A 72,089-nucleotide genomic window follows, 5' to 3' on the forward strand; every position below is an offset into this window, starting at 1 on the left:
ATAAATTAGGCTTTAGCATTCCAGACATCTGTTCTGATTGTGCAGCTATTTGAGATGATAAATGACCTCCACAGTTAAATCTGCATGTAGCTATAACACAGAAATGCGCAATCAATTCCCAAACTTTTTTTTGCCTCAATAAGCAGTAATTTGTTCAAGGCACTTTGCAAGTCAAGGATTTCTGGTTAGCTGTTAGAAAAAGTCTCAGACATTGCTTCTAGCCTATTGTATGGGACATTTTAATGCATTTGAAGATGTGAGCATGTGCCTGAGCAGACTAGGAGTGCTTGGTTTGCTTCTCAGTAAGAACACTTACAGACAGAGTGAGTAGTTTGTTAAAGATAAAAAGGCCCCTCATACGTGAGAACTCCAGCGTGGCTAAATGTTGTTTTGAGTCCTCTGATAATTTGTCAGACCTATTTCTTACAAAGCAAGCTGAACCGCTTTCTCTGTCTAACATCACAGAGTTCCGTTTGGCTCTAAATAGCAAGTGGCTGTGGGATGTGGTTTACAGGGAGGGTAGCAAAGCTGCATCTCGGAGCTGGCCCTGTGCCAAGCTGCCTGCTTTGTAAACTCAGAGCAACTATTTCTAACATTTAGTAATATTTAGTTACCTGAGCTGGTCCTGGCTGCTGCTCTGCTTCACTCCTGCCAGCTGCAGAGCCACTGTACCTCCAGCTCCACATCTGCAGGCAAAATCATTGTACACACTTGGCCCAACATCAGTCTGTGAGTTTAGTCAATCTCCACCCGCTCTGGCTGGAAACCCGGCCCAGGGCAGCAGTCAGCAGTGTTTATGCAGGTTTGTCTGATTTTCCTGCTGTGAATCCAGGGAACAATTAGCTTTTTCAGGGCAAGAGCAGAGGCTCTGTTGCAGGCAGGCTGATTGGTAGATATTCATCTGTAAGCTTTAATCCCACAGCCCACAAAAGTATCCACAGCTAAGGTTAAATGAAGCAGACAGCCACAATATTTGCAGGTGACAATGGGAGCCCTTCCCCCACTACACATGCATTTTGCACATAGGCCTCTTTTGTTGGAAAGCCAATCTATTTGCAATGACACAGTGATCCCAAAGTCCATACAATACTGCACCAAAGGATTAAACCCTTCACTCTTCAGTACCTTCTTACTGATCCTGACTAATTTGGTTCTATTGAATTTCGTCCAGATATCACCCACAGAATATTACAGAGCTGTTCCTCTTTTGACTAATAATGGCTCAGCTGTCTCTCACTGACATATTGCTGACTGAAGGCTAGTCTCTTCCGTACTGCTTATAGAAGGAATTTCCCTTAGATCCCCAAATTAGTCATGATACATGCATGCAAAAAAAAAAATAAAAATTGCCCATTTAAAGGCCTTCAAGAGGATCAAAGAATAAAAGCAGATTTTGCTTATCAAACACACAGCAATTGCATTAAAATGTGGGTCTACAAGTCTTTCCTTAGCATTTCCTAATTATGGCTCCAGAGTCTCTTTTGACAGATAAATATGCAGCACCTAACAAGTACAGATTACATAGTAATAGAGATAATTATTAATCCATACAGTATTCCAGAAATTGTGTAGCATTTCATTCATATAACAGGGCCTTGGACATTGCAGCCACCTTCTGATTTGTGCTTCACCACTCCGCTTTCATGTCTTGAGTCAAGCGCATTAGCATCTTTGAGGCTTTTGTGAATGTTTCTTAGCCCATTTCAGGGTGACAACCTTACTCCTATTCCCTTTGCTCTGCTATGGGAGATTCCTGATTTAGTTTGTTTGTTTGTTCTGGGAGGTTTTGCTTTTTTGTTTGGGGAGTTGTTTGTTTGTTGTTGTTTTTGGTTTTATGCCACTAATGAGGATCTGCCGTTATTAACAGGCACTACTCGTTATTAGCTTTCAACAGAGGTGATGCTCTGGTGCCTCTGTTTTAGGCGACTTTTTAACCTGTGAAACAATCGATAATCTGCGTTGCCATAGATACAACAGTAAACCTGAGCGTTGTCCAACGGCTGACTTAGAGTGAAAATAGCCTATTTGTCATGCCTCCGGCAGGCGAGGCTGCCCCGCTCCCGGGAAGTGATGCCGTTTCACCGGCGCTGTGGTTTTCTGTGACAAATAAACGTCGCCTCTGTCTTGCGGGTGCCCTGCGTCGCCCTCCAGCAGCTGCGTTCTCCCGAAACACACTGACCCCCGCCCGCTCCCAGACCGGCTGCAAGCGGCGCCCGGCTGCAAGCGGCACCCCGCTGCCAGGCTCCCCGGCAGGCCCTGCTCGCCATGGCGGTCCGTCCCGGGTACGCACCGGGACCGCTCCCGCCGCCGGCGGCGCGCACCCCACGGAGCGCCCACGCGCGGCCCGCGTGCCACAACCCGCCCCGCCCCTCATTGGCGAGCATCCCCCCGGGGAGCCACATCCCATTGGTGGGGAAGGCCACCGGGGAGCAGCGGAACCACGCCCCCTTCGCTCCACGCCGCCGTGGATTGGTGAGAGCGGCCGAGGGGCGCTCAGGAGCCACGCCCCCTCCGCCAGCCCCCCCCCTCCCCCCCTTACTCTCGCGTCCCCCCTCCGCCCCCTGCGGGTTTGGTGGCGCCTGCGCAGTGGCGGCCCCGGTTGTTGTTATTGTGGGGCTGGTCTGTGCCGCGCGAAGATGGCGGCCGGGCAGGGGGGCGGTGGCAGCGGTAACGGCGGTGGCAACGGCAACGGAGCGGGGGGGCTGGGGATCCCCGGGATCCCCGCTCACCTCACTCTCTCCTTCTCGGCCGGGCCGCACTGGGGCGCGGCCACTCTGCCGCAGCCACACACGGTGCGCAGCCTGGACCGGGCCCTGGAGGAGGCGGGCAGCTCGGGCATCCTCTGCCTCAGCGGGAGGAAGCTGCGCGACTTCCCCGGCAGCGGCTACGACCTCAGCGACACCACACAAGCAGGTAGAGGGGCTCTGGCTGTGAGGGGTGACAGGGCTTTCTGCTGAGGGGGCCCGGCTGCGGGGTTAGTGCGGGGCGGATGGGGTCCCGTCTGGGAGGGTTGTGGGGGGTGTCCCCGTTGCGGTGGCAGTTGGTGGCCAGCAAGGGGAAAGGGGCCCTGTGTTGGCAGTGGGGCGATGCGAGGGCCCTGCTGCGGCGGGGATGCAGTGAAGGGGTCTCCTGCGGTGACTCGAGGGGCTGTAGCGGGGTGCGGGCTATGGTGGCAGTTGGTGGGAGTGGTGTGGGAGCAGCCTGTTCGGGTGGCTTTGGGGACCCGAAGGGTGCACGGTGGGGACAATGGGGAGGATGCAGCGGGGGGCTCTGCTGTGGTGGCACTTGGGGGGAGCAGTGGGGGACACATGCTGCGGTGGCAATGGGGAATATGTAGCGAGGGGCTGGTGTGGTGGCAGTGGGGAGAAACACTAAGGAGCCCCCGCAGTGGAGGCCGTGGGGCTCTTGGGGTGCATGTGGGGGCTGCTGTGGTGGCGGTGGGGAGGAGCAGGGCCCCTCGCTGCGTGAGGGCGATGGAAAGTAGTGAGGAGGCTCCACGGTTTGGTTTTTTTGGGGGGAGAGGGACGGGACAATGAGGGGGCTCCCCCTTCGTGCAGTGGGACGGGGTGCTGGAGGATCTGGGGTGTGCAGTGGGGGGTGCTCCCCCTCTGCGTGCGTTGAGTGCTGTGTGTGCTCCCGCGGGGAGCGTTCCTGCTCTGCGGGTCTGTGCTGGCAGGCTGTGCATGGGGGTACCTGATTTCTCCTGTGTGTGCAAAGGTAGGGGCGCTCCTGCGGTGTGCCCGAGGAGGTGAGGGGCGAGGGTACCCCAGCAGCGTGCGGCTGCGCGGGGAGCTGCCGCTGTGTGTGCCCAGGCATGGCTGTGCGGGGAGAGGGGCCCCGGTTGAACCCTTGTCCGTGTGTGCATGTGAGTGTGTGCAGCGGGAGGGTTATTGTGCTCTGTGTGTGTGTGTCTGCCGTGGGGAGGGGCGCCGTGTGTGCTGCGGGGAGAGCCGGGCTGCCTGTGTGCAGCGAGGACAGAGGTTCCAGTCTGTGTGTGTGCAGCGAGGGGAAGGTTGTGCTTTCTGTGTGCGTGCAAGGGTGGGAGGGTGGCATTCCCAGGGAATTAGGTGTTGTGTTCTGTGTCTGTCTATACGTGTCATAAGGATGAGGACTTGCAATTTTATGATTCTGTAATTTGTGCGTGCACACAGTGCCTGGAATAGGGTGTGCAAAATGAGGGAAGCTATGTATTTGTGCTCTGAGGAATAAGAGCTCCATGCTGTGTTTGGTTTGTACCTTCAAGGGTGTCAAATCCTTTGCAGTGAAGCTTTATTACCTGGGGTGTTCTGATCAGTCCTTCTTCCCAGCGCAGCAGGAGGATGGTTACAAGTGCGGGTGCAAGGGATGTGTGTGCAGTGTGCATGTCTGAGATTAATGTATTCACCGTGTTGGGAAATGCTTAGATATCATGAGTGTGAGCCTGGATTTACCCAGTCTTTTAGTGAAACAAATTGGAGACATTTTTCTGTACAGTTCGTAGAAAACAAAACTACGTTTGACATTTGTTATATTCTGACTCGTCTCTGATGTACTTCTGTAATCATTTGCTGCTGGAATAGTTGCTGAAAATGGATCATTTGGAGTAATGTGTTAGAACAAAATATTAATGAGAGGTCTAGCATCTTTTGTTCACAAGTAGTAGTGGCTTTCCAAAATGTTGTTTGGGTGAATTAATTCTATGGGGTCTTTTTGTTTGTTCATTTTGGGGCTTTTCTTTCCCCATGGATTATGAATAGTTGGTTTATTGTTTTGAATATGAAACTGCCCATTGTGGTACCTTATCCATCTCTGACAATCCTGTACTCCTGGTCTATCAAATACTCATTCTGTTGCTCTTTGTTGTGGGCTGCATTTGTGCAGAGGGTTCAATAATACCAATGTACTCATTCTTCTGTGATGCGTTAGGTTGTGTGTGGTGTAGAATTTGTGAAGGACTGATTTTAAAATCCAATTTCTGTATCCAGTATGAAGCCTGCTAATGATTTGTGGATTATTAGCTTTTTTCCTTGACACATATGATGCATACCTATGTGCAATGCAGAACAGGGACAGGCAAAAATGTGTTAGTTATTTCATAATGGAAGCACAAGATTATAATAAAAATAGGTTCCATGAAAGAATAGCTCTTTTCCCTTGTAGTAGCATAAAAATTTATTCAGCAGTATAGTAGGTCACTTCTGCATATAAATATTCAGTAGCTAAAGCGTTAAAAAAGAAGCATTGTATTTAGGCAATCTATTATTAAAAAGACTTTTTCTGCATCCTGAAGCAGGTGCATCAGGGATCCATATTTAGTGTTTTCTAATTATTACTGATTGCAATTTGGATTTAATTTTTCTCATTGTTTTTATTTTGAATCTCAACATATGTGAGTAAAAACTGTGTGCAGTGATCTTGTCTTAATCTTTTAGGATGTAGTAGAGCCCAGTCACTACCATCAGGATTGAATTTTCATCACAAAAGATTGTGTGAAAATGTTTAAGGGCAGTCTCTGATAAAAATAGACATATTGCTTGCTGCTCTAAAAAAACTGACTTAAATGGTAGATGGAGGTCTATGCAAGTACCGTCTTGTAACCATCTTGATTTAAGTGGCACTGATTTACAAATTAATCCTGTGAAATACAAATTTTAGATGTCTTTCAAAATACGCTTGTAGACAAAAGATTTGTAGTCTTTATTTCGATGTAATCTGTAGAATTTTAATGATAAGTGGGTAAATGGTATTCTCCTGGTGAATCGTGGACATCCTTTACCTAGTATCAGCGTGACATAGAGCTTGATGGAGGATCTGCAACTGCCTCAGAGGCAATGGTCATTTGCTTATTGGCCTTTTTGTAGCAGTTAACACTGTTTAACTGTATTCATGGGTATATTTTAAAGTGATAGATTTAGACTAAGGCATGGAAGATGGGGGATTGGGTCAAAAATCTTTATTGTGTTTCACTTTATGTTCCAACTCAGTGAGCCTCTGAAATTCGGTTCTGTTGTACTTAAACATTTAAGAAAACCCAACCACTTAACAAGTCTAGATGTAAATGATTTCTTTCTACAAACCGTATCACTGTAGGAGCTACAGTTCCACTGTAAATCCACAATATTCTGTCAATAAAATCAGCAACAGAAAGAAAACCATTACAATTCTCAGTGAGGTTCAGATATGCGTATGTTAAAGCACAACTGCTGTTGATTTATCAAAAATACCCTGGGATTTTTTTTTGTTTGAGGTCTGGCCATGTTTTACATCTAACTTATGTAATCACTTGCCAGCACATAATTTGCAAATATTGTAGCACATTTTTGGCATCTTAAATTATGTGACAAAAATTATTGCTAAGCTAAAAGCCTAGTGACAATATCTGGATGTTTAGCTCTGACCTTATATTTGTCATAACTTTTTAACCATGAATTGTCATTGCAACTGTTTGCCCAAAACCCCCTTATTCTGTTATTTCCCTGAATTTGTTTTTCTGGCTGTTAAAACAGATCTTGTGCTGCTGTTAAATGAACTTCTGAAAAAAACAATTGTAGTTCATGAGATATCAAGAGGTGTATTGAGGTATATTGAATATCCCAATCATTTTATTAACATTCTAATTTTGCTTCTCACTGTATGAGCAACATTAGGCCCCCTGGCAGTTAAGTAATTGGGTATATCACATCGATGTAATCACTGTCTGCTTAGCTGAAGAGATGTGTGTTTTCAGTTTTGTTTTTTTAAAGATAGGTTCCTGTGCTATATTGCCATGCTGAACTAAGTCAACCTGTGCCTTTAGCAATTTCCCCCCTTTTTGTGAGCACTTCTTATAACAACACCAGTTTAGTAAATATGGAAGTTACTAGACTGACTGCTCAAGAAACAATTTATTTGCTCTGGATAAATATAGTGGTGCCATCAGGTGTATTTGTTTATGACTTTGTCACAACAAACTTGATTCTCAATTTTTAGTTTGAGGTAACCTTTAAACAATAATAAGTAGGTGAATGATTGCCTGTAAATATATGAACTTTGCAATTTCTCTTTTCTCGCCCCCTGCTACCTTCTTATATAGCTGAGGGGTAACACTGGTGTATTCCCAATATGTCGTCAGGATGAGCCCTACTGTCATGGCTGATGACAATCTTGGCACCACAGGCAGAGTTTCCCACATTGTGATTCCTGGCTGTATCTGCTGAGGGGAGGGGATGGGGGGAGATGTGCTTGTTGTTTACCATACTATTGCTTAGTATTACCATGCAACTTTTTTTTTTAATATCATATTTCTGGCCCTTGTAAGGTAGATAGTCATTCATTTGATTATGGATTAAAACCAAAACTTACAGCTTAATACTGAGTATGAATTGTGTAAGAATATTTATAGTAATCTTCTGCCTTTACAATATACACTTCCAAACCATTATATTTTTCTGTCTGAATGAAGTTATTTTTGTTGTTTGTACCAATGTTGATTAAAGTGATAGTCAGTAACTAAATAGCAACACCAAATCCAATTTGCGGCTTAAGAAAATAACAATTATATATGATGTATATCCTAAATCTAGATTGTGTTCTAGCAATCAATTGTTGAAAAACATGGTACTCAGTAGTGATGTCCTCAGATTTGGATGGAAAGAGAAACTGAGATTTTATGTTTTGGTTGGAAGGGGGTAGTGTTTATGCTTAGAAATAAATCAGATGCAAGATGTGGAAGTGACACAGTTTATAAGCAAGTAATTGTGGAAATTCCCCACAGTGGTTTCTTACCCTGTCCAGTGTTTGGGATAATGGAAATGAGCTGTGTGTGTTGTCTGAGTCTTCCTTGCTGAAGGCCAGTGCTAAGGATATTGAATATTTTTGTGCCTTGAAATATAAAAAAGATTTAACTTATGGGATATTCCTGCTTTTGGTTGATCTAAAGAACTGTCTGTTATACATATTTCTGGTTTGTTACATATTATTTGAAGAGGGAGCAAGTGTATTTAGATCATGAATTGTTTGTTAAACCTTGTGCAAGAAGAGAAATGGACTAGCCTTTGCGTTTTCAGATTTTTTGTTTGTTTGTTTTTGAAAAGTATCTTCTCATTTGACTTGTGAAACTTTGTCGGAGCTGATGCAAATTTTACTGGCAAGGCTGGCATTTAATGCTGAAACGTTTTCCTAGCAAAAGGTAACTGAATCAGGACTGAAGGCTAGAATTCCACAGAAAATGTGAAGATCCTCATGAGATCTTTTTTGTGGTGAAAGTTCTACATGACAGTGTGGAGAGACTTCTGAATTTACTGCTTTTCTGTGGCATGCCAACAGTCTGATTTTCATTGTTCTTCCAACTGACCTGGGATTGTTTGCTGCTTGCTAGGAGAATCTGCTGCCAGGTCTGATAGGTCTGGAGAAGGCATAGCACTTCAGGCAAGAGAAAGAAAAAGTCTTATTCTGTGTTATAGAACTAAAATATTTCATTCCTTGGCAGATGTGATTATCACTAATGTGTTCCCAAGTGTCAGTGTATGATTTCCCAGTAAAAGCTTTTTGTAGTTCCAAGGCTTGAAGGAGCCCTGCATCTTGGGGCTGTTCATGGGCTGCTGACCAGCAGATGTAACCGCACAATGAGCAAATCCCTGACCATCTGTGTATTAAAACAAACATCTACTTCAATTTGTCACTTTACCATTGGTTCAATAGGTGGAACCAGTATGTAGTGGACAAGTACTTGGTACATTAAGGACTTACCTAGAACTAAAAGGTTTATGGAAGTGTTCACTTCAAATCATTACATGCAGTAATGGGTGCTATTACATACTTACTTTTTAAGCTAATAAAAGTGGCTACAGCCATTCTTAAATGCTGCCATGAGGTCTGGCATGAGTAGGACAGAGTCAGCAGGAGGCACCAGCAAATAAGAACAGATGCTGAAGTTGCTACAGCAGTGGCCATTGTGTCTCAAGAGAACATGTTGTAGTTGTTGCTAGACCCTATTTATTCTGTGTTCATGGACTGTTAGTTTATCTATTTTCTTAAGGGTTTTTTATGCTTCACTCTGACTTCACTCACCTTGTTTTCCAGTGTTCTTTGTCTTCTACCAGTCTAGCTTATTTTAAAAACGTTTCTGCTTAGTTTAGCCAGTGTTGAGCAGCTTTATCTGCACAAAAGTCATATACTAAACACTGGCTACAGTTGATTGGTTGTAGCCTTTTGTCTCTTCCTCGTGTCTATTTAGATTGTAAGCTCTTCAGGGCAAAGGCCTTGAATGTCAATATCTGAGCATACAGAGACTACTTGCGAGTTCTGTATGCATTTAAGGTAAACCTCAACAAACCTGGACTTTCCTTCATTTACAAGTGATGATTACTTTCCCTTATTACTTTTCTGTGTAAGACTTAAAATAATTTGAAACTGAAACTTGGAATTTTAAAATTTGAAAAACAAAGAAATTGACGTAATTAAACCAATAAGTAATAGCCAACATAAATGAAAGATGCCCTGTGCTATAATACACAAGGTTAATAAGTCTTGCTGACTGGACAGGTAAAACATGTTTCACTCTTTCTGGTAATAAACTGTGTTTAAGAACTTTAGTCTAGACTAAATACTAAAGTGCTGTGTTGTTTAGAGAAACAAAAAAGCTTCCTGTGGGATTTGCTGCTTATAATTTCAAACTACAAAAGAATTGTGGTGACAAGGCACTTCAGGAAGTGGAGAGGAAAGATAATCCTTGACATATGTAAAGTCCTTTTGACCATATAGCCCATTGGTGTGCCAATTCACCTCTTCATATGCCGAGTTGAGGAGTAAATGATTCCTTCCTTTTGGTGATATTTAGTTTTCATTTTAATCATACTGTGCTAAAATAACTGAACATACCAATTCAAGAGTTGGAGCAGTGTGATGTCTTGTTTTGGAAACACCTGGATCCATCTCATGTGGTAACATGGTGAGGACTTCCCTGAATTCATCTGTTGGTTTCATCCTTGTGTTGGTGTATGTTAGGTCAGCACCAACATGCCCTCCAGTTGTTCCAACCTTTAGATCAGAGCTTCTGGTTTAGTTTTTGAGCACAACTTTCAGGAAAATCCCCATGTACCGGAATGAACATGTGGTGAGTGGAGACAACTTACATGAAAAACAGGAATTGCTTGAACCAAACTGCCAAACTAGACGTGTTCAATGTAGATGTGTCCAGTGTAAACTAGGAGACTAGGTTCAGGGAGGATGGGTTGGAATAGTGGGTTCCTCAAGCCTACCTTGGTTTCAAAGTTGTGTGCTGGATCTCAGTCCTTCCTACCCCATAGTAGAAGTCTGTAAGAGAAACCTGTTAGTCTGTTCCAGTTACAGAAACATGTATTTCACGTGGAAGAACTGTGGTTTAATCTGGTGGGATACTTTTTGTTTATGTCCCCAAGGTAATAAGAATATATGTAATTTTTTTTAAGGATTTTTTTTCTTTAGTAGTGCTGTTTAGTTTGAAAAACCAAGATCTCAGAATATGTAAAATACAGTTTCTGATTGCCTGTACAATCTTCCCTCTGTGCCTCATGAGAAACTTTAATTATGTGGTCATGTATGATTTCTTCATTTGTCACTTTAACTGCACAGATGGCGTACATAACTAAATTACTGACATAGATAACCACAAAGCAGGTATTTCCTAGCTCTTCAGTTGTTGGATTTAGAATTCAAACACCGCTTTGTAATATGTCTTTGTAATATCTGTTTCACAAAAACAGAAACTATCCTGTGCTCTGTCAGTTAAGAAAAGTAAAAGTTGCTCATAGCCACCTACAGTCCTTGGGAGTGTTTTTCTTTCTTTTTCTTAAATACCTCAAAGAAGAAACACAAGCAGAGGAGTATGAAAGTGAGAAGCAACATGAAAAGATGGTTAGCTTCTCTCTGATATGGAGCAGCCCTGTGCTAAAATATTTTACGGCATATTGCTGTGAGAAACATGGTCACTCACATTAACACAGTCCCAGTACCTTGTGTTTCAGTTTAGTAACATATAAGGAGGCATTGCATGTGTTAGAAGACTGAATAGATGATTAAACATGCACTGTTAAGCTGGCCAATGTTAATTCATTTTTCTGGAAGGCTTTTTTCATCTCTAGCTATTAAACATTGGTCACATTGGTGGCAAGGAAACCTGTTCTTTATGCCTTTTCTGGACTTGCTCAGAAGTCCTGAGTTTCTCATCCTGGTATGTTGCAATTTTGTGACTGCATGAAAGCAACTCTGTATCAGTGCTCTTTCTTCTTGCAGTTTCAGAAACTTCTCACTATTCTTTCCCTTACTGCCAAATTACTGTCACATCACTTGCAAAGGGTTCTTATCTTTGCTACTGTCTCCCAGGATAAATTCTCTGGAATAGTAGGTGCTTGGGAAGAGGTACTGGTCCTTACTTATGTGCAGTCTCTCTGATCGTGGTTTTGTGTAGCATTATGTACTATATAATTAGAAAAAAATATAGATAATTATAAATATACTGTACATTATAAAAATATTTTTGTAATATATAAATTGGATACAACTGCATTGATACAAAAGGTGTATCTAGCCCAGGATTGTCCATTAAAAGCTTTTTTTAAAAAAAAAAAAAACAAAACCAAAAACAAACAAACAAAAACCAAACAAACAGCCTTTTACTTGATAACTTCCTTAGCAGGCCCATAATTTTGAGGAAAATAATGAAAATAGATTTCATACTCAGTTGTGTATTCCAGACTGATGAAACCTGTTCTGTATAATCTCCTCTTATACTGCAAGATTGTCATGCATGTGTATATACTTTGTATATATTGTACAGTATCTTCTTTGAGATAAGCTAGGAACTGCATGCAGTATCAAGATATGGGTATGCAATGAAATAACTTTATATTCTCTATTCCTACCAGTGTTTTGTGCCTATGACTTCACAGAATCACAGAATGTCAGGGATTGGAAGGGACCTCAAGAGATCATCCAGTCCAATCCCACTGCTGGAGCAGGAACACTTAGATGAGGTTACATAGGAAGGTGTCCAGGTAGGTTTTGAATGTCTCCAGAGTAGGAGACTCCACAGCCTCCCTGGGCAGCCTGTTCCAGTGTTCAGTTACCCTCACTGAGAAGAAGTTTCTTCTCAAATTTAAGTGGAACCTCTTGTTTTCCAGTTTGAACCCATTACCCCTTGTCCTACCACTGGTTACCACCAAGAAGAGCCTCGGTCCATCCTTGTGACTTTATATGTTTGTAAACATGAATGAGGTCACCCCTCGGTCTCCTCTTCTCCAAGCTAAAGAGCCTCAACTCCCTCAGCCTTTCTTCATAAGGGAGATGTTCCACTCCCTTGATCATCTTTGTTGCCCTGCGCTGGACTCTCTCCAGCAGTTCCCTGTCCTTCTTGAACTGAGGGGCCCAGAACTGGACACAATATTCCAGATGTGGTCTCACCAGGGCAGAGTAGAGGGGAAGGAGAACCTCTTTTGACCTAGTAACCACGCCCCTTCTAATACACCCCAGGATGCCATTGGCCTTTCTGGCCACCAGGGCACAGTGCTGGCTCATGGTCATCTTGCTGTCCACCAGGACCCCCAGGTCCCTTTCCCCTACACTGCTCTCTAATAGGTCATTTCCCAACCTATACTGGAACCTGGGGTTGTTCCTACCCAGATGCAAGATACTACACTTGCCCTTGTTATATTTCATTAAATTTCTCCCTGCCCAACTCTCCAGCCTGTCCAGGTCTCTGGATGGCAGCACAGCTTTCTGGCGTGTCAGCCACTCCTCCCAGCTTGGTGTCATCAGCAAACTTGCTGATAGTACACTCTATTCCCTTGTCCAAATCGTTGATGAATACATTGAATAATATAGGCCCCAGTACTGACCCTTGAGGCACTCCACTAGATACAGGCCTCCAACTGAACTCTGCCCCATTGACCATGACTCTCTGGCTTCTTCCCTTCAGCCACTTTGCAGTCCACCTCACTACCTGGTCATCCAGACCACACTCCCTCAGTTTAGCTATAAGGATGCTGTGGGAGACTGTGTCAAATGCCTTACTCAAATCAAGGTAGATCACGTCCACCGCTCTGCCATCATCCATCCATCTTATGTCCTCATAGAAGTCAATGAGGTTGGTCAAGCATGACTTCCCCTTGGTGAAGCCATGTTGAGTGCCCCTAATGACCCTCTTATCCCTTATATGCCTTGAGATGGCACCAAGGAGAAGTCATTCTATCAGTTTCCCAGGGACGGAGGTGAGGCTGACCGGTCTATTGTTACCCAGGTCCTCCTTGCCCTTTTTGAAGGCTGGAGTGACATTTGCTTTCCTGCAGTCCTCAGGTACCTCTCCTGTTTCCCAAGATTTGGCAAAGATGATGGAGAACGGTCCAGCAATGACCTCAGCCAGCTCCCTCAGCACCCACAGGTGCATCCCATCCAGTCCCATGGATTTATGGATGTCCAGATTGCTTAACTGCTCCCTAACCTAATCCTCATCAACCGAGGCAAACTCCTCCATTGTCCTGCCTTCCTCTGTGGCCTCAGCGGTACGGAGCTCCTCAGGCCAGCCTCCGGCAGAGTAGACAGAGACAAAGAAGGCATTCAGTACCTCTGCCTTCTCTATATCTTCTGTCTCCAGGGCACCCACCTCGTTCATCAGTGAGCCTACATTGCTTCTGGTGTTAGTTTTATCTTGAGTTGCCATTTTCAAAAAATCAAGAATTCAAGAATTGAATAATATGGCTGGATGAATCTCAGTTATAAGTTACTAATTAAATATAATACATTAAAGCTAGAGAAGTATGTGAAAATGAAAGTTACAAACGAAGATTTGTGTTTCATTAATGCTGCCATCAAAATTCATGGCTGGCAGAGTTAAGACCCTTTATAAGAAGCAGATACATATTTAGGCACACTTGCCTTTTTCAAGATATCTTTAATTTTCCTCTTTACCATCATAACGAGCTAGTATTTGAAATACTCAGACAATGCCAAGGTGATTATATGCCTGTAATACAAACAAACTGTAATTACATAGGTTGAAAGAGATCTTTGTAGGTCATCAGAACAGGCCCAGTTAGAGCAGGTTGCTCAGGGCCGTGTTCAGTTGAATTTTGAGTACCTCCAGTGATATTTCACCCTCTCTGTGAAACATGTTTTCTGGAAGCCTCACTTAATCTCATTTTTTCTGACTGGAGAAAACATAGGAACAAGCCAATTTCATTGTTTGTGTGACTACAAAGTGGCAATTCTGTGATCAGTAACAAAACCGAAATCTTATTTCCTTTTTTAATTTCTCAACAGACTGGGCAAGGAACCTGAAGCCTTAGTGGACTTTGAAACATACTGTTTTATATATATATATTTTTTTTTACATATATCATTTGTCACTTTTATATTTGGCTAATAGACTTCAGCTTAAGATCAGTAAATTCATATAGTACCTTTGAATACCTGCTGACTCATGAATCCATTTTCCACAGTCATAGAATGATCATGTCATTGATACAGTACTTACATGACTCTTCTGAAGACTAAAACATGATTGAAAACAAGGATGTTCTTAGTGATTACATTAAATACCAACCATATTCTTATATTATGTAGATATTCATTACTGAAATCTCACAATAGAAACTGGCAGCTTCAATTTGCTAATAAACGACTGTGTACTATTTCCATGGCTTTTGTTACCTTTTTAATTCTCAAAGCAGGATTGCTAAAACAAAGAAAGAATAAAATGTAATACAAGTGGGTTTAAGTTGTTAGCAGCTCTTTAGGATCTTTGGAAACTTGATACTGAGTAATAAAATGAATAAAATGAAGGATGATGTTTTCAGATAACTCAAGTTTAGTGTTAACTTATCAATGTTTCTTTTTAATAAAATTTCTGAGCATCTGCATTCAATTGTTCCCAGTAAAGACGATGGCAAGACTAATGATAATGTGAAAAATCATTTTTTTCTGGCATTATAAATGTACCTAAATGGAGGATGTACAGACTTGGAACATTCTCCTGAGAACAAAAGTAGCACTTTTTCATGGTATGGCCACTCGTGCTTGTATGAGCTTAAGATATTAGACTTTATTATAGTCTGACTTGCATGTTGATTTGTTTTCTTGTTACTGTTGTGGTGGTGTGTTTTTTTTTTAAATGACTAATTTCACTCTATTTTATGCATGCACCTTTGGCTTATGGTTAATCTTAATGCTTGGAAGCTTGGATTTAACTTTCCTTACTCCTCCTTAGGGAGACAGGGAAATGCATACATTTACTGGCTTATTCATTTTAATTATTTTGACATTTCAGCATCTGGAATATCTTTGTGCAATGGAACTTTTTTTTTAATTCTATATTCTGTCTCGTGTTCCTTGAATGCTGTGGTACAAACGAGGCCCATCATTTCTCATTTACCATGGTTGATTGTGAAGTTAAAGGTGTTTGAAATCTAATGTCCTTACTTGTGAGAGAAGGTCACACACTAGTAAAGCCTTAGTCTTGTTATTGTTGCTGATATCACTCTTGGAACTTTATCAGATAGAGTGCAAACCTGATAATCTTCTCTTTATATGACCCCCCCTAAGGAAGGAGACTCGGCTTTCTCTTTGAGATGGGAGAAAAAGAAAGACGGGATGTTTGTGTAACAGAATAGTTGGTAGGACACGTAGTCATAAGGTGTTTTTTGAGCACTACACTGAGTCAGAACATTTGCCTGCCTGTATTTCTTGAGTACTGTTGGCCTGTCCAAGTGAATTAATAGTCGCTGTGTGAAATATAATTAAACTGAGTGTTGTTTTTTAAAATGCTGTTGTTGTGCAATATAAGTTTTAACAGTCGCAGGATTTGAATTGTAAGGTGACTGAGTGTTTTGCGGCCATGGAAAGTGTCTCCTCCTGGAATCACCATATGTAGGTGTTTCTGCAGTGTTAGACACTACATTTTTGTGGGTTGTTTCGTTTGTTTGTTTTGTTTTTCATTTTTTTTCCAGAATCAGCTTGTGTCTGACAGAAAAATAAATTTTACTCATGTTTTAAGTGTTGATCTCAGATTTGTGTAGATCTGCTATAAGTTTATCTTTAATATCAGGTCTGAACACTGTTAATTTTATACATTCATTGACTTCTGTAGGGCTAATTATAGAGTTACTGTTGCGCTTAGATGTTTTTTGGATTAGACTCAGCTAAAGCATTACTAGAAAAACTGGCTAGGAAAGTCTGTCAGTATTATGGGTTAGGAGAGCAGATCTGGGTTTTGCAGAGGGATGGGTGGTTGTTTTATTTTCAGTCTAGTTTCTGAATACAATTTTGAAACACTTTTGAGGAAACAAAAAACCCAACACCAATCTTGTGGATCAGCATATTTTTAATGAAAAATCTGGTAATATCAAAATGAGGTTCAAGTGTAAATTTCCCAACCAAGTCTCGTATTTTGAATTCAATGTGTAGTGCATGCAAAGTGTGAACATAAAAATGGTAGTGCTGGATCAAATAAAAAGCCAGTCTGTTCTAGCAGCAAGCCTCTGATAGCAAGCAGTGATGAATGCTTAGGGAAAAGTGCAAAAACATGGCAAACATGATGTTAATACTGTTTGGCTACCTTACTGTGCACTGTAACCCGACAGCTTGAGCTTTTTGAGCTTTTTGTTTTTCCTTTTGATCATGGCTTAAATTTATACAAGATACCTTCTTACTTCTGAAAGCTTCCCCTCCAAACTCTGACTGTTTTCCTAAAATTCTTTCCTTTTGAACTCCAGTATATTGTAGTGTAATTATCTTGCAGTCAGTAGACTTTACTCTTTCTGCTAAAAATAAATGAAGCTGCAAACAACTTCTTCGTGTTTTTGTAGTTCCTCTTTTAAACTTAACCTTAGTAATGGTGTTTTTCCTCACTTTTATTGTTTCTGCAGAGACAGTGAATTGAAATACCCTGTGATTCATGAGCAGTCATGGATAGTGTCTTCTATTTAGTCTTCACTTAACGCCCCCAATTTAGAGTTTTCCAGTCTAAGCTGGTTAAGCAAAGAATTCTTATACTGTCACTTCTAGAGGAGTTGTCATCTTAAATCATCTGTGGTTCTGCATTTAGCAGTTTTCCTTGCTGCTTCAATCTATTAACCCTTACAAAACCCTTATCCTTTTAAGTGCCAGCAATGTGCTTCTGTTTTGATAGAGATGAAGTCTGTCTTGTTTATAGAGGGGACACTCTATTCCAGAAGCTTCCTCCTTTTTTCTTACAATATTTTCTCAGTCATACATTGGGTTATTAGACTTCAAAAGGTAACTAAATTGCATAACTCATCTTACAAATGTTTGGATAAAAATAGCATTACTTCTTCTTGAAAAGCTGTAAGTGCGCATATTATATGAATGTTGTGGAAAACTATATACACTTGAGCCTTTCTCTTTACAAAGATTTGAACCCCTCGGGCTATTCTGATACTGTATTGTAATGAATGAATGGAATATTTCTCGGAAGAGAAGTCATACTGTCTTCCAACTCTTTATTTACCTTTTTTATTTTTATTTATTTTATTATTGACAAATAATGGGTATTGTTTCCTATTTTAATAGGACTTCAGGGTTCTAGTGTAGAACAAACTGTATGTTCCAATGTGGTAGGAGCCAGGCAGAAACACGCAAGTGTTAAAACATGAGAACTAAAGCCTGAAATAGCAAGGGATCTGTACTCGTTCTTTGTTACAAGAGTTTGTTCAGCATTTCTGAGAAACCACATCCTTTTGAAATATCTCGTGTTGAGAACCAGAGTTACTTTCAGAAAAGCAGACAGTTGTTCTCAAGTAAATATTTTTCTTCCAAGATACTTTCATGGCCTGTTCATGACACAGATTTTCGTAGTTAACTGATAATTTCCAGGATTCTTGGGTCACATCTCGCTTGTATTTTCTTGTCCTTTTTAAAGATTTCATATAGTCAGGGATGGTATGCTTTAGTGTAGTGTGGTTTTCTTCATATCTTCTGCATGCAGATTTGCATAATGCAGTCGTGCATTGTCAAAATAACTCTAGTTCAAGTATTATGTTTCCCCTATCAAAGGTATCTCCTCTTTCTGCTCTTAGGCTAGGCAAAATGACATCCTTAATTTTATAGCAAAATGCATTTGACATTGGTTTTTGCAACTTTATTATCTTTTTACCCAAGTTATAGATGTGTTACTGGAGAATGTCTCAGTTCCTGTGCTTGTAATAAAGAATAGTTTTTAGATGAGACTTGTAGTTCTTCAGCAAAAAAAAGGAAGATTTTTTTTTGCAAATTCAGCTTTAGCATTGTGGATATTTTGTACAATGAAATTAATTGTAGTGTAGTTGTCAAACAGGAAAATAATGTTTACTAGGTTTATACTTTGACTTAGTGCTGTGCCTAAAATTGGAGGGAAAAACCCAACTGTTGCACAGAACAAAGACTGATAGATGAGGGACAACCATAATTGATATTCAGTTGCATTTTAAATGTTCTTGATTATGTAGTGGTAACATATTTTTGAATTCCTGTCATTTTTCTATTTTCTGTTTTAATTGCATATCAAACGATCTTTTAGTATTATAAGTGTATGGGGTTTTTTGTATTAATTATATGCAGTAGCATCTGGTAAAACCGAATTATTTTACAGTTCTTGCAACACCTTAATTTTGAAGAGCATGACAAGAATAACTGGCTACTTTTATCCCTCACTGCAGGGAATTTTTTGACTAAGAGGACTTTTTTTTTTCCTTGTAGATCTTTCAAAGAACAGATTTACAGAAATTCCTCCTGATGTCTGGCTGTTTGCACCACTGGAAACACTAAATTTGTATCACAACTGCATCAAATCCATTCCAGAATCTATTAAAAACCTGCAAATGCTTACCTACCTTAATATTAGGTGAGTAATGCTTATTATATTTTGGTCTTTACGTAGCTTACCTCATTGGAGAGGTGGCATTCTACTTCATCAGGTCATTGAGTGCCATTGTGCACTCATTTTTGCCCAGATGGATGGTGATTCTTTAGTTTGCATTACCCTTAATGTTTTACTGACAGCACTTATTGCTTCCTTAGTGGAAAGGAATTGACTGCATTACAAAATTTCAGTCAGTAAACTATGGCAGCTGAAAATCAGGAGAGTTCACAAAGTTTTCTTAGTTTTTAATGTTATACAGACAGGCAATATTTATAAACTACATATGTAAAAATTTGCTGCTCTCAAGAGGGTAGATTACTCTGGCCAGAAGACCGTACTAATTTTGCACATTAATTACATCTCTTGCTGTTCTTAAATGTGGAAAATATGCTTGGATCTTCTCAGAAGAAAAGATAAATCTGAGCCCTGGAAGGAGAGGGAATCTAGAAGAGCTCTCCCATAAAGAGCTGAAACTGTTTTCCGAAACACTCTGTCCTTCTTATATTGACTACATCAAGTCCAAAAAAGTCTTCTCAGCTAAGAGCTGTTTAACACACAAGATTGATTCTAGAATTTATTTTTAAAAAACTCTTTGAACTGATCCTTGGAAAAGTAAAAAACGAACACACAAATAAAAACTACCCCACAAACAAAACAAACCCTAAAGCCAACTAAACAAAAAAACCATCAAAATCCCCACTATGTCTTGATATCTGCAAATATTGGTGCTTATAGGAATAATGTAACAGTAGTCTGTTCTGTGGCAATTCTAAAGAGGATTAATGATATGATAAAACTGCAGTGTTTTATGAAAAAAACTTGCTCTAACTTTCTTCACAAAGCAGCAAGGGCCCATTTCTCTTTTGGTAACTGAGGCATTGAATACAGTTCTCTATAGAGAAACAAAGTAACGTGTAGTTCTAACTGTGTATTGCATGTAATTTCTAGAATTGACTCTTCTAACAATCATTGGCCTTACGGTACTTTGTCGTCTTTTTTGTCCTAATGTCTGAGGACTTTTTACAACACAAGAACATGTGGACTCCAGGAGTTGAAGAGCAGCCTTACTAGTTTCAATATTTTGTTACAGAAGAAAAACCACATGATCTCAAATTCTAATTTTGGCTTCAGACGGCTGAAGAAGCGTATTGTGCAATTCATAGTACAGGAAGCAGCTTTTTTATTAAAAAAAAAAAAAGGCGAAAACTTAAGTGATGCAGAGAATGACTATTACATTGCCACATTTTTATAAAAAATTTTAAAAGTGTACTTGCATATTTTATCTTTTTCTGTCATGCTCTCCAACCAAAACGGGCTGTCATATCTGCCTGAAATGCAATGCAAAAAGAAACACACTGCATAGCTACATCCAAAACATATTTGTATTATTCACTTAGAGTTAACAGAATAAATGTTTTTATAAAGATACTGATAAAAGCTTACTTTCATTTTGTGGTGTCAAAATTGCAGTACTGCTTTGAAGCTAAAATGTTGCAAGGACATAATTTTTTTTGGTTGGTTTTGCAGCCCTATGAGTTGTAGTCATGGAGAAAAAGAATGTTAAAAGCTTTTTTTTTAATATGCTCTGATACATATCAATTAAACAGTAAAAATCAATTTGTCTGTAACAGTATATTTCTTTTTGTACAAAGCAGACATATGTGCGTGCAGTTGGAAAATGGTATACACAAAATAAATCAATATTAATTAAAACTTACCTTCCAGACTGTTGCTCAGCAAAGTCATAAATAGATGTTAAGGGCTTTTTGTGGTGGCTCAGGAGCAACATGACCATCTGACATGAGAAGCCGTTTGGGTTTACTGGGAACAGAACTTTCTATTGCTTCACTGTCAGATCAGGTTGTCCTTCTGAAGGTAAGAGAAAGCACAATAAGAGCAAACCTGAAACATATCATTTCTTTTAACAGATTTCTCTGTACATTTCAGTGTCAGATTCAGTTGTAGTACATATTTAATCAAGTGAGATGGGGACCTAAAATTCACATATCTGAGAGACTTTATCTGGTAAGAAATGCAGGATGGAGATCGTAGCTTAAATTCAGATGAAACCATAATAGGTGGAAAATATCTTCTGGAATAGGAAGAAGTTGTACAATGTGCATCTCAGACTCCCTGTCAGGCTTAAAAAGAGGATTATAATCTAGCCTTGCTTCATTTTTCTTTCTTTCAAGTCGCAATCTTTTATCAACGTTGCCAAAATACCTGTTTGATCTTCCACTTAAAGTTCTGGTTGTCAGTAATAATAAGCTGGTCTCCATCCCAGAAGAAATTGGAAAGTTGAGAGATCTGATGGAGTTGGTAAGTATAATTTTGAACCATTTTGCTAAGCAAACTTAAACTATTTAGAGTATAAGAAAAATACAAATTAATTTTTTTAAAATATAGAACTACAAAATGTAAATTCAGTTACTGCTTTTTCTTAGGGTTTGATCTCAAATTACAGGTGTAATGTATTGTAGAACTTCAAAAATGGGGTTAAACACAAATCAATATGTTGGGTTAAGGAAAGCTTATGCTCTTAAATAAAGTTGCTCTTCAGTTGTTCAAATGGTGAATTTTTCTGTTTACCTTCCTTACAGTAATCATAATCCTAATTATTTTTATGATATGCTATCACGAATCTTCTTTCCATCTGAAGAGTTCATTGCTATTTACTCTATACTCCCATAAAAGTTATGTCATTCAACCATTATTGTGTTTTTCTGTGCATGTGGTGTTTATTTATTTGGTTTTTTTCCCCCCGCTCTCACCATTTCTGCTATTCCTTATTTTGATTAAGGTGAATGGAATGATGTGCAATATTCACAGTTGACGTGTCTGTGCAACATGATTTGATCCTATGGCATGCTAAAGTTTTGTGCTTTGTCATCCTTTCTCCATATCTCTTAATATTCTGGCCTTTTCTGATCATTACTCTGTGTTAAGCTCATGTGTTTTGGAGAACTATGCACAATTATTCACTGACCTGGCACTTAGCCAGGTCTGCTTTGTTTGTTTTGGTATGTCTGATTTCTTTGGTCATTGCGAGCAATCCCTACCCTGTTTCCAGAGGAGCTGTGTATACCCTGAAGATTTCTTTTACCATGACCTAATTTCTGAGCTCTAAATCAACATTCTTTTTTAATTTACAAGTAATATGAGATATTCTGAATGTTTGTGAGGCTTTTTTAGCGTCCTCTACTCTTTGGTGAGAAATTCTTCATGCTCGCTTCCATGTCATAGCATTTCAGGGTGGGATCACTGCTATTGGTCACAGGAAGTGAATGTTTTTCAGAATTGCAGTTTTTGGCTTATTTTTCACAGTTGTCAAACCTAGAATGTGTGCCCGATGACAAAGATTAAGGACATAATAGCGAGCTTCAGTCCAGTACCTGTGTTATACATGTTATGAACCGAACTAATAGATATACCTTAAAGAAAAAAAAAGTTGACAAGTAAGCCACATGTCAGAAAGACGCTTTTCGGCAGGGCATCACATCTTCAATTTGATGTCGATAGAGAAGAACTTGCAATAGATACACAACAGTAGATCCCAAGCAGTCTGTACTTTGAGACGTCCAGCTCTGTGCAGACATCGTAGTTGCCAGAAGTCACTGATCGGTGCCGAAGCTGAAGCTCTAGAAGCGCGGAGGGGAGGAGGAGCTTGGATTCCTCTGGTTAAGGCCTCAGCTTACCCTTAAAATTGCCCTCCAGTTTTTCATCAGATAGATAGATATCTATCATTGTTACCTAGTTCAGAAAACTAGTCTTTGAGGACATTTTTGAGTCAGAAATAAAAAATATTAGAAAGGGTCTTATGTCATTGTTGACTCAGTCTGGACTACATAAATAAGTGTTAAATTGTGGCAGAAGCAGCTGTAGTCTGTGTTCACTCGGTGCAGCTGTGTCACCCTCTAGTGCTTGGATCCAGAAAGCTGGTGAGCCGACTGTTGCTTTTTTGTACATTTTTTAAAGGAAGAAGAAACTTTTATAAAAGGAGCAGAATGCATATTATCTGCCAGCAGTACCACAAAGCTTTTTTTAACTGATAAAGGAACTACACCAGGAATTGTAATTCCTAGCTTACAGTTTTAATCTCAAAACCAGTTTTTTGTCATTCATTGGTTTAACTTTTTAGTTGTGTTTCTGCAGCATGAATCAGGAAATACTGAAGTAACAGAGATCTGTTATGGTACTTCCTCCCTTTGTGGGGAAAAAACAAGAGATGGGATTTTGTTGTTGTTGTACGCTTTATATTAGTTTTGATAGCAGTTTTCTTCAATTTCATTTAAGATGTGAATTTATTCATTATATCTTTCTTAGGATATTAGCTGCAATGAACTTCAGGTTCTTCCCCAGCAGATAGGAAAATTGCAGTCACTTAGAGAATTAAATATAAGAAGAAATAATCTCCATATGTTACCAGATGGTAAGCTGCTAGTCTTCATTTCTTTGATGTAGGTAAATTAGGTGAAATGTGAAGAAGATACCTGATTCTTTATTTGTTTGTTTCCCCCAATACAGAATTAGGAGACCTTCCCTTGGTAAAGCTGGATTTTTCTTGTAATAAAATTACAGAAATTCCAATTTGTTACAGAAAGTTACGTCACTTACAAGTTATAGTTTTGGATAACAATCCAATGCAGATACCACCAGCACAGGTTAGTATTAAAGCATTCTAGTTCTGTAATTTGCATTAGCATCTTAAGAAAGAGGAAGCTATTCTAAGTTACAGTGATCGGGTTTTCATTGTTTTTTAAGCTGTATTTCTCTTAGTAGGAAGTGTTTGTTGGGGTGCATTTTGAAGATACATGCTATGTAATTAAGATTGTTGTTGTTGTTGTTCATTTGTTTCCCAACAGATATGTTTAAAGGGTAAAGTACATATATTTAAATTCCTCAGCATTCAGGCGTGCCTCAGGATGGATAAAAAACCAGATTCTTTGGATCTTCCATCATTAGGTAAACGAATCCCCTCCCAGCCACTCACAGACAGGTGAATACTGTTTTCTTTTTTTGTTTTATTTTACTTTAGCATTGACTATGAAGTGATCTGTGGATTACAGATAACAGCTGTAATTTCAGTACTTTGAGAGTCATAGTATTTATTTCCTAAGCTTGTGTTCTAAGATTGCATAGATACAGAGAGTACAGTAATTGATTGTTTCTACTTTGTGATTCTTTTTTCCTTGAACAACTTTTGTAGGAGATTAAGAATTTGTTCTCTGCACATGGCGTATTGTGCAAAAATTCTGTATTGGCACCTGTAGATATGTACATAGAACATACTTTTATAAGGATGTTTTTCCTTTTAGAAAAGGGCAACTACCGTTTCTCTCATTTCTATGTGTTTTTTGAGTGTTGTTTTTCTTAATGTAGCATTGAAGACTTTTATCCCAATAAAAATCATGGACCAGACTCTGGCATTGGAAGCGATAATGGGGATAAAAGGTTATCCACAACAGAAGTGAGTATTTTTCACTGTTGAATTTGTGTAATTTTGGGGTTCTTTTTAGATTTTTTTTCTTTTGTATTTTGTATCATTTGAGAAATACTTAACTATGTTGCATTTAATGTTCTTTGAATATCTATACAGTTGAGTGTAAACCATTAGACTGCCAGTATCAGACACAAATTATTTGCTTATTGATTTTTCTGCTTAAGATTCATTCCAGTGCAAATTTCATACATTTTAAAACTGAATTCTGATCTAAGAAATTGTTTGGATCTTTCAATGTGTGAAGTGCGTAACTATTTTCTACACAAAGGGCAAAAATTATTTGAAGTTTTCTTTTGATATTAACGAAATGAATGTACTGAAGAAGATGAAGGTTTATTTGGACTAAACTCGATTGTTGTATATGTTAGTAATCCTGATTGTTGTTCAAATGCTAGTAAACTTCTGGATGATCTGCTAGGTTTAAAGCAATGAACAAAAATCTCTACAAGTTCTCTGTGTATTTGTAGAAATCTAGATTAAGGAGTTGTAATAGATAACAGTGATGTCAAAGATGAATAGTGTTGAACAGAAGATTTTTGAAACTCAGAGAATTATTGCAAATAGAGAGTGATTGTTAGTGGGAAATCCATAGAACAAGGAGTATTACTAGTGTTGTGTGGGGTTTTTTTAAGAAAATTCCAAATTATTAGCTGTAAAGCTGTGATTTTTTTTTTTTTAGTGGTTTGCCAAAGGTCAAAGTATTTGGAGGCTTTAGATAGGAAAGTACTTAAGTAGAGTTTGCTTAGTCCACTGCCAGGGGCTGGGCTGGACGTCTTTGAACAAAATCTTGTATTTCAGTATTATATTGTATACTGAATTTTGTCTGTCACTTCCTAAACTATGATTCTTTTAAACCCCGTTTCCTGGTCCACCCCCCTGCCCAAAAAACAAAACAGAAAAAGAAAAAGACCCACCTGACTTGGTGTTATCTTCTGTCCTGGGGCTGCATCCCTCATGATAGGGTCAGTTGCTCTATGATTTGTGAGTTCTTAGCAAATCATACAACAATGTAATTTATATGTAAGTTCTGTATTAAATGTGACTGTCTTTGCAGCCTTCTGATGATGATACAATCAGCCTTCACTCCCAGGTGTCAGAATCAACAAGGGAACAGACACTAAGGAATGACAGTCATGTGACGGGAAGTAAACTCGATCCACAGAAAGGTACTGTCTGTTGTACATCTACCATTTTAGGTAACAGAAATACTTTTGCTTAAGTAAATCTAGTAAGAAAATTGTACAAAATTATATGATCATATGTTGGCGTCGTATTTTCATCATCTCGGAAAACAGTGTAATAATCACAAGTAGACCAGGCCAAAAAGGAAGACAAGATTATTTCTAGCTCAAGGAGATATGATTTCCTTGTTTTATCTTTATCTGACATTTTTACAAGAACTTCTCTCTCTCAGGAATAACAATTGGTTGAGAGAACTGTTTAATATCGTATTTTCCATTCTTTATCAATCCTCACTAGACCAGGAGGTGTACGATTACATTGATCCAAATGCAGAAGAGGGAGCTGTTCCTGAGCAAGGAGATGTGCAGATTGGAACATTGCTGTCTTTTATCAAGGTAGTATAGCTTGACAAAAGAAAAACTGTTCAGCAGACTTAGGTTATTTTGAATTCAAGACTAATTTTATTTTTCTTTCTGTGTAAGGAACGGGCAAAGCATCCTGAGAAATCCAAAAAAATAGAACAGAATGAGGACTGGGGAGATGAAAAAAGGTAAATCTTATTGGTCTTTTGGGGGAAGGTTTTGTTGACAGTGGAGGGTGAGAGTGGTTTTCTTTTAAGCTCCTTGCATGTGGAAGAGAGAATTCTCATATTGAACACAGAGTGTTCATTCTTGGACAGAAAATAAGCTTATAGGAAGCACTTCTTAGTTATTTTGCAATAATGTAGCCCTTTCTGTTTCTTGCTCTATTGAAGTCCGGCAAGTAATTAATGTTTCATTTTTCAGACCTCAGAAAGAACAGCTGCTGGCTGAAGATGATGATGAGCTCAAAGAAGTGACTGACTTGAGAAAAATAGCAGCTCAGTTACTGCAGCAAGAACAAAAGCACAGGTACTACAATATTAAAGAAAATTTGCGTTACAATGAATTTATTCTTTAACCTGCCTTATACCCAAAAGCTCTTGACACCTTATTTTGAGAACAGTTTTGTCCAGATGTTCAACAGTTAAGCTGACAGAGACTTTCAAAATGCCTGTCCTGTGTTTCTTTTAATAAAATTGCTGTCTAGAGAAGCATTGATAGGCCTCCTATGGAGAGGAAGAGATGAGTGTGAAAGTCTCTTGAGTTCCTGTTTTGATGTATGTTAACTTTTTTTATTCCAAAGCAAGTATACTTAAGTAGGCATGGCTAATGCTCACATAAGTAGATTATTTGTAACATGTTACAATTACTTTGTATTAGTTTGTATGAATTACAGGACCTCCATACAGTTTGTGGCTTGTTATTTTGATTTAAATATGGGGTAATTTAGGTGATACTTCCTCCATTCAGTCTTATGTGAGATACACGTTTCCTACGGGCTGAAGGGGAAATTTATTCAAACATTTTTCTGTCAAATGACAGAGCACATATTATAAATACATACAAAATTAAATAAATTGAAGTATGGAAGTTTGTCCTGATGAACTGCCTGACTTTCTCCAATTCATGTGGAGCATCACAACCTTTCTTGAAAAGGTGCCATAGAACAAGCAGCAACTTAAAGGAATGTAACAGAACAAGTTAACAACTCTGTAAAAGGAAGATCAGGAAGGAATACCTGGAGTTGCATGGGATGTGGACAGACTTGGGTAGGAACAGTGTTCTCTCTGGTTCCTTTACCAAGCAGAGAAATCAATATCCTGATACTGTGAATTTCAGAGCTTGAAAAGTTCACCAGTATTTTGTATTAATTAAATATAAGAGCAGTAGTGTGTGTGTGGGGAAAGATAAAATAAGTTTTATTTATAACTCCATGCAGTGTATTTAAGAGTTGGTTTGTCACATTGGAAAGGGAAAAACAAGAATAAAGTCTTAATGCTAATACATTCCTATTACCAAAAGTATTGCAAAAGACAAAGAATGCTAAGTTATTCTTTCTTTATGAATACATTAATATGAGAAAAGTGTGCTTTTTTTATATTAGGTTTTTATATGATGGCTAATTATAGTGCATGTGAGCTTTACTTGATTAGTTTTAATATTTCCCAGTAACTTAATTATTTGAAATACCAAGCCACTCCTCTTCTAGTGGAGTAACTCCCTGGCGTGCCACTCAGAGAGGCTCCAGGGGAATAGCCCCCAAAGTGATGAACCCCTTGCCCTGTCGGGCAGAGGGAGAAGACCTGAGACAGCCCCTGCTCTGTCGCTGTCAGGCAGAGGTAGGGGACAGAAACGATGATGAGGGTTGGAAGCTAGTTCCAGTTCAGGGCTGTGGGCAGCCCCCCTCCCTACCTACTTTGCTTCCCCAGGTGCCCCTCTGTAATAGGTTTGGTGCCCTGGATCTTGAAGAGGAGGTAGGTGAGGATGTGGTGCAAGGCCCACCTACGAGGTCACATAGAAAGAGGCGGTTGACCCCACGCCTCAAGACTGCATCAGATAAGGATAAGATAAGGTAATTGTAGTAGGCAATTGTAGATAAGAAGGGTAATTGTAGTAGGCAATTCCCTTCTGAGAGGGATGGAGGGTCCAGTGTGCAGAGTTGACCCTCATCGTAGGGAAGTGTGCAGTCTACCTGGAGCCTGGATCAGGGACATCACCAGGACACCCCCCAACCTGGTGCACCCAACAGACTACTACCCAGTGCTGATCTTCCAGACTGGTGGGGAGGAAGCTGCATCCCACAGTCTGGGAATGAAAAACGATTTCAAGGCCTTGGGACGAATGGTGAAAGAGTCTGGGGCTCAAGTGATTTTCTCTTCCCTCCTTCCAGTTTTGGGTGATGATATGGGAGGGAATAGAAAAATTCAGTCTGTAAACAATTGGCTACAGGACTGGTGCTACAGGCAGAGCTTTGGGTTCTTTGATAATGGCTGGTTTTACAAGACATCAGTCCAAACAGTGATACGTGGGAAAGGTTTATCTCGCAGGGGCAAAAGGATGCTGGGACAGGAATTAAGAGGGCTCATTTGGAGAGCTTTAAACTAGACTTGAAGTGGGATGGGGATGTAGCTGGGCTTGCATCAGTAGGGCATCACTCTAGAGTTCATGAAGGCGGGGAGGCCTCTCATACCGCTGAGGTGAAATTGGTGTGCTCAGCTTGCTCTGAAATGCCTGTGCATCAATGCGTGCAGCATGGGGAATAAGCAGGAGGAGTTAGAAACCTGTGTTAGGGCAGGAGATTATGACCTAGTGGCAATTACAGAGACATGGTGGGACAGCACACATGACTGGAATGTGGTCATGGATGGCTATGTCCTTTTCAGGAAAGACAGGCCAGCCAGGTGAGGTGGTGGAGTTGCTCTTCATGTGAGAGAGCAACTACAATGTATTGAGTATTGTCCCAGCACGGTTGAGGGGCGAGTTGAGGGTCTATGGTGAAAGTTAAGGGGCAGGCTGGCAAGGGTGATACTATTGTGGGTGTCTATTATAGGCCACCAGATCAGGGTGAAGAAGTTGATGAGGCCTCTACAGACAGCTGGGAGCAGCCTCACAGTCACAGGCCCTGATTGTGGTGGGGGATTTTAACTTCCCTGATGTTTGTTGGAAGGACTAGTCGGCTGGCCAGCCACAGTCTAGGCGGTAAAGTTTGAGGGCTGCCTTTGTTGCAGTGACCATGAGATGGTGGAGTTCAGGATCTCATGTGGCAGGAGCAGGATAGCGAGCAGAATTGCAACCCTGGATTTCAGCAAGGCAAACTTTGGCCTTTTCAGGCAGTTGCTAGGGGAAATCCCATGGGCAAGGCCACTTTAAGGTAAAGCGGCCCAAGATAGTTGGTTAGTGTTCATGGACTGTTTCTGCCGCACACAAGATCAGAGCATCCCAACACGTAGGAAGTCAAGGAAGGGAGCCAGGAGACCTGCGTGGTTAAACAGGGAACTGATGGGTATGCTCAAGTGGAAGAGGAGAGTTTATAGATCATGGAAGGAGGGGCTGGCCACTTGGGGAGCATATAAGGCTGTTGTCAGAGGGTGTAGGGAGGCAACTAGGAAAGCTAAGGCCTCCTTAGAATTAAACTTGGCAAGAGGGGTCAAGGACAACAGGAAGAGCTTTTTCCATTACGTGGCAGATAAAACTAACACCAGAAGCAATGTAGGCCCACTGAGGAACGAGGTGGATGCCCTGGTGACAGAAGATACAGAGAAGGCAGAGGTACTGAATGCCTTCTTTGTCTCTGTCTACTCTGCCGGAGGCTGGCCTGAGGAGCCCCGTACCGCTGAGGCCACAGAGGAAGGCAGGACAATGGAGGAGTTTGCCTCGGTTGATGGGGACTGGGTTAGGGAGCAGTCAGGCAATCTGGACATCCATAAATCCATGGGTCCGGATGGGATGCACCCACGGGTGTTGAGGGAGCTGGCTGAGGTCATTGCTGGACTCATCATCTGTTCTGTCTTAACGCAGTGATCTTGCTAACGGCTCTGCTTTGCTCTTTAATTCTTCAGATACATGCAGTCTTTTTAGTTGCTAACTTTTATATTTTCAAGCTTGCTTATGTATCTTTAATCGTGTGGGGGCACTGTCAGCTATGATATAAAGTTTATCCCTGCTTTTGAGTCTATTATTTTGTGCATTTATGATTTCTTGCCATAAACAGCAAGGCAAATAATATTTCCAAGTTTAGTGAAGATATTTGTGTTTATTTGTGCAAAATAGGTTCATTCTGAGTAAACAGAATCCTCAGAAGAGTGAGCATAGCAAAATATGTTCTTACTAATTATATTTCTGTTTGTTCAGTGTGGCTTCTTTAATATTATGCAGTCTCTTTCTTTTTGCTTGCTATGCTAATGACTTCACTGTCCTCTCCCTTCAACCTGTCCTGCTTCCTACTTCCGTCTTTGGCTTTGGTGTACATGAAATATGACCACAGACGAAGGCCATTAAGCTATAGAACTTCATTCAGTGAAAAACTCTTCCAGAGGACAAGGGCCGCAGGACGTGCATCAAGGTATAAAGTGTTTGTAGAGCTTCAGATTTTCAAGATTAAAATGTGGACAAAACAAACTGTTTTGGCCATTTCTTGAACAAAAACAGAATAAAGGGATTGGCGAAGTTAGCCTAAAATATGTTGTTATCAAAAATAGATTGCAATGTTTTTGTTGTTATTTAAGAAGAAATACAGTTTAAGGAAAATGCTTAATTAGGCAACTCTCTAAAGAATGTTCAAATCAGTCCAAACCTAGAAGCACAGTTTCATGTCCCTTTGGCATGCTTTCTCTTGTTTGTTTTTTGAGATCTTGGTTTTGAAGTGATTATTTTTAAGTTAGTATGACCAGTGACAATATGTTTTGCCTTTGACAGCCATGAGGGAATCATTTGCAGATACACAAACCTCATGGGTAACAAGAAATCTGGAATGGGCTTTGTAGATAAGCTCAGACATGTAGATTATGGATCGAGTGATTTCAGACTTGGATATTTTATCAACTGAAACTCCGTGAGTTACTCCGGATCCTCCTGGTCTGTTTCAAAAGAAAGAAGGATCCCTTAGATTAAATAATCTTCATTAGTATCAAATGAGCTGTTTCAGTTTGCATCAAAGTTAAGTATGTGTTCTTACCTGATGGTGGTGACTTCTTATAAACTGTCTAAATCCCTTAGAGCACAGCTTAGGATCACAAAGCAGAGCCATATGTGCAGGTAGTAGACTGCTTCTGAAGTAATTTAAAATCCATCTTCTTTTTATCTCACTGTAAAAGTTTTCTAGTGTCTTTATGGATACTTTATAGACCCTAGGAAATGCTTGCTTGTTTAAACTTGAAGACAGCTAACCTTAAAATAACATTACAAACATTCACTTAATTTGTGTCCTAGCGACTAAGAAGAGATTCCACTCTTTACATTTTCAAACTTCAGAAAATATTTTCAAGTATCAGAATCGGTCTTGCCATGACCTTTCTCACCCATCTAGTCAGCAGTTTGGAGTAGATGTTATGCTTGCATGACATAAAACTAGAAAAATGAGTCACAGTGTTTCTTAAATTTAATATATATAAATACATGTAATTGTGTATGTACCATTAAGTAATTAACATTTTGAAGTTTGTATGAGTTTTAGAACCCTTTCAAAGTAATGGCTTGTATGCTGCCTCTGTAACAATGTAACTTGTGAGGTTAGTAGAAGCCATAGGTATGTAATTAATTGCGGTACTAACACAAGTGTCTTATGCAAGTTCTTACTTAGCAATTAAATACGATCATCAGTAAGTCATTGGCCTGATAATTGATCTGTCTAATAAAAAAAGTTTTGGATTTAATGAGTTGTAGTATGAATGGAAACGGTTGCGGGAATCTTTGCACCGTTAACACCATGCTTAAAAAAGCATGACTTTGTATATGAGCATCTGAGCTACTTGTACTTTCACTTTGCATACTCAGTTTTGCATTGTATTTCCCAAAGAAAGTTCTTCACATGACTACAGTTGTGTGATTTATTTTTTTTCCTCCTTTTCCAGCTGAACAAATTATTTTGCCATGAATTCCTTAATCTCCAGTTTAGTAAATTCAGATTAATTTTATTCACCATCTTCTTTAACTAAAAACTTTCAAGTTCCTTATTCCACAGGAAATTCGCATTTCTCTGAGTGCACTAGTAACTGCTACCCTGACAGATACTGAACTTGCTTTTACTTCCCTGTCAATAGTCTTCAGTTTATAGACAGGAAGTATCAAAAATTATTGTTTGGTGTTCTGTTACAAAGTATAAAAATATACTTTGTTTATAATAAACCTAGTTTATAATAAACTGAAACATCAATTATATACATGTGTTATAGGAACAGAGTAGCCGAAATGTGCATTTGTGTGTGAATCAACTTGAATAGTTTTGCCTTACATATCAAAAAGAAACGGCCTGTGTCAGATACGATCGTTAATTCACACTGATAGTGTCACTTTTGGTGCAAGTGTTGCATCACTCTGTTAGGTGACTCAAATTTCTATGTTTTTTTAACTTTTTCTATTGTAATGGTCACATCTTGCTACAAATTCACTCTGAATTTGCCACTTCTTTCAGTTGAAGATGTAAGGTTAATTTAAATAGTAATGATCTCTAAAAATTAATTACTTTAAAATAACCTGTTTATATTATGGTTTAATCTATGCTCTGAATATTTTTTGTAACACGTTTTTCAGGCTATATTATAATTTAATCCTGGAATGCACCCTCAAAGTTTCTGAAGACAAAACAGAGGGAGCAGATGCTGCAGACTATGTTGGTTGACAGGTTTAAATTCTCATAATCCCATCAAATTGAGCTTCATCCAATGAGAGATTTAAACTGTGAATGAGATTACTGAGCTCGAAGTTGTCACAATAATCAGAGATAAAAGAAAATATCAGCCATTTAAAGTTAATGATTGTACTGCCCTATGTAATGATAATGAAATGTGACAAGGTGCCTACCAATTTACTTTCTTCCATTGAATAGCTGGTGTTCTAATTCTTTGATTCTAACAACATTCTAGTTCTATATATAATTCAGCAAAAATATACTTTGATCACAGTTCTGCACATGAAGTCAGTGTTGAAGTAAATATTACAACCTCCAATAATTCATAATTAATCATTATAGTTACTGTTCAACAAGACACTTACTTGAAAACATTTAAGTTTCACTGATGTTTTTGTTATTTTTAAAACTTTAAACATCCAGAGTAGCTCATGTCATCTTCCTGTGTCTGCACATGTGATGTCTGTTCTAGATGAAAAAACATTTCTGAAGCTCTACATGACTTTAGGCTTTTTTGACAGTTTACCATTTAGAAAAATGGAGTTTCAATTGGTTAATTTCTACATTAGACTTCTAATTTAGTTCTTAGCCCATGTTTCTCCATTTCCCACCTCTCCCTTTTCCCCATGTTTTCATTGCACTTGAAGTGTTTCTTACCTGCTTCTGCTGACTGACGACTTGTGCTCAATCTGTGTATTGTTTCTTGTCTGCTTTAGGTTGCCCTTCTTCTGTCTTTTAATTATAGTGAACTATGGGGCCTTTTGTGTTGAGAGCAGTGTAACTGTACACAGGTGTGAGATCAGTTGAAATAGTATGTATTTAGGGAGAAAAGTAAGAGGAGACTTCATTTTGATTTGAATTATCATAAAGTTTTACTTAAAATTCAGAACTTCAAATATTTCAAGAGCTGGAAACAATGTTGTTGATTGAAATGGAAGCAGGATTGGGCTTGGATTTCATATGTGTATACAAATACATAGTCTAATTTAACAGAAAATGTCACCTTAATGTTAAAAACTTTTTATTTACAGGAAATGTTACACAGTGAAAGTAACATAAGATAAAGGTTTAACTAAAAGCCCTTGAATAAGTATATTTGTTTTTCTTTCTAGGCTTCTTAACCATTCAGTTTCAGTAAACACAAGGAGCAGACCAAAGCAGCCAGTGGAATCTGAAAAATGGTATTGATAAATGAATCACAGCTTTCCATATTTTATTGATTTAATTTGGATATTTATTTTGTCTCACTACTGCCACCTTCTGTCATAACGTTTTTAATTTAAGGGAACTGCTGGAGAGAGTCCAGTGCAGGGCAACAAAGATGATGAAGGGAGTGGAGCATCTTCCTTATGAGGAAAGGCTGAGGGAGTTGGGGCTCTTTAGCTTGGAGAAGAGGAGACTGAGGGGTGACCTTAGTAATGTTTACAAACATATAAAGGGTGAGTGTCACGAGGATGGAGCCAGGCTCTTCTCGGTGACAACCAGTGATAGGACAAGGGGCAGAGGGTTCAAACTGGAGCACAAAAGGTTCCAATTGAATTAGAGAAGAAACTTTCTCATTGAGGGTAACAGAACACTGGAACAGGCTGCCCAGGGAGGTTGTGGAGTCTCCTACTCTGGAGACATTAAAAACCCGTCTGGACACCTTCCTGTGTAACCTCATCTGGGTGTTCCTGCTCTGGTGGGGGGATTGGACTGGATGATCTTTTGAGGGCCCTTCCAATCCCTAACATTCTGTCATTCTGTGATTCCTTGAAGAATATAATTGTAGAACATGTCATAATTCATAGATACATATGTATCAATGGCAAAATTCAATTTTTTTTATTGCAGCAGTTCCTGCAGTTCTCAACTGTATGGCTTATCAAGGTATAGGACATGATTCAGACAAATTCTCTATGCCTAACAGCTTTAAAAAGTAGCATTCTTGATTTGAGGCAAACAAAAAGGAAGAAAAAGGAATACAGAGTAGCAGAAGTGCATAGTTGCTTTCTCTTTAGGATTTATTATATTGGTCATGGTGTTATGTCCTTTTCACATTCAATCCCCAGCTGTTTGCCTTTTGGTACACTGCACAGCTTCTAAGCCAGCTGTCAATGTGAATGAAATGGCTGCTGGTAAGGTGATGGGAGTGAATTTCCCAGAAATATTTGGAAAGAAATATTTGAAGTGACATCAAATCTAAACATTTTTATTTTCCTGAGAACTTTCAATAATCTCAGTCTGTATTCCAGAAGGTATTTTTTTGAGATCTTGATGTTTCACTGTCCCATTTAAAATGTTTTTGCCTTCCCTATTAGTCTAAGCTTCTACTTCACTGTATAGAACTAACAGTACATGAAGCATGTGACTCTTCCAAAGTTTAAAAATAGCTGTCGTATTAGCTTTGAGCAAAATGTTTTGTTGGTTGCTTTGAGAAACAAAACAATGAAGGTGCATTAGTAATCTCTCAAGATCAACATGCTTAAGGAAAAGCTTCATCTGAATAAAGCACTGTAGCATGAAAGACCTATTGTCAGCATATGGTAAAGGAGAGTGAAACATCATTTAAGATTATCGTCAAATGGTCATAATTTTAAGCCACATTGTGACATCCTTAAATGGCAAAAAAATACTGTAGTGCTGCAGAGAATCTGCTTTTTAATAGTCTTCACTTTTTTGATATTTTAAAGTAACTTGGTGTTATAGAACACAAGGTAGTAGTAAATTTCATAATGCCTCTCATCTTTGTTTTTAGTGTCTCAACAGATGAAGTGAATTCGCCAGTGTCCCCGTGCAGCTGGCAGGTAAATATCCAAATGTAAATGTGGTAACTTCATATTGGAGTGATTTTGTTTATTTTTGCTTTTTGGTTTTACGTAAGTTATACTTGGTTTTGGTATCTCTTTGCATATAAATGTTGTTATTTCACATAATGTTCTTTAAAAAAAAATCTAAATTGTTTGAATTATATAGGCCTTTCATTCCACATACCTCGCTGGGAAGCTTGCATGATATGATACAATTTTTATTATTTTATATTTTAATCCATCAGGTATTTACAATTACTTTAAATGGCCCGTATTCTAATATGAATAGTTGGAAATGTAGTTTTAGCCTTATCAAATGGTCCCTTCAGATTGTCTGAATTCATAATTGTAGTTCATAATAACTTGTGGTAATAAATATAAGGTATAGTTACCTTTTACATAAAAAATATTTCTGAACCCTCCAGCCACTGGAAAACCAGAAGGATCCAATGGATGAGCAGCATTGGCCAGAAACACAGCCAGTGATTTGGCAGAATGAAGAAAGGAGGAGAAGTAAACAAATTAGAAAAGAGTATTTCAAGGTAATGGGGGGAACTGTGGGTGGGTGACACTTTCAATGAGAGTGGGAGAAACTATATAACTAAGTAAAAGTAAGAAAACCTTAAAGGTGGTCATGCTTCTAATTTTGTGTGTAGCCGGTCATTTTTTTATTTGGCTCTTTTGAGTTAAATAATATGTATGTATATATTTAGGGTAATGTGAGAGTGCAGGAAAATGAGGACCAAAAAAAAACCAACCAAACAAAAAAATCCTCAGAAACAACAGCAATAAAGACTTTGTTTTATCCTTTAAATAGAAGGAAGTGATTTGCAGTTGTCTTCTGGTAAAGCCAGAAAATAACCTTCAGTCATTGGTCCTTCCCCATCCATTTTGAGGGATTTTTTAAATTTTGGGTTTTTTTTTTTAGTGCAAGGAAAAGATATGTAACCTTTTTTGTGCAGTATGGTTATAAAAATGATGTATGCGTTTTGGTTCTCACTGTGTAAGTTTGCACTTTAGAGGAGAAGTTTTCTCTGGATTACTTTGCTGCTGTAGTGTGTACCATTGGTCACTAGATGTCAGTGTCTGCTCATTGCAAAGCAGATGGAATGCAGCGAAGGTCTGCGGGGCACAGAAAATTAGGCTTTATCAGCCATCAAAGTAGTATATTCATTTGTACTGAAAACATACAGGAACTAAATCCAAGAAGATAAATATGCAGGTGTGGATATATGTCTGTGACCCCAGAACTATGTGTACTCCGTGCGTAGTTGAAAGAAAATCCACAAAACGATGAAACATTAAAAAAATCCAAATAAGAAGAGTATCCCACAAACCAACAACTGATGCTTTTTTCAGTTACAGAGAAGAATGGCAGTAGGACAGCTAAAAGAGGCGGTGTTTGTGCTTCACTTTGGTTTTCAAGGGAGAGGCAGGTCACTGGTGTCAGTGTTGTTCAGAAGATGTTGGAAATTCAGCTCTCTAAAGCTGTTGCATTTTACAATCCAACTGTGCTCAGTTATAACTTTGAAGAAGACAAGCATCTTTGCACAACTTTCTATAACAGAGTTATGTTTGTATGTTTATTAATATTAAAGAGCATAGTTCTGAGTCAGGTTTTTCTTCCTTTTTAAGATATTCTTCAGCTAAAACTCCTATCTATCCCTAAAAGCCAGATGTTTGGAGGAAAGCCATCCTTCCAGTACCCAAGTTAGGCTCTCAAGTTAGCCTGTGTTACATGTTATATCATAAAGATGGGCAGGTTGGCCATATTTGTGCACAATGCACTTAGAGTTTTGTAGTGATGGATTTTTTTTTTTAATTCTAACTGCATGTTTTTTCTATTTTTTTTGTACACTTGCTCTGCAGAAAGTGAAATACATTTATTTTCTTAAATAACCACTCTAAGTCTCTTCCATCAATTCCTCCTTGATTTCCTACACTTCCAGGATAATCAGGAAGTGGGACAATGATGAAGGCAGCACACAGTGCATCAGACAGACCCATGGAAAAAGTGCTGTTCCTAAACAGATAAAAGGGTGTGATCAGGCTTTGAAGTTGTAAAGGAAATATTGTTTTGTTTTGATTGTTAATTTAACTTTTTTACAATGTCATATCAGTCTCTCAAAGTGTAAGCAATCTTTGTTACATAACAAAACATATTGTAGAAGTAACTTTCACAGGTTACGTTTTTTTTTTTGACAAATAATGCTTCAGGGTAGCAGTTGTTAAGATCTTTTCACTTGGATCAACTTATGTGTGCAGTCTAGAGTTCATGTTTTAAATGCATTTTGTTTTAAAATGCTCTTATTCGCTCATCAACATAATGAAGATCTTGACTAGCCTAGGAACTAGATGTTCCTTTTCTGTTTTTGCTCCTTTGATTCTGTAACATGTTTTTTTTCCTCATCAGCGTCACCAGTAATAAGTAACATCTGAGTGATATCAAACCATTTAGTTTAAATGAAAACCATACTTCCTTTTAAAAGTAATAATTATGTGTGTTTTGCAGTACAAGTCTTCCAGAAAGAGTTCAAGTGGAAATGAAAATGATGAGGTGAGAAATAGTAATTGTGTAAAAGCATTTTTGTCATGGGTCTTTTATGAACACCTATAAGCCACAGAACAGAAGGCTGGAGTACATACACACAGACTTTATGTTCCAAAACCATAGGAGAAACACGTGCTATACTTCTTTATTTGAAAAAAGTTATTGAGATTGTGTGCTGAGGAAAAGTAGGATATTTACTTGCTTGGGTAATATGAAGGTTAACTCACCTATAAAGCAGAGGTAATGTAAAAGTAATATTCAACATAAACAGTAAACAGTGTTTCCTAGACTTACATATTTTTAAATTTAGTTGCTGCCAGTTTGTTGCATACTTGACAAATGTTGTATGTCTCATGTATTGTGTATTTCATAATTTCATGTTTCTTGTTAAATCATAATTTTCATTTTTATAATTTCATCTCTTTGATTTCTTTTTAGCAAGACAGTGATAATACTAATGTCTCCCCACAGTCTCCTGTGTCGTCTGAGGTACAAGTTTGTGGTTTTGTTTTTCATTCAACAGACATTTCTTTGTGTACATTGCTGGTCACCAGGTTTTCCATGCAGATAAAGCTGTTAGTTTCCTTTGAAACTGCAATTAGAAATTTTTCATCATAATGAAAATTCAAAAATAGATAGAAACTAGAGACATATTACAACTTATTTTACCTTTCCAACTACTTGATCTCCCCTAGATTTCCCTGGTAGCCTGGCAGCTTCAGTCACTGCTTGTTTTCCTTTTTAAGGAACGGCCATGTAGTCTCACTCACCATGCCATAACCTCTCAATAAAGCACACCAGAGGTTCTTTAACATTTCCACCTCATGTCAATAAGGAACTTGAGGGAGCAGAATGAGAACATCTCCCAAATGTAGTGAAGAGAGGTAAAATAAGGATATCTTGTGTACATACCAAATTACTGAGTGCATCTCTCTTTTTAGATGGCAAAATGAGAAAAACCTGATCTTTATAACTGGAAGCAAACATTTCTTAAGAAACACTTTGATGCTAAGCGTTGGGAGCTGGCTTAGAACTCCCTTCACAGAATGGTTTGCAGTAGTCTGAACTGGCTTAGAGTAGATTTATTTAATCTGGTGCTGCTTCCTCAGTGAGATGATTTTATCTGCATTTAGTGAGGTTACTTTCATTCAATTTATTTTATACTGTCCTCTTCAAGAAAGTCTGTTACAGTTCAGCAGAAGGACTTTCTTAGGCAAGAATAATTTAAAAATCTATCTTGATGGGAACAAAAGTTATTTCTTTTAATGAATGGAAGGAAATTGACTTTCTCTCTTTTAACAGGATTATGAAAGAACAGATAATAACACTCATGGTCCGTTTGGTCTCAAACCAAGGTCAGGTAAGCTGCTGTTCTCTAACATAGCATGATAGAACAGATGTTTATTTCCCAGTCTGGAATAGATGGTAAGGATAGCAGATGTATGAATTGGAATGAATATGAAGAGATGCCACTGTACAGCAATCCACTCAGTGTACTTATCACAAGCATAGTACTGGGAAAGAGAGACAGCTGCTTTGCCAAATGAATAATTGAAAGTTCCCCAAGTTGCATAGTGATTTTTTTTAAAATTATTTTTCCCCCCACTGATTTATTTTGAGCATATTTAGTCACTGTCAAAGAACAGAGAAACAGTATACAACTGTTCTTGATTCCTGATGGCTGAGGCAGGAGGGCTTCCAGAGAAGATCATTTTTATAATTTGTCCTGTGAAAGGATGCTTTGAGCAGAGCTTTGCCAGGAGTTTTATGGCTTAATGCTTCATTGCACCCTGGCCAAGACTCTGCTATACCATCATGAGGAAGTTCTATTGTCTAAAACAGACTTTGTCCTCTGAAATCTAGGTAGAAATAATACAGTTATTTTTTTTTGCAGTTACAGTGTTTTGGTTTTAGGTGTCTTATGTGAATACTGGATGTCAACAGTGTAAAGCAGTTTGGAAATGCCCTTTTCCAGTTAATACTACTCTTCTCTGGTTTTAAGGGAACAGTCTTCATGCAAATTCATTGAGAAAGAAATATCTCAACTTTCCAGTTAAATTTCATTTAGTGTTTATAGTAGCAAAGCTTGACTGTCAATATTATTAGTAGCTTGTGAGCCCACAGTAGCAGAGTGTGTCTGGCTCAGGTCATTGCAGGTGGCTTCTTGAGGGCTTTTGAGTTGCCTGAGATTTGTAAGCAGTTGTGTGACCCTTCTGTGCCAGGTTAGTTGTGTGGACCAGGATGTGCCTGGCTGTGACCGTTTAGAGGCGTCTGAGTTATCTACACTTCTGGCTGCAGGAAGGTGCAGATTTGATAGGAGGCAGCAGGCTCGTTAGGATTTCGCAGCTCATCTTCTCTCAGCAGTCGGCTTCCTAGGAGCCAGCTCACGTCTGTGAAATAGCAGCACCCCTTTCACTCAGTTCTCAGAAAGTGAATGGCATTTTGTTTCCTAGTTACAAGCCAAAAGATGCTTCCATGGATACTGTTGGTAACATGCAAGTGGATTTTTTGGTATACAAACTACATACTGTCATAATGTATAAAATCAGGTGTTTCATATTTTTTAATTAGTTCTTTAATAAGCAATAACTGTTTCTGCATATGCACACCTAACATGTATATACATGCACACGCACATATGCTGAGTCTTTCATTGTAATTTATATCAGGGAGTTCTGTTCCATTTTTTAGCCTCTGGGAAGACTTCATACACTAATAATACTTTTAAAGCTAGATTGCAAGATGTGCTTGGAAAAGTGCATATGGAGTGTATATCTCAAACAGATATTTGAATATTGAAGTAAATTCTGTCTCCATGTTGTCTAGTTACCCATTTGCACATAAGTAGTATGATCTGTGTATTTTATCCAAAAGATAAATTCCATAGACAGCATGTTTTACATCCAGATACTTACATGTATTTGTTCTGAAAAGCTGTGCAGATTTTTTCCCTTTTGTTTTTTAATCCTTGGTGGTAGATTTTTAGTCATTGCAGATTTTTAATCTGAATTCTGAAAACTCACTTCACTAATGTTTTATAGCTTTCAGCCGTGCATCTCGCCAGGACTATGGTGCAGTGGATCCTGGATTTACAATGAGGAGGAAAATGGAGCACTTAAGGGAAGAAAGGGAACAAATAAGACAACTTCGCAATGTATGTACCATTATTTACTGTATGAGGGCAGTGCATTTAGTTTGCTGTCTACCACAATTTAAACCTTTATAATAAAGGCCTGCAAATCATCACAGTTGTAGGAGGACATCCTGTAGTGATCTTTCCTCCCAAGGAATTTAATGTAACAGGCTACACTGGCACTGGTTTTGTTATAATCAAAATACCAACCAGGAACTAAAGTTTGTTTTTTTTAAGCTGGAAGATAAGTGAAATGAAAAATGATGTTTTTAGGTTTCAGGTTTTCTAGGGAGACAATAAGTCCGCTGTTTGCTGTGTTTGCTGCTCCTTGACTTGAGATTTGAAGAAAGATGGTCATAGTCTCCTGGATAGCCAAATGCTTTTTGAGTGTGGGATCTAACTTTCAGACTTCCAGTAACTTGTTTTCTGTATAGTTCTGTTGTCAAGATTTATAACAGTTGAAGTTAACTGTAAGTCACAGTAGCTCTGCTCTCCAGGGCAGTGCTAATGTGGGGTGTGACTTCTGTGAAGGCTGTTTCTGTCTTGTCTGGTTCACTTCCTGAGCAGTGAGGGTTTGTTGCGAGGTGGGAAAAAACATTCCCCGCTTCCCTTTTCTGTTGTGCAACCCAAATGTGGGTACTTCTTGGGTACTCTTTCCTCAGCCATTTGCACAAGTGAAATAGCCATGCCCATAGTGGTTGTGTTCCCCTCTTTTTTCCCCTCCTTCTCCTTGTTAAATTGTGTATGATTTCAACCTGCAAAATCTGCAGAGTAACAGTTAATGAGGTATTCAGCCTAACATTTGTCCTTAAATTCTGTGCTTTCCTGTTAATGATTAGTGAGTTCATTACATGGCTTTGGGAGATAAGTATCATGGTAGTTGTTGGCTGAATGTCTTTCTCAATGTGAGAAAAGGATATTTGTATTCAGTAAAGTGTGAGCTGACTCCACTGACTTCACTTTAGTATCAAACTGTCCCTTTTAAAACTGAATGCTTTAAAATACACTGGATTTAAAATTAAAAATTAGGTAATATTGAAAGTAACTTACTTATGGACTTTTTAATAGAATCTTGAATCCAGGTTAAAAGTCATTTTGCCAGATGACATTGGAGCAGCATTGATGGATGGAGTAGTTCTTTGCCATTTAGCCAATCACATAAGGCCACGTTCTGTTGCCAGCATTCATGTACCATCACCAGCAGTGGTAAGTCATTTATCTCATTTCTGTTGCATCTTACATGAAAACAAACATTTGGAGTTTAATACTAAAACGTTATGAATCATGTTTACCATATTAATTGACTACATTCTTCACTTCAAGTTTTCTGCAGGAAGCATCAAACAAGGCTCAGCAATTTAGTTTAAGAGGTGTTTTCATATACTGAGTCTTCATAGAACTTGTTTTGTGTTCTAGCAAGTGTTGCTGAGTTTGCATCAGAAATATACAATCCTTCACGAATGTATGGTGAAGATCTAACATTCTGTCTTTACAGCCTAAACTCAGTATGGCAAAGTGCCGAAGAAATGTTGAAAACTTCCTTGATGCTTGTAAAAAATTGGGCGTTCCACAGGTATACTAATTGCTTTATTAACTAATTATTAATAACCATAGAAAATGTCAGCAAATACTGAAGTTGGGGTTTTGGGGGCTTAATTCAAGAAACAATAGTGATTATAACACTGACCAGGGAAGATGAAGATACGAAAAGAAGTCCTATTTCTAGTGTGTGGCCTGAACTTGAGGAAGCTATTTTATGGGTTTGTAGTCAGTTATTTACAGTAAGCATAATACTGATTTCCTTGTAAAATAAATTATCTAGACAAAAGAATGCATGAGAGAGGATGATGTTGTAATATTTGAAAGTCTTGAGTTTAGCAACCCACTTTGGCATGAATTTTAGTGTCTACCTAGGAAAAAATCCTGCAATTACAGAACTATGTAGTGTAATTGATTAGCTGTCTCTTTTTTAGCATGACTGTAGTTGTAGCCCATTATTTGTGCTTCTACCCAAGTTCATCCTCTTATTTCCCTGTATGAGGGGAAGAAAACTAAAGAATTTCCTGTATATTACAAGAGACAAAAAACTCCCTCAAGTCTTTTTAGTGGAAGAAGAAAACTAGCTAGTGGATTTAGAAGCCTGGGTTACTGCTCTGCCACAGCTTCTGATTTCTGTCAGAAGTCAGAGATGCGAAACCTGAATTAGATGTAACGCCAGCTAGTGGTTGGGAAGATTGTCCGGCTTGTGCTGAATTGTGAAACTGAAAGGTGACTTTCTTGGGGAATGGCTTGTTACTGAGGACCCAGTCTATCAGCACTTCCAAGTTTTCCCATGGGAAAAATTGGCAATAATCCTGCAAAACAAGAGAAGGGGGAGTAAGCCACTGAGCCAACAGTGTCTGGCAGCATGTTTATCTTGTTCTGCTTATGAAAAGAAACAAAGTCTTTGGCTTTATAAAATCAGCAGTCTTTTATGTATCTTCTGGTGTCATCATAGTTTAACACTTTATGCAGATCTTAGATATAGTTAGTTTGTGACCATTCTGTTCCTGTAGAGAACCGCACGTGAAACTTAAGGTCAAAGGCATTTTCTACCCAAGTTCCTTTTAGTGATGTGTGTGTGACTTCAGAGAGAGTGTGTTTGTTACCCACTTTGAAGAAAAATGAATGAAGCTTAATACATGTACCTCCTTGTTTTGCAGGAGAGACTTTGCTTGCCTCATCACATTCTGGAAGAACGGGGCCTGGTGAAGGTTGGCCTCACGGTTCAAGCACTGCTTGAATTGCCGACGTTGAAAGTATCTCAGCTTTCCTCCATGTGACGTGACATCTTGGAGGCTGGACAACTTAGGATTCGATCTGCTGATTTGCATTGCTCTGAGGCAGTTCAGCTTCCTCCATGGGAACATCCAAGCCATGAAAAACTAGTATCTGTCCAAGTGCTGTAGAGAGCCTTACTTTGGAGTTGTATGTGAAAACCTTGGAGTCAGCTGACACTTAAAGAACATAATTATTCCTTTTTTCTTTTTTAATTGGGTGCACAAATAGATGGTGGTAGCATCAGATTCTCTTTCCAGTTAATTTAAAAGCTGCCATTTAACATCTCAGTGTTACAGTTAAATGGTGGATTAATTTTCCTACATTGTAAATGTTGTTTGAATTATTTTACAAGTACAAGGCATGCCCCCCTCACTTTAATCTTTCAAGTCAATCATTTGATTTAAAGGTAAGACAAAAATATGACTATGGTATGATGGTAAAATGCGAGCGACTGATCACTTGTAATCCACTTTTACCCTCTCAGAAAGCTTAATATTTGCATTCTTTATTTTTTGCACTCCTGATTGTAACTTACACTTCTAACATTGCCAGTATTTAGTGTATGGTGGTTACACAAAACAATATACAATGAGAAAAGGACACATTTTATCGAGTTTTTTCCAGTCTTCTAGGTTGGTGCCAAATATTTTTTCAGTTGTACTGTAGATTGTTTACATGTGAAGTGCCTGTGTAATTGATAACTCTTAATAGTCTTAAACATTTTTGAAATTTCTTTGTTTAAAATAGATAAAATGGAAATTTTTAAATATTTTAATAGTTTTTTGTAAAATCGGTATGTGAAGATTTAAGTAATACTTCACATTTTTGATGTTGGGTGTTTTAAGTTTGCACAATTTAATTGGTTATTTTGTTGTCTAATAACTAGAAAATACTGTAAATACTTCTTATTTATGATATTTAATTTGATATACCTAATCACTTTTGGTTTAATGTATTGTTGGACAAAAAGCTGTCTACTTTTCTTTTTTTGGGACAAACAAATATACAGAGTAAGACATGAGGACTAGTGATACATACAGAGTAATTTAGGACATTTTGATAAAACTGCCAAAATCTCAGGTTTACGCTGTGACTTTCAGGATATTGTGTAACATTGCTCCTGATTTCATTACATTTTTACAACAGGTATATCCATGACTTAGTTAAGAAATATCAGTGTTTATCTTTTTAGTGTTTATGGCATGTGTTGTGTAATTTCCACCGGTGTGGCGTAGCACACAAATCAGTTTGGAGAAATGTCACTGTGCTGAGTCAGTCTTTTCTGGATAAATGTCAAAAAGGAAAGATTTTCACTGTTGGGGTTTTTTGAAACTTCTGAGTTCATATTTGTTTGCTTCAGCACCAATTCTGTGTTTTGAGAACATTCTGAAACCGTACACAGCTGAGCTCTTCTCCAAACTAGTTGCAAATCATTTAATTATTTTAGTAATAAATCTGTTTGCATTAGTTTGTTCTTCATAAGTAGGTAACTCAATTGAAAAAAAGTACTCTCACAGGTTTTCTATTTCAGGCTAATTTAATTTCAATTGAGGAATATGTTTGCCAAGCATGTAACAAGAATTGATTCTGTTCTTTCCAATTGATTGAGACCCCATGTAATATAATTCATAAAAGAAGAGGGAAAGGTTTTATTTACTCCTTACTTCATTTACTACAGTTGTTAAATTCAATAGCTGAGAGCAAAAATAACCTTTTTCTGATGACAATTTGGTTTTTGGTTTTTTTCCAAAAGATTATTTTTAATTCTGTTGAAACAACCTGATTCATGTGTAATAGTTAAAAACCACTGTTAATTATGTAGTGTTTTCTTAAAATACAGCTCATAAAGAGTCTGCTGTAAAACTTAATTTGCGGAGTCCTAGATATAAATCTTGGGTTACATAAATGCTTGTTCAAGGAAACTGGATTGCTTTGACCTTTGAAATATGATATTTCAAATATCTCTAATTGTGTTTTAGATTATTCCCATGATACTTATTTTAACAACTTCAGTCTCTATTTTTCATTAAATGCAGTATCTGAGAAGTCATCCTAAGACTAAAATGAAAAAGTAATATAATTCATTAAGCAAAATGCTTTTTGTCTGCTACATTTGAAAAATGCAACCACTCAAAAACAAGTCATTGTTTTTAAATTCCTCGTTATAGTATTTGACGACAACAGTGAAGTTCTATTTCAGTATATTAGCCACAGAATTGCTGACTGTAAATTGTCACTTCTGGTTATCTGGCTTAAACTGATCTACACCACTATTTCATTATCATGTTTGAATATGTTTTCTGATCTTTAACTTTTTCCCTACTATAACTAAATCTATAAACTTGTATCACAGTGTAAACATAAAGAATTCCAATGATGTAGCATGCCAGATGCTTACCACATATTTTTAAGTGTAGCTTTTTCTTAAGTAACTTGAGAACTGGATATGAAATTAATGTACTCATTATAAACTGTATCTCTGAAGTTGAAAACCACTAAAATAACTTTAGTACTCTGGAGTTTTCCCCCACAAACTTGCTAGAAAGAGTCTTGCTTTGCTGTTCACTGGACATTATTATGGCCTTTGTCAAGGTAGTGGGAAGGATAATCATGATTCTTCCAGGCTTCCATTCTAGCATTGCAAAGACTAAGGCCTTCAGTCATCCTTAGGAGCAATCTGAGAAAGGTCCACTGTGTCTGGATTAATAGTTTCTCATCTTTCTTCAGCTGCTTTTACAAATAATAAAAAAAATGGCTATTCCCATTGTGATTATTTTTTAAGGAGCAACTGCAAAACATTTTAATTTTAAAGCACCCTGTGGGAATTGTTGCTGTCTTCCCTGAACAAGAATTTGCCTACTATCCCCTTTCTCCCTTTCCATTTGATTCCCAGCATCTTCTCAGTTATTTTTGTTTGTTCTCCAATGCAGTGAGTTGACATTGCTCATTACTGCGTGCCACTTTCCTCCTTCCTCTCTATTTTCTAAGAAATTACTCCAGTGGCATTGATGAACTACTGTGACTCCAGATCCCAGCTCCCACCATTTAGAATGTTGGAGGTATCCATTTCCTATTTTGTGGATGTAATGTCATTACTTAATATTTGGTATAACTGTTAGGATGCTTAAAAACAGAGACCTGCCCCATTCCTGTTGTAGTTACTCAGTTTTTATTTTGGACATGAAGTCAACATTAAAAGTTTAGGAAACTGTGTTAAGCTTTCCTAATAAATTTAATGTCCCAGATACTGTGAAACTTGAAAACAGTGGCATTAAAATAATTATTTTGAAGTGTGGTGACTTTTCCCCCACAGTATCTCACAAATACTTCACATCTGTTCGATAATAATGCTAATCCAGTGTGCTGGCTGGGGCACTGCTGGGGATGCAGAAAACACTCTATCCCCATGTCTTTGGAGACCTTCCAAAAGAGAACCAAGAACTAAAACTATTGTAAAATATGGAGGAATACCTTTGAAACAATAAAGAGCTGTGACATGAGTCATAAGAATTTCTGGGTAAAATCGTAGCTTCACTGAAGACAATACAGGTTTTGCTCTTGACTTCAGTAAAGATTTGACCTTTTCATTCATGGAACACCTGAGGTGGAGACCATAACAAAGGTGGCTTAAACTTGGTTGATGTTAACAAAGCTTTAGTGTCAAATTCTTGACTAAAAGTAGCTATCTCTGGTAAGTCAAAGGAAGCTGTACAATATTACACATTTGTTTAATACAAATCTTCTGATATGCAGAATTAATATGGTAGGAGAAAATGACTTTGAAGCACAGCTTTCATACTGTGGGAAGGGATGTCACCTCAGTAAAGTTGCATGTGAGCATTAGCATCACTTACTGCACTAAAAACTTTATTTCAGATATTTTATTGTTCAGCAGCAGTCTTCTCTAGATATTGACAGAAATCTGTAGCCAAATTCAAACAAAAAATGAAAAGGCAACTGTTTTCACTAGAAATGAATTCTCATGTGTCTTCTCAGTATTGAAGAGGAGGATGAAAGTCCGGCACTTCTTCCTTCTGTTGGTTTTTAAAAGCCTGTATGAAAGGTACCTGTTGTGTCTAACACAGCTGCAGTCTGTTGGTTTGTCTCTGAATCGATCTGTATACCAATGCAGAGCTTAAGCATGTTAATAATTCAACTGAAAGCAACTTGTGGGAGTTTTTAGCACTTTCTGCACATAGATAATGTAGTGGTAAATCAAATTTCTCTCTTTCCTCGCTGAGGATGGCTGGTGTGTTTTTTACAAGAGGTGCATCATATTAAACAGTGACCTCTACTTGAAAAACAAAAGCAAATAAACAAAACATCACCCCAACACACAAAACAGCTGAAATATTTCCTCTTTACAGGTGACTTTTTGGAATTTTTTTCTTTAAAAAAAAGTAAAAGCAGAATGGGAAAGGCAGAGTATAGTTGTCCAAGGAGTGGGTGCTCCAAGTTGATTTCATGTTGAATCACTTCCCAGTGAAAAGCCTCTAGATTTAGTAGAGAAAGAGACAGATGTTTTGTAGCTATTCCTGCTAAGGGAGGTGGGTCTTTAAGTACAAAGAGTTTTCTGTTGAGGCTACGATAACAAGAAATTAGGCATCTTTGTTTTCCCAAAGACTGTATATTTTGGGTAGCTCTATCCCAGTGCTGTGGATGTTGATTGTGCAGCGAACCTGGCTTTTTCCAAGCCCTGAGCAGGGCACCAAGCTGGTGCCATTGGTACTAACTGGTGCTATTGGCATTGCCCTCTGGCTTTGTGATGATGACACTGGTCTGTGTGGTGCAACTCGTGAAGGAAACACCCCCTTGCTCCATGCTGCTGCCTCCTTCTTCACAGCCTGCACAATTCTTCTGAATAGATATTTGCAGTCTAAATAAAAACGCTAAGGAAAGTGATAAGTTTACTTGCGAGTAATAGATAAGTAGGTATTTACCGATATTTAACCTCCATTGGCAAAGAATGGAAGAGGAAGATTGCTCTAGGAGCTACAGAACTTCACTGATTGAAAATTGCACTAGGGCTTTTAACAGGTTAGTGTGTCACTTGTCCTCTCACGTGAGTGAACCAAAGGAGGGATGCTATTTCTTGTTCTATATGCAACACACTGAGATACGTGTAAATCATTTACAAATGGAGGGAAAAGATGAAATTTACAGCGCAGATCATTTTAGTAAATTAAATATGAAGGTTAAAGTTCTTCCTGTGAAGAAAATTTCTACTTATCTTGACTGTTAAAATAGAACATATGTGATTAACTGAATTTTAGTTTAGGTTTGCTGCTGCGCAGAACCCGTTCTGGTTCCTTTGTTTCTTAATAAAATGCCACTTTGCTTTATATGTCTTTAAGTATTTCACATATTACAATTCTGACAACATACTATGTTAAAATTGTGGTTACATGCAATATTTGTTCCCTTATTGGTTTTGCCTTATTTTTGTCTTACAACCTGGGAGTCAAAAATGCTATAAGTACCTGTTTAATATCTATGGAAGGAATGACATCCATCATTTTATAGCCTACTACATTTTCAAGGAAGACTTTTTAATGTGGTTTTGTTTGTTATTGTTTTTTGGGTTTGTTTGTTCTCAAACCCATTTTAGAATCCTAATCTTAAACAAATCCAAAATATCTTTCCAGGACTACGTTAGTATCTTAGGAAATGTTAAAGAAGAAGAATAATAGCTCAAACTGAGAACAAATGTTATTGTTTTGGGAAACTTTCCATTTTGGCAGTGTTAGCTTTACAGTTGGACTCGATGATCTTAAATGTCTTTTCCAACCAAAATGATTTTATGACTTCAGTGAAACAAGAATTTCCTTCAATAGTTTTGTAACCGAGCTACAACACAAAGTCAATGAGGATTTCCCCACTTTTTTCAAAATTGTATGAAATAAGGTAAATGTGACACTTCTTTTCACAATAGTTTTACAAAGGCTGTTTGTGAAATAGTGTTTATTGGGAAATAATCACAAGGACACGTTTTGTTTCATTTTTAAATACGAGTGAACCAGTGAAATCTTTCTAGAATTGCCAGGTGTGTTTAGGATTTGATGGTGCCATTCCTGGCATGGGAACTCCCGTTGTTCAGTATTAATTGATTTCTGAAGCATGTGCAAGATGGTGCTCTTGCCATGCAAACGGTCATAGGGTTGTGTTTACGGAGCTGATGTGTTAAGTAAGCACTGGTGCAAGTGGGGGAATCCCCAGCTGGTGTCTCTTACACCAGCAGATCCTGTAAGGCTTGGATTCCCATGAGGGGACACACACAGACATTGCAAAAGGGGGTTTTGGTGGATTACGTTGGGAATAATGTGAATACTTTTTGCTACTAGGTAATGTGTAGAACAAGGAAACTGTGATTGCTTTACGGTTATCATTCAGTTGGTATTCAGTTATTTTATTTTGTAACTCGTGATTATAAAACTCAGAAAATGGAATGTAACCAAATGATCAATGTGTAAATGTGTGCAGGATGTGACAGAAGTAGTTCTGAGGCACAGTTGGAGAGTGATCATTTAAAAATAGATGTTTAAATTGTGTATATACTTGCAACATCTTTGATAGTGCATTTTAATTCATTTTGCATTTCATGTTCTTGTAAAGTGCATCTTCCACACTTCTGAAGATTGTCTACTTGTACAATACTGTATTAAGTCTCTTTTCAGGACTTCCATTATTGCTGGAGCTTCCAACATATGTTTCTTTTGAAAAATGTTCCTACTGTTATTTTTTTGTAAATAGTTTTTTTGTATTAAATTTGCATGGATAAAACCCACACTTCCAAAAACAGTGTACATACTCTGTGTATAAAATACAAACTATTTCATAACTTTAATGTAGTCAAGTTATTCAATTTGATTTCACTTCAGTTTTTATATATTTGTAGTAAAGAATGAGAATTTGTTGTGTGTTCTTTCAAACATCTGTGTTCCCATTTTGATAAGTGACCTGCCTCATTACATATCAGGAAACATGTTGTTTTATAGTGACAAATAAAAGAAATGTTAGCTCTTCTTCCAGGGAAATATAGGATACCTTTACATATAAAGTATGTTAGGACTTGGGTTTTGACCAACAGAGACATCAGTGGTGAGAATATGTGAAGATAAAGATGCCTTCACTTGTAGCAGGGTCTTTATACATGTACACGCTTTCCTGTCTTATACCATGGGAAAAACACCCAATATCTTGTAGCATATATATTTGGAACAACATACATGGGTTTTTGAATCTTGCTGAAAATAAGGTCAATCCGGTAAGGAAAGTCCTGCTGTCAGAGTGGATCTGCTTCACCCCATTCCCTAGGTTGGGTCTGGCAATGGCCCAGGTCACCTTTGGGTGGTTTGCAGTCACTGGTTGCTGCATCCAGCACTGGGGAAACAACTGCCAGGTTTTCGAGCTATAGTTAAGTCATTCAAATTAGGTTAAAATAGAATTCTATATGATGAAATTGACTTTACCTTAATTTCCTTCCATTTATTTCAAGAGGTGGACAATTTTGTAATTAAAACTGAAGATTGAAAGTAAATAGTCTCTTTTGAGAGATTTTTTCCATGTGTGACTTTCTGCACCTGCACACACCCAACTGCTCTTTGTTTCCTTCACATTACTGTAAAGCAGCAATTGAGGAACCACATTACAAAGAAAGGGAGCACCAGCCCTTGGCAAAGGCATCAAAATGGTTGAGACTTTTTGGTTTTTTTTGCAATTATGGATTAGAGTTTGTGGTTGAAATGTTCTGGGAGGCTGTTGTTCAATTTCCATCTATAAAGAAACCTTTCTTCTTATGAAAAGGCCTTTCAGGTCTGCAAGGGGAATGGTACCACATGCAGCGGCCTCTGTTCCAGGCTGGACTCCATGAACTGGGAGATTCCCGTCTGTCCCTGATCATCTTCACAGGGCAGGTCCCTGCTGAACAAGGAAAGTGGTATAAGCAGAAAAAAAATCTGCAGTTTCCACATGACATATATGGAGAGAAATGTAAAATTCATGAAGCTTTTTGCTAGAGCTTGGTACGTTTGATAAGGGTGCCACAAACAAACATGTTTCTTTAGAGTATCATCTGTGAATATGTGGCTCAGACATGGACGTTCTCACCGAGTCATGAGGTGTTACAAGTTTTGTAAAGCGCAGGCTCCAGCTATAAACAAAACATGGATGGTTTACACCACCTGCCTTGGTAAAGGTGGATTTGAGAACTCATGGCACTGAATATATTTTATAGATCTTTATTGCAGGGCTTCCTCCAGCCAGCAGTTCTTAGGTCCATATACACCTTGCTGACTCTGGCAACTGTTTCACGTGTTGCACTGAGCTCATTCAGCATCTATTTCTTAAATCCAAGATGGTGAATTACTGTGAAATAGATCTGTTTTATTTTCTGTTCGAGCTTGAAATCTGCATCTCCCTCCATAGTCTGTCAGATGCCTGCGATGTATGTTCTCATGCTGTGTTTGCTTTTCTAGTCTCTCCTCAGTGTCCTGCTGACAGACTAGTCATACATCTTGCATTGCTTAAGGTTCGTTGTTATGACTGTAACCTTTTAATGTTCCTCTCGGATTAAGATATGTCTACACCAGTGATGGATTGAACTGCAGTGCCCCAGGCGAGCATCGCGGTTCTGATACTCTCAGTTTGTGGAAACTATGGGAGTTTTAAAAAAAGAGAGTCCTCATCCATGGTTTGACAGAATTCTCCTGTTTCTGGTTCTGTGTTGAAACACGTTCATCGGGTACTCTAGCTACAAATATTATTCCAATGGCTGTTAGAACCCTTCCAATAATATTTTTTTCAAAGTTTGAATTAATGTTGCAATGACTTCAGCAGATTAAACCTATTTGCAAAATGTGGATATAATTATTTGTGGTTTTAATTAGTTAGGCCTCATTAATAATGGAAATCTCATGCTAATAATATTCTGATTATGTAGCCAAAGAGCAGATTATAATACGAGTATCTAATTTTCATAGCTATAGCACATTGCATTCAGAACTGAACGATGCGTAACTCAGCATGATAGCTCATACCTACTAGTAAGTGCAATATAAGAAGCATACAATGTTAACTTTTCTGAAATTCACAGGTGGTTGTTAAAGGTTTGACTTAGTATCATCTTAACATAGTTTTCATGATAGTGGGGAAGTGGAACAACTAGGCTGTATGTGGAACTTCTGTAGGTTCTTTTTAGCGAACATTTAAATGTGGCAAACTTACTGGAACACTTGTATTTTTCAGCAACTCAATAAACATCTATCTTTGGAGTACTATCATTGTGGCTTTATTATAATTATTTCATTACCAGAATGAAATAATTCTGGTCATGCTTTTCATATATACATAGAGATACAGTGTATCTATGTGATCTCTAGATCAATAATCACAAGTTGGAGAAATGATCAGCTATTTACCCAGGGAAAACCATGTGTTCTGTGTTAGCTGATCCTGTGGCACCTCTGCTTACAGACCCGGTTCTGTTGCAACGTCTGTGATAAAGAACTCTACTCTACTACTATGTCTGTAGGAGGAAGATAAACTAAGTTTGTGTCTAAGAATGCACTTGTGGGACTGTATATTGTTGCTACCACCTTAGCACACAGCCATGAAAGTTCATATCAGCACGGGGACTGCAGGGGCCACCACTTCTTGCATCTTTGTTGTGATATCTTTCCATCCTACTTGCTCGTGGCATCGTTTTCCTCTCTATATAGGAAAGCCTATTGAATGTGGTTGTCAAAGGTCTTGGAGCTCATTGCTCCAATGAGTTTAAGGTGTGGACTTTCCAAGGGACAATCTTCTCCCTTCCTCTCATCCTTTCACAGGAGGTGGCCCCAGTGCCAGTGGTAAGTTTTTTCGTTAAGTGGCATATTGCTATTTTATCTGCAATAAAACTGTCAGAGCTACATTTCCTGCTCTTCAGCATTTCAGAAAGGCTCATTGCTTTTTCTCTTAACGCATTTACAGATATTTTTCTGCTCCAAGGTTACTGTTTTTTAAAATCCTTCTGCAGCTTCAGTGAGAAATACTGATATCTTAAGTGTAAATGCTAATTTATGTTAATAAGAATATGACATTCCAGATAGACAGGTATGAATTCATGAGTTGATCAGAAGCTGTTCATTTCAGCCACTTGTTTTCAATCTCCGGAATCTCCTGATCTCCTATAATCAGAAGAAGAGGAAAAGTAAGGCAACACAAACACTACGCTTCTGAGCGTAAGCTTCAAGTGCATGAACTACCAAAAAATAATTGATAAGACAAACCATCCCACACTCCTTGTGTTCTCCAGTCTAGCAAAAGAAGAGAGGGTTATCTCTGAAAATCTTCAGTGAAATCATTTAGAAATGGGTAAGTAGTATTGAATTCAGTCACAGATAATGCTTGTTGAAGCTATTCTCCACTCATCATTGCGGGATGTATTGAGCTTGCACATTCCACTGTGTACTGAACTGATAAGTTCAGTCTGTTCTTTCTCCACTAAGTTTGAGACACTTCTGCGAACCGTGATAACTTTGTGATTTTTGGCTCAAGCAACATAAACTTCTATTTCCCAGGAATATCAGTTAAAATGTGATTGTATTGTTTCTGGTGAAATGATGGGGGAATCGTCAGTTTCCTTCCTCCTGTCTTTGCTAAGGAAGGATTGCAAAACAAGAGAGGTTGTAGATAGCAGTATTATTCTTGGACACCCCCCCCCACTGAATCAAGCATTATTTATTACCCAATATTCTTGCCCCTCTGGGAGTAGTCCCATGCTTGCATGTTGATCCATTATTTTCATGCAGGCTCCATTGAAATGTGCTGTTTTCAATAACTTGCATTAACGTTTTGTTCAAAGTCCTTTCATTGCAAATTTAAGATTTGTTTGATGCATAAACTGAAATGTCAAACTTTGTTGTAGTTAGGAAAAAGTACCTGATTCTTTCAGGATTGACGTGTCCCAAGATGGAGAGATAAATTGTTAAATTTATAGTTAAATTGTTTGGCCTTTCAAGTATCAACAAACAACATGAAATTCTGTTTTAACTAAAAGCAAACTCAGAGTTGCCATAATGTGCTTTGAAGGCAGCTATAAAAACCAGCAGATCTTATCAGTTCTGTTCCTGCAGGTACAGATAAAGCAAGCAAGCTTTCCCCATCTGTTTTTCTCACTTGGACTTTTACATAAAGCAAGAAAACCTTATGCACATAACGTTAAATTTAGTTTATCTAGGATTTTTTTTTAACCCAGATTTATTTTGTTGGGTTTTTTGTTTGTTGTTTTCGTATGGTTTTGTTTTTTAAGCAGCAACAAATTCATGTCTAGATGGACCCAATATCAAATTGGTAAAAACATGCAGGTATTTTTAACTTTCTGATGGACCACATTTGTTTGATAATGGTGTGGCTTGAATTCTCCTGTGATCACTCCTGAGCGCAGGTCGTGTTCTGCCTACAGACACTGAACCCCTTTTATTGCGGTAGTAGAGGACTGTGCTGCACTCTGATCTCCTGAAGTACAGAGCATCCTGCCATTTGTCAATTTGTCATCTTGTTTATACAAAATGCCTTTGCTTGATGCCACTGAAGCTGCTACCCTTGCAAGCTTATAAACATGAACAACAAGCAAAAGAAGTGGAACTGACACGCAGTTAAATAATGCATCTGGGTAGGGGTCGGGGCCACCTAAGGATTTTCAGTTCTCCATCAGCTTCCAGCAGTGTTGCTGAGTGTCGCTGCAGTCTCAGCATCCCTTCACCTCCTCTTCAAACTAGGTGAGCTCCATACCTGCCTCCTCTACAATCCTGACCTCAGCAAAGTCTAGGGCTTGCTCTAGGGCTACAGTTTAAAAACCAGTTGCCTGACTATTAGTGTGTTTGACCCACCTCTGCCCAGGAGGTTGGACTTAGACAGTCTCCTGAGATCCATTCCAGCCGTTCTGCTCTGGCTGGCAGGCACCAGCTGTGAGCATCCCTCTGCTCTGTGAGATCTGCGTGTGCCCTGCTTGCTGGCTCTGGGGCTCCCAAAGACAGGGCTTTGGGAACAGCTGGCCAGCCAGCAGACTTTAGACAGCTGTGGAGGATGGTTTGTGCCAAATCCAGTGACCATTTTTTTAGGCACATGGATGGACACAACACAGGTGCTCCTGTCAACTGGCAGAACAGAGGATGAGATATTTCTTCACAAGTAACTATGCTCTGACATTTCCAAAATGAACAGCTGGATTGATATGAAAATGTATCTCTATTGCTGTTTAATTTGCCAGGCATGCTGTGATTTTGATGCACCAAAGGAATCCAAAGGCATTTTTGCCCTGCACCTCATCACACTGTTAAACTCACAGTTTTGAGGGGACAGTTCATGTGTTGTGGTGCCATGAAAAGTATCCGCAAAAAGTGCTGCTGCAAGCCAGACATTTTTTAAACAATGTATGAGACAAATTTTGAACCAAAATATGGCATTTGGAATGAGGCTGTCAAAAGTGATTAAGGGTGGGGAGCATATTGACTTGCCTTTTTTAGTTTTTTTCCTTTTGTTCTTCCCCGCAGTGGGAAGGAAACAGTGCCATACTTGTATTCTGTTGAGCAGTCCTTCCCAGGGGGAGAAATTTCCGACTTCTGATGAATGTTTTCTGTGCCAGACATTCACAAACTGAAAACCTGAAAGTATGGGAAAATTCATTTTATACTTGGTATTCTCAGACTGGAGGGACAGATGCTGCGGGCTGGAAGATAAGCCAAGGCAGTTTCCCTTGGGAGCTGTGGCTCGTTTGCTTCCTCTGGAGCAACCTCCCTGTTGTACTGGGCAGCCCTCTCTCTTCTCCCTCCATCCCCTTCTCCTCTCCGCCAGCACACACACAACCATTCCAGTATCCCCAGTGCTCTCCCCTTGCCCACGGCAGCCCCTCTGCCCAAGGCATGGTGGGCACCAGGCTGAACCAGCAGAGACAGAGAGAACCTCTGCCCATTGCTACCTGCAATCTCAGCCTGTGTTCTTCAAGGCAACCTCCTGGAGCAGTGACCATGTCAATAGTTGTCCTACTTATCCTGTTTCTGACAATACACAGGTTTTCTTCCAACCCTAGTTATTTAAATATAGTTTGGTTTGTAATGAGCCATATAATGGTTTGGGCTGAGACAGCACATGGATCAAGGCACTTCATATCTTGAGGGACTTAGTTGGAGGTATGACTTCACTGAGGAAACATCAGAGAGTGTCTGTGTTCCCATGTTCCCAGGGGCCTTTTGCAGAGGCAGTTGGTGTAAGACAGGGAGATGCTTCAGAAGAAGCCAGCTCTCCAAGATTCAGGGTTGTAGCTGGATTAAAAGCATGTTGTAATGTCACTGTTCAGTCAGCTTGTGAGGGATTTAGGAAAGCGTAACTCATTTTTACAAGAGTGTGGGTTGCTGCAATAAGTTTAAGGAATGTCTCTTACAAAAGCAGGCAAACTACTGAGACAGTTTTATTAAAATACTTATTTTTCTTTCCTCTATTGAATCTTCCTCTGCCAGCTGAAATCCATCTTATAAGTGGCAGTTAACATGTTGATTAAAGGATTTATTAGTATGTTTCTTAAAGCCTGTTGAAATATTCTTTTACTGATGTACATCTTTACAGTATTACTCAAATGTACTAAGTAAACTTTCGTTGTTAGGGCTTGCCCTACATTATTGAGCAAAGCACCAGTGAAAGTCAGAGAATGGAACAAGTAGGAAATAACGTGATGATCTTTGGGCTTAAGCCTACACACCCAGAAGTGCCTCTGCCTTTAGGAGTTCTCTGTTTCTCAAGTTAGACTTAACATGTTAGGTATTAGCCAATGTTTTTCTATGCAACATGCCCAAGCGGTCTTTAAACACGTTGAGTGCTGCCTGCAAGGTGAAACTGTGGCAAATGCTTGTTCTTTCCTACCGGTAACTGATCTGCTATTAAGCTATGCCAGATGGGGTTTATTTTTGGAGGTTGCACTGCCTCTAACAGTGTCTGATCCTGAGAAATGCAATAGGAGAACTGGATTGTTTTAATTAAGAATCACGCGCTCTCCTATTTTTCCTCATCTTACATGTTGGGTATAAACTTTATCACAGCAAATGTGATAATTTACCTCAGTGAGGGTAAACAGTGAATTTGTTGCAAAACCCTGGCAGGGTGAGAACAGCTTCTGATGGTGAGGTGCTGCGCTCTGCTCTCCTGCTGAGGGCTGGAATGGGGAGCGCTTTCCAAAACCTTGGCTTGCAGCATCCCTGTAACCTGGAATTACACACCAGCAAGTTCAGAAAATGATACCTGACAACTGTGCTTGAGGACCCAAATCTACACCCAGCCGTTCTGAGGGTAGGGCTGTTATTTGTGGAAATCATGGACATTGGGACAGACTTGACTTTAAGCTGCAGGAAGAGGTGGCTTGTTGAGTGTTCTGAGCTCTGCATGCTCAGCAGTTCCTGAGTGGGAACCCAGGTGTTTGCTTGCTCATAGGGTTCTACAGTAGTGTCTTTTTGAGGGCTGAACAAATAAATCATTGTCTTATAGCTCTTCACTGGTGCCTTGACTCACCTTTGATTTATGACAAAGACATATTGCCTTAGATTTTTACCCCAAGGTAAAAGGCTGTGGTTGGTGCAACTGCTGCTCTGTGAGCTTCTCCAAAGGGCAAACCCAACACAGCTCCTCTTGAAAACAATCATGAGGAGACTTGTCTGGGAATGGCCCACCCGGGGCTCAGGCTTTGAGAATCCGCTGCACTTTTGTGTTGCCTTCAGGTGTGGTCACATGGACCCACTTCTTCATCAGTGTTACAAATTGTTGATTATCTGGGCAAAAACTTCTGTCTCAAACATCCCAGGGACACCTCTGGCCAGAATCAGCCTCTGTCACTGCCAGGGTGTCAGGGGACAGTTTTCTAAGGAGGGCTCTGCCTTTCCAAGCACAGCTGAGCTGGATTAGCCAGACCACCCTGCCAAGAGGGTCTGTGTGTCCTGTTCTTGCCCTCCTGAACAGACCAACTCCTGCAGCAGCTGCTGGAGGAGGGCGTCTTGCACAGGAATGCTTCACAGAGAGCAGACCTCCAAAGCAGCTCATTGGTCTCCCCTGGATTACTCTTCCTCTGCTTATCTTTCACCATTACCTAATGTGTACATGCTCCTGGGCATAGGGATTTCAACACTGCCAAAAGAGGCTTGTCTACACCTTCTCCCTCGTCAGATTTCCTGTTGCAGAACAAACCTATGTAAGAACATCCACAAGCCAAATTATAGTGGTGAAAGCTAACCTCTTCCTGATTTCAGTGGCTGACAACAAGGAGATTCCCAGCTGGTGCTTGGGAAGACCAACCAGCTGTACGTGCATCTCCTTGGAAAGCATCCTTGCCAGCAATTCCTCCTCCCGGACTGTAATTTCTAGCTGAACTACCCGCATCTTCTCTCAGGGCATGAGGTCTGATCTCTCAGTGAATTGGCTCCATCCCACCAGTGTCACTTCTGCCTGTAACTGCTTGGGACAGCTTTTTCTGTCTGCTGCGTTCGTGTCTGAAAGCAGCAGTCATTTGATCAGGACCTTGGTTAAAATGTATTTCATGGGAAATAACAATGGAGTGATGCTATTCTTTGATGACAAGGAGCCTCATGCAGTTTGGAAAGACTCAGGGGAAGCACAGGCCAAAATTTCCCATTGGATAAAAAGTTCAAGTGTTTTCCTTTAATACAATATTGGTTTTTTTCTTTTTCCCACAAATGAAGCAGTCCAGCTGTCATCTGCCTGTGGAGACTCACCAGCCCATAGCTGGGATACTGCACACTAGTTAGAACATGCAGAGCTGCAGCAGTCACTGTGTTGTAGGTAGTGGGACCTGGGAGCTCTGCAGCCGTCAGGACCAGTCTGGATATTCAAGGTTTCCCTGTCTGCTCGTGGCAGAGCCCCTAGCACAGACCTTAGACACCAGAGCCCACAGTGAGCTGCTTGCTGCCCATTTCCTGGGGATCTGCCTGTGATACTGTTCCCATGCCAGCATCGCTGCCTTACCACCAACCTCTCTGTGACTTGGCCGGCAGCCAAGCAGGAGCCTGTCCAAAGTTAGCTGGAACCCGTGTATTTCCACAAAACAGTTCACTTTAATCAGGGTTTTCTGATCGAATTGCATCTTGTGGAAGGAAAATCCCTCAAAGGCTGATGTGGGGCTGTTTACTATATCCCATGTGTGCAATGTGCTTACTTTGCTTTCTGGGAGGGGATGTTGAGCCAGCTGCCTGCCGTGGGCAGCGAGCAGAGCTTGTCTTCCTTATTTCTTCATGTGCATCCTATACGCAAAACACTTTCAGGCTGGATGTTTAGATGCAGCTGCTTGAAACTCGCTCTCTAGAAACAGGAACACAGGCAGGAGTTTTCCTTCCATTTTCCTGTTCCAGTTTTTTTTTAGCTCTAGTAAATATTTTTGTCTTGCACATTACCTGGCTGAAAGGAAAATCCTGACGTGTTATGGTAAGCTGTAACTATGTGATCTGCATTGAATCTCAGTAACTCGCTCTCTGTTGCATTTAGCCAAATGGGGGTGGGAGAATTTGTCTGCTTGATATTACAATTTTATTTTATGTTTTCTTGAAACTCAACATAGCTGCTCAGGTGGAAGGCAGAATAAGTTTTATGCTTACCAGCATTTCCATATAAATGTGAAAGAGTTTTCCAGCACTTCTTTCTTTTTTACTGGTACTGATGTTTGTGTTCTTGAAATAACTTCAGTTGCATCTGCTCAGAGTTTAAGGTGGTGCTTGAATTGCAGATTTTCAGACAGGCATATTTATACTTTGTGTGTGTGTTTACATCACCATTTCTTAAACCGATATGTGTTCCATCCCTTTCAAATCACATTTTGGCTGTTCTGAAATCCTTCCCCTAACTGAAGTGTCTTCTCATATTTTTCCTTTTATGGGAAGATTTAAATAGCTTTTAATATAATTAACAGTATTTAGGCTTGTCCTAAATCAGCCTTGGCTTGCAGATAACAGCTGTCAGCAGATATCATTGAGGGGTTGTCTGTTCCTGGCCAGGCAGATATTCTGGGTTAATCCTTACTTTTTTGGGAAGGTGTCAAATGATTCACATCTGAAAAGGACAAATCCATTCAGTATTTTTGGCTTGCCTTTTTTCTTTTTTTTAATTTTCTGTTCACCATGAAGCCAAACTTTTTACTTTTAATAAAACATTTAATAAAGCATGTTTCAACACCAGTAAGATCTTTACAGGAGATGTAAGGGCTTGAGCTGCTGTTTGTGTTGGTGATCTCTGGCCACCGTACAAAAAGCAAAAGGCACAGGGGAGCAGGCCAGCACTGCTGTCCCCTCCACAGGCACCCCGGGCTCCAGGGAAACCACCTGCCCCCAGGGCAAATTCAGTTTTGCATCTCTCGCATGTCAGCTCAGGGTTCAAGGACCAGCTGGTGACAATGATCTGGACCTTGCCCTTTTGCCTGCATTTGCCAGCTGACCCTGTGCTCATCCCGTGGGATCTGGCTGCCAAATCCTGCTCAAGGCAGCAGAGGCAGGACCAGGCTCTGACTGCGAAGTGCCTCCAAGACTTGCCAGCCACACTGTTAAGGGGAAGGAGCACTTCTCCCTGCCAGCACCCTGGTGCTGTTTGCCTGTCCTGGGGACCCAGCAGCGACTGGGGTGATGGCTGAACAGCCCCTGCCCAGGGCAATGCTGCAGCTTTGCGTACCCACTGGAGACAAAGGTGGGGGGCAAAAATGGAGCGGGAATTGCCAGATTCTCTGGCAGCCCTGCTTGGGCCATTCAGCTGTACAGAATATCTGTCTTTTACACTTATTACTCCCACTGCACAGTGCTCGTACCAGAAGGATCTCTACCAACATCTCTGCAAAGTCTCCAGTATAAGACATTGGATGGAGTTTAAAGGAGAAGGGAAACTTACTTTGCTTGTCCCCAGGGCTTGGAAGCTTGAGGAGGAAAATTCAGTTTTAAAAAATGATGCATGATGCTATTCTTGTTTTAAGACAGTCTGAGAGCTGAGATGAAGCACCGGCTCTTTAGCTGTCAGTGCTGGTGCTGGCAGAGGTGGCTGGTCTCTGCATGTTGGACATGCTGCTGTGCCCAGCGCATCTCCTTCCCCATCCGTGCTCTTGGGGCCAGTCTGCAGTGTTCTTTCTGCACACTACCAGCCCTGTTTTCCCATTTACTGTGAGAGCGATTTATGTGAAATGTTTCTGCTTTCATAACAAAGCTCTAGACTTCTTTTTTTATTTGTCTATTTAACTCCAGAGCAACTTGAAAACAAGGTTGGAAGTAATTACGACTGTCCTGTGAAACCTGGCATGTTAAGTTAGGAAGATTAAAACCAACAGACAGAGCACTAATCTACTTTTGAGGGTAAATGCTGCTGAAAAAAAACTGGCACGAGGCAGGGCAGGTGGCCAGTGGGGAGTGGGATGCTGGTGCGATGCCAGCAGCAACCTGTGACAGGGAGGCTGGGCTGACAACTGGCCATTCATCACAGACGAAAGGCTGAGCGTGGTGGCCCCAGCAGGGCTCAGCCATCCCAGCAGCAGAGCCGCAAGGATGTGGAAGGATAAGATTTTTTTTTCCTACCCTGCCTAGTATTTAATACTGAAGTAGCTATTGAAAGCCTGGCTGCCATCCGTCATGTCTCTCTGGTAACAAAGCTGCTGTTATGGCAATGCACCAGGTTCTCGGTGTGGAGCTGGTGCTGCATGCACAGGTTTTCCACATCACGTTGGCGACCGGCCTGGGGTTTGCTCTGCTCGCTCCAGTGACTGCAGCTCGAGTTAGAGTCAGGACTGCACAAAGATTTAGAACCTCTGCCATTCCAGGTAAACTAATTTTTGCAGCTGGGCTCAAAGCTACACAGTGAGAAGACTTTGGGCTTTCCTAAGACACCCCCTGGGCTGGCTGGGGGACCCATGTATCCACCTGTGGGAGCTTATGGGTTTGGTGGGAGGAAGCAAATGGATGTTGTTTTGTAACTCTGAATGAGCAAATACATGGTCACAGCCTGGTCCCCAGGAGGCTGCAGTTGTCTCCTGCCTGATCTGGGGGACAAGCAGGGGAGAACAGTGTGGACGGGAACAATTTGTCTTTGGACATTTTCAGGTTCTCTGCTCCAGACAGGCTTGCAGCTCAGTCTGATGGGTGCAAGGTGCTATTTCTGTCTGTGCTTGCCTGAGGAGCAGAAAATGGCCCTGCAGCAGCCCTGGGCTTCCAACCATGGGGCCAGCAGCTCTCACAGCCTCCAGGCAGCAGAGGTCTGAGCCCGCAAACAAGGGGTAACAGGATGAACAGGGGAAATGACACCTTCCTGGGGACAAAGGATGTACAGATCTTCCTTGTAAACCCTGCATCCCCTAGCAGAGCCTGACGAAGCCATGGGACCCAGTTACACCCAGTGTTCATGGTGCTGGGACCAGTCAGGTTGGCCAAGTGCAGAGCTCTGTCCGCATGTATGCGTAAGGCAGCTCTTTATTCCACCAGCTCCTGCTGGGAGCTACGTCAGAGCTGTCCTGTGCTAGAGATCATAATTTTCAGCTTCTTTTGCGTTTCCGTCTGGATGTATTTGTGGCCTGTTTATTGGCAGTTGTTACTCTGCCAGGTTTGTGTCTTTACCTTGGTTCTGCCTGTAATGTTCCAGTGCATTTAGCAGCAGAATTTGGGCCCTGGCATCATAGGCTGTGCTTCCTATCCCCTTGCAGCTTGCCAGTCCCAGCATCCCCACAGACATCCCTGTGCATCCCCAGCCCCCAGAGCCCATCTTCACCATAGGCTGGTTCCCAGATGCAGCTACACATGTTGGTCAGTGCTGTCTAATTCCTCAGCCTGTAGTCTATTATTTTTCTACAAATATTTTATTTGCACCAGTGTGCCAGGGTAGAACTCAGTCACCAAGCTGTTCATCAAAAGCTGCTGCTGTGCCGCAGGAAGACTGACATTATTCTTATGAACTCCGCTAAAGCCCAAGCCCAGCTGCATTGGAGGGAGAGACACATTCACATGGGGGCATAGGACATGTGCAGGCTGTGGAAGAAATTGCTCTGAGAGCAGAAGAAGATGACTCACTGCAATGTGAAGACAGGAGCCAGCAGGTTGTGAACACTTTAGTCAGGGTGTAAGCCCAATGCAGGAGATGTTCTCCATACAGACACATTTCATTGGCAATTACAGGAAAACGAGAAGACTGGGATGAGTAAGGAGTGCCTCATTCAGCAGGGAACCTGTGGCGGAGTAAGCTGAAAGGCAGAGGGAGTGCTTGATGTTTGGCTTTCAGCTGAATTAACCTTTCTAGGAACAGAATTGATCACAGAAAGCAGAGATTTCAATGGTGCCAGCTCCACAGCTGCTGTCTTGTTGGCTTACAGAACACAGGCACATGCAAACAGCTGCTGTCCCTTCTTTGAGATGCCATATGAGCCAGGATTAGTCTCCAGTAGTAGCCATCAGCAAAGGAATAGGGAAAACTGAGGCCTCCACTTACCACAAGAATAAATATTGACACTGGGCATTCCTAGAGAGTCTGGATTCCTTCCATCATTTCCTGAACTCTCATGTAAGCCTTCAGTGCCTAAATTATCAAGGTAAAGAAGGGATTTTTCTTGCAACAGTCAGCCTATTGCCACTACTCCGTGTTTCTCTTCCTAGCATGTCTCCACATGGTGACATCCCCTTTTCAGTGCAATTTGTAACACTGTGCTGGAAGCCACAGATTTGTTTGAAATTGCTGAGTGTCTTATTCCAGTGTCTTGGAAAGAGCTTGTTTAATGCAAATTGTATAAAAGACACTGACTTCCCTGAAATATGCAGCTCTTCAGAGGCTTTTACAAGTCATTGATTTTTTGCAACACTGGCAATTCCAAAACCATCCCTTTGGATCAAATGAAACATGCTGTTCAATATGAAATGTTCTGTTCGTAGCTGGAGTCTTCTATTTTTTTATTTCATTGAATAGAAAGCTACTTCTAAACATAGGGCTGACTTGCAAAGTTGAAAGCTTTTAACCCAATATTTTAATATAGGAAGGCAATGGATTGCTTGATAGAGCAAATTTAGCACAACTTGAATGAATGTATCAAAAGCAGGAGTTTTTTGGCATGGAGCTGCACTCCCTGCTCCTCCCTGGGTGTTCCGTGCTGCTGGCTGCATTGTGGAGCCTTATTGTTGCAAATCCCAACTATGGTGGTTTGTTTTTCTTTTTTTTTTCCCCAGCCTAATTTTTCTCAGGAATTGACCCAGTTCTAGCACTAGGGAACTGACATTCACCCTACTGGCAAATGTTTCTCATCTGTTTTAAATGATCTATCCAGTGTGACCTTTTCTACTTAAGTAGCTTACACAATGAAAATACATGAAGGTTAAATCCTAATCTTGCATAACTCTGAAAGCAGGGCCATACATTTACCAGCAGCAAGGGACTTTTTTCCCCTCTGTTCTTTGCAGAAAGAAAGAAAGAAACAGCCAGCACTATGCAACTGCAGTGAAGGGAGAACTCATCCATAACCCACCATCCCCAAAATTCACAGGGTACTCCAGGTAACAGGGTTGGTACTACACATTTCTGCTGCTTTTTTCTTTGGAAAGATGAAAAGCAAAGTGCTGTCCACCTGTTCAGTGGTCTCCAACAGCAGCCAAAGCCCACATAACCTCCTGGGGCTGCCGATCAGGAGAGTGGTGGATCATGGTCTTCCTGGTTCCCCACTTCAGAGATTCACTTGGAACCCAACAGGACTAACTGGTCTTCATAGTCTGAGTGCTCTTTCTTGCTCTCATGTCTATTTTCAAAGCTGTAGTCTCATGCAGCACATAGCAGTTGGTGTCTGTTCTGGGAGGCAGTTGCTACAACCAGACATACGGGATCACTTTTTATCTTTAGCATAGTAAAAGGTAAAAAGGTTCTGAAATTTTGCTTGCAGATGCCTTGAAAGTTCAAAAAGTTCAAACATATCAAGGATGGTCATGCTCTTTCCATTGGCTTCTACCTTCAGAGCATCTTAATGGTGCCAGAATTAAATAGCTCTGATGTGATGGGAATGGCATCACCAGAGAAGTGATGGTGCCTCTCCCGAGTCTGCATGGCCAATGCAGCTCTGCCCTGCCTGAGCGCATGTCTGCCTGCACACACCCAGTGAAATGCAGAGAATAACTGGCAGATGGAAAAGGGTCTGATTCTGCCTCTGCGGCTCCAAAACACTCCTGTTGGATCCGCTGGGAAGCGATGACTCATTCATTCAGGCATCAACTCAAACAGCAATACAGTAAGTATTCTACAGGTGCTTCTGGGGAAGTCTTCATCTTAACAAGATGTATTCCTTCAGTTCATGATGTAGTTTCTCATGTTTCTTATTAAGTCTGAACTGTTTCTCAGTTGTTGGGCCATGGGAAGATCCAACCTCAGCCACAGCCCAGTGCTTGTCGGGGCACACACAACATGGCTCCACTCTTTCCGAAACAGCCTTTGTTCTCCCTCCTGGAGAGGATTTGCCGCAACCAACTTCCCTTGACTCACACCAGGCAACATAGAGATGACCCATCCCTGTATTAGCAGTTATGACCCTGGATGATCCTGTAACACAGCACCAGGAACTGCGAGATGTGTTTTCATTGAGGTGCATTCAGTACCAGAGCTCTTACCTGGGACAAACCAGGTGTGGTTGAAGCACCTGCTCCTTGCAAAGGGCACTCCAGGCTTGGGGCCAAGGGAGCCCTCAGGGTGTTTCAGGGAAGGAGAGACAAAGTAAATGATGCCAGGCAAGGCTACATAAGGGTCATGTTGACCAGGTGTGCTGACGCTCCTAGCCCACAAGAGAGGAGTGAGGGGATGGATAATTTTATATATCTCCTGCAGAGCTCCCAGAGGCAGCAGCGGCTGGATTGGCTCTGGAGCCAGCAAGCTCAGGGAGAGATGCTGTGGTGGGTCAGACCAGGACTGTCCCAGGGACCCCGGCCAGAGCTGTGTGGGTCGAGGCACCACGTGGGGCTGTGGACACCCATGTGCTGCTGCTGCAGGGGCTCGTGCAGCCTCTGGCAGGCAGCCTAAACTGATGATGCCATTTGGTTTTCATTTTAATGAATCATTTAAACATGTAAATGTTTTGACCTACTTGAACATAGATATAAGAACAATTAATGCCAACACCTCATAAATCCTGGAAATGAGGTCTACTCTAGTGCTGGCTTTGTAAAGCCTTTGATTGTGTGGCAAGTGCCATAACATTGTGCTGTGGCATCTGATCCCTGGAGAGAACAGATTGGCCTCTTTGAAAAACCTCCACATTTCTACAAAATGCAAAGTTTTGAGCAGAGGCTGCTGAGAAGCTCATCACTCCAAAGGCAGACAGGCTCGCATGCACTTAGACATCCAGGTAAGAGCACTTTGCTGGTTTCAAATCTGTCTGTGTGAGCCTGTGTTTATTTTTACTCGCCTTGCGAAATCTAGTGAATATGTTAAAATGAACTGTACTGGAAATGGAAAAAGCTTCCTCCCACTAACATTCATGCACAGTCCTTGGATGCTGTTGCTCACCAGCTGTGAGTTATAGCTGCTGCTCTCCCATCTCCGTAAGTCATCTCTCCTCATCATCACAACCTTGTACTGAATTATGAGACCTTTCTGAGGCAGAGACTTATGCATACAGACAGGTTTGCACCAACACAAGTTTTATTTCTTGTTTGATATGTCAAGAAGTAATTCCAGCCATTTCTTCTGCCTGGAACTCCTCTGTGGATGTGGGGGGACTTGATATTAATTGAAACTGCAAATTAACTGTTAAAATTGCTATATATTTTTAATTGCCACCGTGTGTTGTCAGTTAGAATTTCTGATTAATTGAAACTCCCTCACCTCCTTCCCACATCAACCTGTCTCCTCCAGCTCCCCTGAGACACTTGTGCTTCAAATGATGGGGTTTTTGTTGGCCCCCAACACTCAGATTTCACAAGTTCCCTCTGACTTGAAGCTCTATCGTTTGGCAGACCCCCAATTTTGTACTGTCACACCATAGCCGTGGGTGCTGAGGAGTAAGCAGCCATGCCAGAGTGTGACCTGGGAGTCCACATTTTGTAGCCAAGGCTGCATGGACAATGTAAAGCAAGTTCATGTAAATGTCACCATGTTCGTACACAAGCAAAGCTCAAACAGTGGCCTCAAGCCTTCAGAAAGATTGATATCTATATCTCTAATCTATATGATATCTATCTCTATCTATACTGTATCTATATGTTTAATTTTTAATTTTTAATTTTTTTTAATTTTTACCTATAATCCATGTGCTTTCTGTCACAGGGAAGCAAGCTGGGCTGGTGTGTCTATAGGCAGCAATTTCTATCCACTTTCAGTATGAAATATGAGGGAAGGAGAAGCTCCTCCTGGAAACTCTGCTCTTCTCTCCCTCCCAGTCCCCATCTTCCCTCCAGCAGACCTGCTCAGGAAGAGAAATTTGTCCCCTTCAAAAATTATCATGACAGCCAAGAAGACTTCTCACAAACATTCCTACCATTTCTTTTTTTTGTTGGAGGGTGAATTAGAAAGGAAATCAGCTCTCCAGATTTTTTTTTTCCTGTTACTCACCAAATCCTGAAACAGGAAAGCCAAAAGCACTGGTGACAGTTCATAAAATCATTGAATATCCGGAGTTGGATCCACATGAATCATCAAATCCAGCTCCTGTTGGACGGTTTCATAAGGTGTGCCTGTTTATGGGATAAGGAAAGGCTCAGGCATTCTGGTTTGGGTTTCTTTTTAATGAAAATGTCATTGGTCTGAGGTCCTTCTACAGCAGGCGGGTCAGTCTCTCAGCTGCATCACTCTTTCCACAGAAAACGCATGGCAGACTGCTCAGTGACTGAAGAACATGCTGACATGCCTGCAGAGAATGTGCTTAGTTAGCCAGAAACTATTTCAAATGTGGCCAAAGTCATTCACATGTTGCCATCCCCAAAAATTGCAAATAAAAGTCCTCTGGGAAATGATTAATCGGACTTGGTAAACAAGTTAAAAGGCAATTGTTGTCAGTGCTCACCCTGCAGAGGGAATGCCAGGGCCTCACCAATGTGCTGAAGCTTTTCAATTCTGCTTTATTTCTCCAGCCTCCTTCCACAAGTGCTGCAGGACAGCTTTTCTGACACCTCACACCTTCCAGCAAGAACTTCTGAAGTCCTTCCTCTGCCGTCCTACCTCTGAATGGCTCTCCGGTGGCTTTATGTTCTCTCCATGATGCTGATGTGGGGCTCCATGGTCTCCTCCTCCTTCTACCACACCTCAGGTAAAGCTTGGCGTGCCCCTCGTGTTGCTGTCTAACGTGTAGTTCACATTAACTCGGGCCCTTTATGAAGTTAGTCCTTCAGCTGGAGCTTTTCTTTTGTGCTACAGCGAGAAGATGATTTATTAATATAAATCTGCAATCGATTGTGTGAATATATTGTGTGTGTAGTGGGTATTTTTCTGAGTAACTGCAAAAGGAGCAGAAAGTGCCTTTGGTGCATAGTGAATATGTTGTTTGATAGAGAGTTATTAAATATAAATACCACTTGGATATATAAATGCTCCTGAGCATGGTCCCAGATGGACAGACTTTGCAAGGTATAAGAAATACAAGGCTTATTCATAATTGGAGAATAATATTTTATTATAAAAATATATTGCTCTGCAAGCTATCACCCATGGCAATGGCACCTCCAGCACCCTTTACTTCAAGTCCTCAAGCACCTGTTTGCTGCACCGCACCTGCCAGCCCCAGCAATTTTGGCCTTTGGTAGCTGGGACTTTGCACCCAGAAGCTTTCATCTTCTGATGGACAGCGAGCAGATCTGGCTCTCCCTGCTGCAGCTGGTGCCTGGTGGAGAGGTGAAAACATGGCCAGGAGGACACTGAGAGGCTCCCTGTCCTGCCAGCCAGCATCATGGTACTTTGCCAGCAAACGCATCTCTTCCGCACCAAACAAAGCAGCTTCAGGTTTAAAAATGGGCTCCTCGAAACACCAAAATTGCCTGCCCAGCATGGAGAAGTGCAGAAAGGGGGGGCACCCGGCAGGCTGCAAAATACGCTGAAAACTGCAAAACCTCCTGCTGCTTGCACAGCCCCAGGCACTGGATGTGGGGCAAGGCAGAGGGAGGCAGCTGGGAGTGAGCAGGTGGTTCGTCATCAAAGCTGTGATGTTTGAGTGAGTGTGCACAGCAGGAGTGAGTGGACCTGAGGGCTGCAGCCAGCACATCATTACCCCACTCATTGCCATGTGAGTCACATAGATAAGTGTTTGTTGTGTGTGTTTTTTGTTTTGTTAACTTTTTTGCCTTCTTTTCTTCTTCCTTCTTCTTTTCTTCTTCCTTCTTCTTTTCTTCTTCCTTCTTTTTTCTGTGCCCCCCCCCGGACACATTCAGGAGCAGCATTCCTTCAAGATAATGGATAATGAAATAGAGTATTTCTAGTCCTGTGTTCTGTATGGTTTGTCATGCAATATTGTGAAAACTAGGAACTGCAAGAGGCAGTGCTGACATTTAAAAAATAATCAAATCCAAGAACACAAGAAACATCCAAAAAAAAAGCTTTTCCATTCCCTCTGAAATCTAGTCAAAATTTATATTGCAAGAATTGCTGCTTACAGTTGTAATCATTTTGAAAAAAATATTGCAGTTTTGTTCAAGCTCAGGATGGAAACAAATTTCAGAGTGTTATAGTTTCTAGCTATTAATTGTTTTTGACGAATCTAGTCTTCTCTTGACAGCTGATCAGCAGGCTCATGACAAAGGCTAGCAGCTTTTTGCTTCCTTGTTAGCACAGTTGCGAGGCTCAGCATTAAGCCAGTCGGGAGGATTTCCCCAAGCACAGGAGAGTCCAGCTTGCAGCCCTTCCAGTAGATCTCCTGGGCCAGTCCCTTAAGGAAATTACACATCAGCCACCACAACAGTGGTCAACTCGAGGACACGGTGTCTGGTGACGTGGAAACTCTTCCTCACGCCGACCCTCGTGGACTGACCAGTGGGAGAAACACCCCTTCACCTTCTCCTCCCTCATTCCTCAGTGTGGCTATAAATTGTCGTTCTAGATGAGCCACTCATTCATTTTTTAGCATCTACCGTTCTTCAAGTGCCAGCCCTGCAAACTTGTTGTCCCTCACGTGGCTGCTTGCTTTCCTGGAGACTTTGTGTGTTTGCAAAGACCCAGGAGGTGGGTGAGATGCCCTCACTTCTCCTCTGTTCCCACTTCTGATGCTCACAAGAGCCCAGCTTAAACACTGAGCTCCCTGTGCAGGGAAATCCGTGCCTGTCATAGTGAGACCACACCCTTGCCTACTGCAAGATCATGGGGCTGCTGAATACCAGATATTGCACATGCAGGGCTGTGCCCCATTGGCCCTGGAGCTGGAGCAAGCCCACCACCATGCCCTGCATTCTGGCTGCATCCATGGGGTTCACAGCTGGTGGGAAGGAGAGAGCTTTACTTGTTACACTGAAAAATACGTAAAATCTATTTTTTCTCCAAATTATTATAGTCTATTGTTCCCTGCACCAGCACCTCCCTGAATACATTGCCATGATATCCTACTTTACCATCTAATGTAACAGCAAATCTCCTGTGGAGCTTTACATGCTGGGAAATGTGGGATCTTAAGATTGCTGCCTGTGGCATGTTTCATTTGGGAGCGTTTCCTTAGAAGAAATTAATCCTCCAGTGATGTTCCCTGAAAGCTTTCCAAGAAGCACATCAAAGTTTGATTTGTATCACTGTCTTCCACTGAAAGACATTCTCAGGATCTGCTTTCACCATGGATTTTTTTTTTTTTCAAAAAAGAAAGGAATAAATGGTGTAAATCCTGATGAAGACATGAAAAAGATGGCGGAGAAGCCAGGAACCTGGAAGCTCGACTTAAACAGAGAAGTGGTGGCAATGCTGGACTGACATTGCCAGGAGACGGGCTCCAAATCACCACAAAAATAAGTGTATCATGCCGTGAATATGTTGAAACCCAAATGGATAACCTCACCTTTAGACAGTGGAGAAAAATTACTTTAGATGTTACAAAAATTGACTTTGTTTGAGCTGATAACACTAAATAGCCTAGACAGCTTTCGTCA

General features: G+C 40.2%; 2 protein-coding genes across 2 annotated transcripts in view; both read left to right on the forward strand.

Annotated features, from left to right (window-relative positions):
- Positions 1-2,636: 2,636 nt before the first annotated feature.
- LRCH2 (leucine rich repeats and calponin homology domain containing 2) lies at positions 2,637-44,536 on the forward strand (the record flags this gene model as incomplete). Its single annotated transcript, XM_080352895.1, has 21 exons — positions 2,637-2,913; positions 18,682-18,826; positions 21,037-21,163; positions 23,168-23,273; positions 23,369-23,505; positions 23,707-23,840; positions 24,224-24,311; positions 25,399-25,510; positions 25,824-25,921; positions 26,009-26,076; positions 26,312-26,416; positions 33,845-33,913; positions 35,470-35,518; positions 35,947-36,063; positions 38,034-38,078; positions 38,511-38,561; positions 39,375-39,432; positions 41,114-41,226; positions 42,274-42,411; positions 42,701-42,778; positions 43,908-44,536. 21 exons carry the CDS (start codon positions 2,637-2,639, stop codon positions 44,025-44,027), a joined length of 2,235 nt encoding a protein of 744 aa, XP_080209021.1. The 3' UTR covers positions 44,028-44,536.
- Positions 44,537-69,198: 24,662 nt separating this feature from the next.
- Positions 69,199-72,089, forward strand: part of IL13RA2 (interleukin 13 receptor subunit alpha 2) — a gene marked incomplete at both ends in the record, with an annotated part of 10,504 nt that continues 7,613 nt past the window's right edge. Inside the window, one exon of the mRNA XM_080352709.1 lies at positions 69,199-69,280. Coding sequence (XP_080208835.1) covers positions 69,199-69,280 — 82 coding nt within the window. The remainder of the gene's footprint in view (positions 69,281-72,089) is intronic.

The sequence above is a fragment of the Nesoenas mayeri genome (assembly GCF_963082525.1).
Source record: "Nesoenas mayeri genome assembly, chromosome: 13".
Classification (NCBI taxonomy): domain Eukaryota; kingdom Metazoa; phylum Chordata; class Aves; order Columbiformes; family Columbidae; genus Nesoenas; species Nesoenas mayeri.